The 72,089-nt window shown below is 37.6% G+C and overlaps 1 protein-coding gene across 1 annotated transcript; it reads right to left on the bottom strand.

Moving 5' to 3' along the window:
* Positions 1-51,300: 51,300 nt before the first annotated feature.
* Positions 51,301-51,828, bottom strand: LOC149138651 (uncharacterized). Its single transcript, XM_089450441.1, has one exon. It carries the CDS (start codon positions 51,826-51,828, stop codon positions 51,301-51,303), a length of 528 nt encoding a protein of 175 aa, XP_089306567.1.
* Between the last annotated feature and the right edge of the window lie 20,261 nt (positions 51,829-72,089).

Here is a 72,089-nt window from a genome sequence, read left to right as displayed (position 1 = left end):
AGAGTAGTTTTGAATCTTGCATCATCATATATTTGTTGCATTAGGATAGATTTGCATATCTTTTTAGGCATACATAGCTTTGTTAACTTTTGTGGGTGTGAAGCGTGAATTAACGAAAAGAAAAGAAAAATTTGTTTTATTTGAAGTTCCTTTGAACCCTATAGAAATTGCTTTTCATCGAAAAACGAAAAAGTGCATGTGCATGTAGTTAGGCTTTATTAATTTCTTTTGCGTCAAAAAACACCACTAGTTTCACTTCCGTTACCCCGTGACCTAAAGAACAGCCAATTTTAAAATCAAGCGCTAACTAAAATTCACTAAAACTTTTTGTTTAAATCAGTTACACCAACAAGTTTAGGATTTTAGGGCCTTGGATTAGGCGAGTGGAGAGTTAACTCTCCAAGGCCATATAAACGTCAAACATAGGAGTCTGAATAGCGAGTGAAAATCCAATAGCGTTAAGAAGACCAGGAAAGCTCTGGATCTGGGAGTTAAGCACGAGGGTCTGTGAAGACAGGGAAGAGAGATACCCCCTCTCCTACTTGTTCGAACTTACCTCACGACTATTCCACCTGGCTTCTATGACGAGTTGGTATCCATAGTTGCTACTCCTAGGGATCTACATAGGTGGCTGCGGAGGGTAATCCCGTGGCACCTGAGGTTGACGTTGCATCACTCTCGACAGTGCTACTGGAGGGCACCCTTGCGAAGCTTGGGGACTTGCACCGGCGCAGGTTGTTTCTAGAAGGTCAGTGTAACTTCCTCTGATACCTTCGCTGATAGGATTGGGCTCTCATCATCCCAGACTATCTTCGGAAGGCCCCCTAATTCACTTTCTTGTATTTTGGTGTCCGGTCCTAATCACTCGGAGTGGAAATACTTGGAATTTCTTGGACTGGCTATTACCTTTAGGGACTTTATAGTGTGTGCTCTATGCTCTTAGTTGGCCTAGCTTTCGATTTTTTGAGTCTTTAGTTAGATAGTAACAAAAAATTCAAAGTGGCTGACCGATCTCCTAGACGGTCTCGAAGACTTTGTGGTCTTTCACCACCAAGTTTAGAGCCTTCTCCTAGAAGGCACAGAGGTAATACTGCTGGTGGGTTTCACCCCACAGTAGTTGATGCACCGGGGATTGATCCTCCACCCGGGGGCATTAGTGTTCAAGCAAGGCCTGGCACTTCCACAGAACAAGAGAGGGACACTCCAGTCCTTTCTCGAGTTCTCTTTCAAGCGGAGAATAACATAGAGGTAGAAGAACTCTCAGAGTCGTTAGCAGCTCCGAATTCTCCACTGCCATCTAGTCATCCAGACGTATTACAATACGTTGGGACTCCAACGCATAGACCATCAAGTCCAGGTTACGCTACGCGCTTACCATCAATGACCACTACTGGAAGCATGGCTTCTACTACAAGTGCTACAACTATGCACACTCCTATATCGGTATAAGGAGGAGGAACGATTTCCATCTCCTTTGCTTCTCTGTTTGGATCTTTGGCTAGCACATCTTTAGTTGGGTCTACCTCCATTCCGTCCACGAGTGGAAATTCCCAAACCAATGCTTTTGGTTCTGGATTCTTCCCATTTGGCACCCACTCAAAGGGTATTCCATCAGTTCCGTTTAGTGCCGCTACGTCCATGATGGGCAGATCGGCTTCATTCTAAGGTTTTCCTTTTGGAAGTGGTCATATACCACATTCCAACCCGACAATAGGATCCATGCCTTTTTCTTCTATAGGACAAAGCAGCAATCCTTTTCAAGGTTGGACTAACCCTGGGGTTAGTAGCGCGGGAACTGGGAATCCGTCTTTCGGCCAACAAGGGAATAGGTCGTACTCCACAGTTAGTTCGTTTCAAAGTATTCCTCCCTTAGCTTCGGCTTGGAATCCGTATCAGGGGTTATCAACTCCTTATAATCCTTTAGGAGGAAACTTTGCTGGTTATGGAGGCTTTGCGGCCGGAGTTGGTCAAAATCCGAATTTCGCTGGATGACAAGGCTTGCCTTTTGGTTCATCCAATTCTACTGGTTACTTCGGGTAGCCTGGCGCCTTCCAAAATCCAATCCAATATTTTCAGAACTTTGGGAGTTCTGCCCAGTTTGGGTGGAACCCCCAAGGTCCTCCTAGGCTTCTGTTTCTGGCAATGTTGAACTTGCCAGATCTCACTAAGTTAACAAACGATCCAATCAAGTACAATCTGGCCTAGCCTCCGGTACCAACCAAACTCCCTTCGGACATTCCAAAATTCGAAGGGAAGAGCGGTGAGGACCCAGGCGACCATGTAACCACATTCCATTTGTGGTGCTCATCTAACTCCCTGATTGATGACTCGATTAGGTTGAGACTTTTTCAACGCACCTTGACTGGTAATGCGGCCAAATGGTATATAGATTTACCAGTGGGAAGCTTTACATCTTTCACTGACTTAGCCAATATTTTCTTAAATCGTTTTTAGTTGCCTGTCCGTTATGATGCCAGAACTGAACTTCTGGCCACTTTTTGTCAGGATAAGGCAACTCACATTTCTGACCATATTTAGGAATGGAGACAGAGAAAGAGGCTCATTAAAGCCAAAACCCCTCCGGAGTACCGTCTCGAATGGTTTTTGAAATCTTTACAACCCGATATCTCCAAAGATGTCTCCATGTCTGGAGTCTATTCTGAGGAGCAAGCCATTTTTAGGGCCCAACAATTAGAATTGATCTACTCTCAGTCTGGGATCCTACAAAAATACTTGCCAGATGCTCCTAGGTTTAAGGTTGACATAGCTAAGTCGAAGCCAGGTCCCCATGCGGATGGTATTATTGGGTCGGTAGACACAACTATCATGAACTTGTTGAACCAATTGCAGCAGTTGTCTTTAAAAACTGCTTCTAACAACCAAGTCACATCGTCTAACCCTAAGGCTTCCCAAACTTCTTCGATCAATGCTGTCCAATCTGATAACCCCAAAGGAAATGAAAATTCCAATGGGAAAAAGAAAGGACAAGGTAAGAAAAAGAACCAGGATGGGAAGCCTGATGCAAATAAATCTGGCAACAACGCTGGTGGTGGTAGAAATGAGTCTAGAAAGAAAGTCAAGTTTCCATGAAAGTTGTGCAGTGGAGACCATTTAACTCATCTCTACCCTAATATTGAAGGCGCTCAGCGCTTGTTAGGACAGTAAGGGGCTTCTAGTTCTCAGGCTGTTTTAACCAACCCTTTTCCCCAAGGGTAGAAACTTCTTGCTGGTGGGAGTTCAAATCCTGGTACCTCCGCAGGGGGCAACGAGGAAGGGAAAAAATCATCGAATGTTTTCATGACGGGTTCTAACGTCCATGTGGCTACTCAGTCACGTGATTATGGTGAAGCTGAAACTTCCAAGGACAAGGCTGTTCCCGGAAATACCGACCTTCATATTGAGCGACCCCCTGTTGAGACTATACCACGGATACTGAAAGGTTGCGCTAAACACGCAACTATTAATCCTAATGCTAGGGCCACCCAAAATTACTCTATTGTTGAGGATCTGGTTCAGAGTCTGTGCACCATGTCCACTTTAGAGGTTCTCGAGTCGTGTCCGGCTCAACGAAGTGCTTTACTTTCCGCGATTGTGGCAGTCGATCCAATTCTTTAGTGCTCACTTTTGACATGTTAAATGTCAAAAAGCGACTCCCTCATCATATGGCTTTCCAAATAAAGTCTACATACTGAAAAATCAATATTTTTCATACCATTATCGATGAAGGAGCTTCCACGTGCGTCATGTTGATGTCATGTTGGAAGGCTATTGGATTGCCTTCGGCCGTTCCTTCACCTACCCTCTTGACTGCATTTGATGGTCATTCTCATAAACCGCATGGGATTATCCCGGCCTTTCCTATATGTGTTGGGAGGAAGGTTGTCAATATTGAAGTAGAAGTTATAGATGCTAACCTAGACTATAATATCCTCTTAGGAAGGAACTGGGTATACGAAATGGACGCCATTGTTTCGACTCTGTTTCATGTCATTTGCTTTCCTCGTGAGGGGAAAATCGTTAAGGTTGATCAAATGGATTATTGTCGAGTTGATCCTCAAGCAAGCTCTGACTCTACTGTTCCTTTAGTGGATAACCCTCGCCCGCCTACTGAGAATTTAGGAGTGGGGATGTGTTCCTCATTGATGGGTACCTTTAATTTTCCCTCTCCTTTCGCTAAAATCAATGTTGTTTCATCATCTAAGGAGTCTCCTCGAGAAGAGTTCTTCCAAACTCGTTATTTTTTAGACCCTTGGACCTTGCCTTAACCTACGACCACATTAGTTTAAGGACAAGTGAATGGAATGGCATTCCCTATATCTATAGTTGAGCTTATATATCAGTCTATCGTTAACTATGCAGATGACCACTCTACTCCTTTTTCCGAAGAGTAGTTAGATGGTGATGTGGCCCCGGCCTGGAGCCTTGATTCTACCTCTGCCTTGGACTGCTTAGATTCAGTTTTACCTTCTGAAGAAGCAATCCTAGAAGTAATGATGGATATAGATCGACCTTGGGAAGACTTACACCATCGTTCATACTTTCTTCCTCCATTGCAGGAAGCAGAATCTAGATTCTTCGAGCTCTTTACTAGTGATGTTTGTACGGTGTCAAATCCTTTGGCTCCAGTACACGTTCGTGCTGAAGGTAATATGTCAGTGATTTCAAAAATGATACCTATAAACATCTCTAAGGACCCTAATGTGATCAAGAATCTCTTCATCGGAATTGAATGCTCCCCTGAAGAAATTCAAATTTACACCGACCTGTTCAGGGAATTCCGAGATGTATTTGCTTGGTCTTATGAAGAAATGTCTGGCATTGACTCTTCTATAGTTCAACATGAGATCAAGACATATGAAAATTCCAAACCAGTTCGTCAAAGGCTACGGCCAGTTAACCCTAGGAAAGCAGCAGCTATCAAAGCTGAAGTTGAGAAGCTGCTAAAGGCGTGTTTCATTTACCCTGTTCCTCTTACTGATTGGGTTTCTAATCCAGTCCTTGTGGATAAAAAGCAAGGAACAATCCGAGTATGCATCGATTTTAGGGACCTAAACAAGGCTTGTCCAAAACATAATTACCCCATGCCATTCATTGATCAGATTATCGACGAGTGTGCGGGTAATGAGATTTTTTCCTTCATCGATGGTTTTTCGGGTTATAATCAAATTTCTATCCGTCCTGAAGATCAACATAAGATAGCCTTTATATGTCCCTGGGGTACCTTTGCATATAGAAAGATGCCTTTTGGTCTTAAAAATGCTGAAGCCATGTTTCAGCGAGCCATGTCATATGCTTTCCACGACATCAAACATGTCATCGAAGCATACTTGGACAATCTCGCTGCTCGTTCTCGAAAGAGAACTGATCATGCTAGTCATCTTCTAATGGTTTTTTAGCGATGTCATTTTTATAAAATCCGGTTGAATCCCAACAAGTGCGTTTTCGCGGTTACGTCTGGTCGATTGTTAGGATTCATTGTGTCAATTGAAGGGATTCGGGTTGATCCCTTCAAAGTTGAGGCAATAGTTCAGTTGCCTACCCCATCCTCAATTCAACAACTTCAAAGTCTTCAAGGGAAGGCTAATTTCTTAAGATAGTTCATAGCGAACTATGCCAAGATCACTAAAGGGTTCATGCGTTTGCTACGGAAAGGTGTTCCATTTGTATGGGACGACTTTGTGCAACGATTGTTTGATGCTTTGAAAAAAGCATTAGTCTCTGCCCCGCTTTTGAGTCCACCGGATTATGGTAGAGGCTTCCTTTTATATCTCATTGCAGCAGAATCAACCATTGGCATGGTTCTCATTCAGGAAGACGATGCTGTCACCGAGCATGTGATTTATTATTTGAGCCGAGGCTTAATAGGTCCTGAACTTCACTATTCTGTGGTTGAGAAATTAGCCTTGGCAGCTGTCTATGCTGTCCAGCGGCTCCGTCATTATATCTTGCTACGCAAAAATTTTGTCTTAGTGGCAGTCAATCCATTTCAGTTTGTCCTCAATAGGCGAGTGATTGGGGGCAAATATAATCGATGGATAGTCATTTTGCAAGAATTTGATCTCGAGTTCTTGTCTGCCAAGTCTAAGAAATCCATGGTTTTCGCTGAGCTAATTTCTGAGATGCCTTGTGGGGAGGATACTGTTTATGAGGAAATTTTTCCGGACGAACATTTATTCCTCATCTCTTCACTCGACCCTTGGTATGGAGATATCATTGTCTATCTCCAGACTTCGAAGTTTCCCTCTACTTCCTCCAAGGATGAACGTCTAAAATTACGTCACCTGGCTAAAAATTATGTTATCATTGGTGATACATTATACTGTCGAGGGGTTGATTCAATCCTTCGGTGTTGTTTGACCTTAGAGGAAGCAGAGTCAGTGCTAAATGACTGCCACAGTGGAGCTTGTGGTGGTCATCTATCCGGGCTTGCTACAGCCTAGCGCATCTTACGTGCCCGCTATTTTTGGCCTTCACTCTTTAAAGAACTTGTGGAAGCGATCAAATGCTGTCACCCCTGTCAAATATTTACTCAGAAGATTCGTGCTCATCCAGCTCCTCTTTTTCCCGTTGTCATTGTCGGTCCCTTTACTAAGTGGGGTATTGATTTTACGACTTGTAATCCGCCTTCAACGACGAATCACAGGTACATTATCGTGGCTGTAGACTACTTTACGAAGTGGGCCGAGGCCATGCCCACTTATAAAAATGATAGTGACACCGTAGCATTATTCCTTTTTAATTAGGTTATCTCAAGATTCGGTATCCCGAGAAAGATTGTCACTGACCATGGCAGTCATTTCCAGAATCAACTGATGTCTGAATTGACTCTCAAATTAGGTTTCCGCCAGGAGCATTCGTCTCCTTATTATCCTCAGGCCAATGGACAGGTCAAGGCAGTCAATAAAACTCTTAAGACGATCCTCCAACAGACAATCGATAAAAATTGATCCAATTGGCACGTTATGTTGTATTTGACTCTTTGGGCATACCGGACCTCCGTGAAGACTGCTACTGGTTTTACACCTTTTCAGTTGGTTTATGGGATGGAATGTATCTTTCTGGTTGAATGTGAAATTCCATCTCTTAAGTTAGCTTTTGAGCTCCTTCCAGAGACTTCGAGTCTCGAAGAGCGCCTCCTTCACTTGGAACATCTCGATGAGCAGCGTCGAGATGCCGCCATGATGAATGAGGCTCATAAGAAAAGGGTTAAAACGTGGTATGATAAATCTGTTCGTCCTCGAGTCTTTTCTGTAGGTGACCTTGTCTTGGCCTATGACCAAGATAAAGACACCTTGGGGGCAGGCAAGTTTAAGCCTATGTGGTACGGTCCTTTCATTATTAAACGAGTTTTAGAAAAAGGGTCGCATGAGTTAATCGATTTTGAGGGAAACATGCTGGCGGAGCCCCAAAACGAGCTCTACCTAAAGAAGTACTTTGCTTAGTTTTGGCCAGGCAATGGTTTCTTTGTACTTTATGTATATTTGTACATATATCGTCGAGAGTTTATTGATATCAAAACTTTTTGGTCTATTGTGGCAGGTGTTGATGGATGACTTGGTCTATTTTGGTTCACCGATGGTGCTAGTCGGCACACTCGGAATCTTGCTTCCGCAGCTTGGGTACTCTATTATCCAACTAGTCAATTGATGGTATCAAGAGGCACATGCATCGATCCTGCTTCAAACAATATGGCTGAGTATACCGCCGTTATTAATTTATTATCCGAGGCAATCTCTCATGGGATCGACTAGTTGGTAGTGTATCTTGATTCTCAATTGATAGTGTCACAATTAAACAACATTTATCGGGTAAGGGATCCATGTTTATATCGCTAGTATTTAAGGGTTAGGTTGTTGCAAATATCATTTACTTATATTAATTATTTGCACATTCCAAGATCTCATAATTGGTTAGCTGATTCTATCACTAATCAAGCATTAGACTGGCACATCAATCATTCATCACAATAAAATCAAACATCAAAAAGTCGAACTGTATATATATATATATATATATATATATATATATATATATATATATATATATATATATATATATATATATATATATATATATATATATCATAAAGTGTCTCGAGTGTACATATGTTTGTCCAAAAATATTGAAAATTGGGACTCAAATGCCCATAATCATACCCGGCATATCTAATGCCCCGGCTCAGGATGAGCGGCCAAGTATGTAACTATCGCATTGGCCACACGCCGAAAAGTGCGAACCTAGTCACGTGGCATGCCAACCACATGACGCTGCATATCCTCAGGAAGGTCCTCTACGGCATCCATCGGTACTTGGCAGCTCAGTCTCGCCAAGTGTTGCTGGACGTTATGTAGAGTCCGCTTTGTATCAGCAGCCGCTTCTGTGTCGTTGGACGTTATGTAGAGTCCGCTTTGTATCAGCAGCCGCTTCTTCGGCTCCTCGGCCGCGCCCTCCATGCTGTGGGAACCCATCTGGTCGTACTAGCCCAATGTCTGGAACATGATCATCATATCAATCGTTTGAATCTCAGCAAAAATATTCATAAAAGCAAAAATTCTGACCAATCTCTCCCCATTCTGCGTTCAGTGGTAATGCTAGATCAGGATCTCCTCGGAAATCCAGCCCAGCATAGGGGTAGTCATCTACGGCGATGATCTGTTGATCCCACCAGGTGAAAAAGTCATCGTCGAAGGCAGTCCTTGGGACCTCCCTGCCCCCCAGACGTTTCATCAGATCAGCCCACAGGCCCATGCATGGATCTCGTGGGGTGCTGATGGAAACTGCTACCCTGGGGTGGAGTGCGGGAACCTTCTCGAAAAATAAAGTACATAGGATAGTCCCATATCCAAAGTTTTTGGTCTGTCCCCTCTTGATAGAAGTGAGTTGGCTCTTCATGTTGGCCAGAAGAGGAGTACACCATTCGAACACAGTAGTGAGACAATCAACTGCCACGCTCATGGTCAGCCGTGATGCCTGATGCAGAGAGGACGATCTGTTCACTCGAGCTGTGGTGAACATGATTATCCTCAGTGATAAACTCGCCACATGTGTGATGGAAATCTGGCTCCCAACCTTCTTGGGATGTCTCGGGAAATATATCTGTACGTAGTCCTCTATCGTGAGGTTGCTCCATGTCCTGCCCCAGGAATGTACTACCTCTCCCCTTTGGGAAAGGCCCGTGATGAAATAGATATCCTCCACTTCTACCCTTAGTGGCATCTGATCGATCATAAAGGCTTCCTCCTCGATGTCCCAATAATCAATGAGCATCTCAAGCAAACGTGTGTTTGCTTTCATATTCAGAAGTTTGAAGAATTTAAGCAAACTGCATCCTCGTAGGGCATATAAAGCTTTTGGATTGTTCATAACTTCATTATCCACCACTGCATCCTCTCTTTCACGCCACGTGACTGGCATTCTGAGAAAAAAATGATTTGCAATCGTTAGCTTTTGTTTAAAAATTGTTCGCGGCATATACGCAGGTCCCTATGCACACAGTAGCGTATAGGGCCTATGTGTACGCGGGTTTCATATTACCAACCCGCGTATACGTCGCGGTGAAATTTTGGGAAAAAAATTCAACGATGAAACATTAATTAAAAATCTTCAAACCAGTCACAATCAATTGCAAGCTAAGTATAAGAGTTACCTGGAGAATTTTGAAGAATTTGAACGGTTGAATCTGGCTATGGGAAGTTTGCTCCTTTTGCTCCAAATCCTTTGCTCTCAAACTTAAATGGTGAAAATGGTGACTCCAAAATCTCTTTTATAGGTTTTGAAAACGTAAAAAATTTTAAACATTTTATTTTGTTTCGCCTCATGTGACTTTTAACTTGGGAGCTTGGAATGTCGAGAATGGTTGTTTTTCAGGACATTTTGGACATTTTTCGACAGTTTCAAGACGGTTCCATGACTGCTCACCCGTCATGGCAGGTATCGTTTTCTCACTAGCATATAGGTTAGAGACACCATTTTTCTGTTGCATTATGCATACTAGCCTCCATTTGCCGATACATCTACCATAGGGTCGACCCCATCGTGTTATGGTTCGCAAACCATCTTCACTCGTCGATTTTTTTTAAATCATGACACGATGGTAGAGCCATCCTTTACATGGGAATCGTAGTTAGCACCTCACTGACATTTGTTGCCCATGCTACTCTGATTTGAGTAGGCTCGGGAGTCCTCTGTAGTCCTGCCATGACTTATGCGTTGAAGACTCATTCCTCTTAGCTTCTTCGCTTTGTTCTGGCTTTATACCCTAGAGGCTCCTTTGTGTTGAGTTGTACTACTGCATTACATGTTGACCATTTGCACCTTTTGGCCTAGAGCCGGCTTCACTTGGACTCGTGTTTAAGCCAACTTTTGACCATGACGACTGCAAAAACAACCATGCATACCTTTGACTTTTGCAGCTTGACACACCTTGACCCGTCGAAGGAACACACTTTTGAGTGTCACTCACCAGTTTTCACCTCCCTACATTGAGCATAGGAATGTTCCATTCCCATGAACTAGATCATCTGTTTCACCGACACTCGTTCTTTCCACTATACCATAGCATTCTTTTATTCTTTTTCAGGCTTAACAGAAAAAGACAAAAAAATTAAATATTCCAAAAATTTCGGGAACGGGACGGTATTTCCATTTATTGTTGGCAGCTAGAGTCAGTCGTGTTGCCCTTGAACAAAGCACTCAAAGCAAAGTCTCCTCCATCTGGGCGGCATTTAGTTTGACTTAGGTACGCCTTAACCTTGTTATTGATTCAGTTATCCCCCGATTGGTTATGTCTTCCAATCATATGGAGGGTTGGTTCGTGCCTCCTACATGGCGAACTTATAGAGAGTCATCATATGCTGCCACATAGTCACATTGAGTCGTGCTTTTGTTCAAGAGAAGTTAGCCTGAGTTAGCCTCCCTGCGGTGTCTCTTGACTCATTTTTTAGTCGGCCATCCCTGGTTGTCAGTACCATGTCTATCATCACATCAGTTATATTGGTCCTTTACTCATGCCAGTTTGAGAAGGTCCCCATTGATTTCCTGCTGGCAGGTCTTGTCCTTATCGATGACGACACCTTGCTCTGAGGACAGGCCTAGAGCTCCACCCTGGCCCTATTTTCATTATTGATAGGTCACCTTGTGCTCAACATTGATCAGTATCGTGGGTCTTTGACTGAGTGGTGTCCCTTGTGTTCGACATCAGCTTACATTATCACACATTGGGATTCGTGCAGTACCTTGGTTTCCATTTGACCCTATTGGTGGATACCTCGCCTCTATGTCAGCTTTCATTATTGGTTGGTTCTGAGGGTTTCTGTCGTGCGCTAGCCACATATTGTGTACGCTGGAAACGTACTTCGGTTGGGTTACTACATCTCTTTCATCTGATTCCTTCCACATTATTGGCCTACGGGTTACACTCATGCTAGATTGAAGAAGGATGCCTTAATGCCTTCCTTCTAGAGGATCTTTCCTTATCGACTCCGACTCATTGCTCTGGGGCAACGATCTAGAGTCCATTTGGAAGTACCTTGGGGTTTGCAGTCATTAGTGATAGATCCTTCGCTATCGACAGTGGGAAACCATCATTTTCTCCTGATCGATAGATTCTTATAGGTGTTCGACTCCAGCTCATCTATTCACACTTGTTAGATTGTACTGGGAACCTTGATGCTCATTATCATTATCGGTGAGTAGTCTCGCGTTTGTTAACGGTATACATCAATGATCGATAATCAAACGATTTCTCACATGGTCGACTTCAGATCATTTATTCCCATGGTATATAAATGTACCACGGCGGTCGGTGAAGACCTCAGGTTATATTAGCATTCATTGGTTCACTTGACAATTGCTCCTGTTGCTGCTAGTTGATACCACTCCACCTTATATGTTGCAGCCAGTCATGGTGACATTCTATATGCTGGCACCTGAGTTTGCAGTGTAGTACCATCCTATTCCATCATGTTCAGTTGGTACCTTTTGGGATCAGTCTTTGATATCAGTGATCCATTGCATCTTTCAGCATCATTGATAGTCTTATATGTGATATTCAGACATGTACTTGTTCATCATGATCAGATGATCCATTATGTATTTTCCAGTCATTTATACTTGTATACTTAGTGGATCCGCTTGTACTTGATATGCAGACATGCTTTACTTTTTCTGAGCATGGGTATGCCCGCCTCAGACAATGTTTCTTTCTGATCTCCTTTTGTGGCTTGGCAGGCTGAATTCTGGTGAAGTCCTCCTCAGTTTTTGACAGATTTCCTTTCCATGTACTTGCATAATACATTTCGGCCATCATGTACCCCTTCTGACCTCATATATTAGGGGGCATCTGTTATAGCTCCAAATCTCACTCTTATGGTTTGTGATGCTGCACTCATGGCCTAGGGCAACCCCTCCTTCCAGACCTGGTCCTAAAATTAAAAAAACAGTGTTTTATCCCTTATACGCAACATTGTCGTGAGTTAAACGCGTGTATACGCGGGTCTGTGTATACCCAACCCACGTATATGTATTAAAACACTTAAAAAAATATAAAACTTCTTAATTTTGGGCGGAGATCGCGGGTTTTACCTGCTGATCACCTATTAATGCCCATGGCCCAACTATTCCCAACCATCTCCCAACTAAAAAACTACTTTGGGAGAGGTATAAAAAGACCTCAATGGCAGGCCTAAGGGAGGAGAGAAGAGAGATAAACGTTATTATGCTGAGATTTTTCCCCTGACTAGGTCTGAAGTCCCTTGTGCCTTCTGCACTTCCCCCATTTGTACAGGAAACCCTTGTTTCCTTGTGTGTTGATGTTCATCCACCATTTATGACATCATGGGGTGAGTCATGGAAGGCATTTGTTAAAGGCTTGAGGCTGGACGGATCCGGAAGGAAGCTTTGCTTGGAGCTTGCGAATGGTGACTCGGGTGAATTTATTCCTTTTATGTACTTTGTTTGTCTATAATAAAAGAAACACATGTCTTGGTTCCCGATATAAATCTTCTTTATTTTTATGATATTCATGTTAGAATATATATGTAAATGGTTGTTTGGATTTCATAACTAACTACCTTTATTTATAACATGAAAATGGTTTCTTTATAAGGTGTTGTCCATATATTGATGTGTTCTTTGGAATTGGTTGTTTTGCAAGACAAAAGAGAAGAAGGGAACTCCAAGAAGGGTTTGGACCCTAAGGGCCTTCTCAAACGTAGGACCTAAGGTACGCCCCCTTTACAATAGAATTTGCTTATAATAGCATAATGGTTGTGTGAATGTGTGTTTCTTGGAATAGATAACTTTCAGTCTGCTAGGGTTTCAACCCAAAAAGCCCTAAGGGAACATTTCCCTCAACAATCATGTTCAATGGTTGAGGATGAAAAGGCTGCTATTACTGCAAAATGGGAATCAGAAGCCAAATAAACATCTGCAATGGCATGTAAGGTTAATGAAGAGGTTCCATTGTTGAAGAAATAATTGACCAATGTCAAGGATATTGAGTTGAAGTTGTCTGATGCACTGAAGTTGAGGTTAACATAGCCAAAGAAAATGCAACTAAATTATTAGATTCCCTTGAAGAAGTTGAATCTGAGATCATTACAACAAAAGAAGATGCACAAAGTACTAATATGGAAATTACTATTTTCAGAGATCCTCTTCTGGACAAAGAAAATGAGCTTCATCTAAGAAATCTGATGCCAATTGTGTATCAATTACAAAAGAAGAGTATGATTTGCTATACAAGAAATAATAAGAGGTTGAAGAACATGCAAGTAAAATAACTTAAAAGGTCCTTGCCCAGGTGGATAATGCTAATATCAAGGAAAAGGAATCTAAGAAATCCGATGACAATTGTGTGTCAATTACAAAAGAAGAATATGATTTTCTATATAAGAAAGAATAAGGGGTTGAAGAACACGCAAGTAAAAGAATAGAAAAGGTCCTTGCCCAAGTGGAGAATGCTAAATTACAGATCAATCTTATGAGCAGCTAGAGGTTGTTCGGATAGCCAAACTAGCCCTAGAAGCAGATTTAAAGAGTATTGGAAGAAGGTTTTCATAGTAACGACATCTCACAATGGAGAAATGAGTGGAAAGATAGCTAAATTAAGTAAGTATAGCTCAATGACGACATCTCACAATGGAGAAATGTGATCTAGGTGGATGTTGGTGGCCACCCACCTATCCCACTTGGACCCTCACAACTGTCTCTTTTAGTTTTTCAATTTCCTAAATTGTAGCACAGTTTACTATTTTCAGCATTTTTTCGGGTCCTGAACTTTTGGAGCCGTTTTGAGGCCCTAAAAGACGTTATTTTGGAAAATATTGGAGCAAAATAGGTCCATGGACTGATGTTTCTCTTCCCAAAGTTGTAGTGCTGGGATAGATCTTTCTAACGCGCTACTGTATGCATCAAACAGAGATCGTATGCCAAAGTTACGACCCCGGAAAGTTGATGTACCAACTTACGCAAAACGGGACCCACAATTTTGTGTTTCATCTTCTAGGGTTAGGTTTTTGGATGTTAAGGGTTTTCTATTATTTCTCAACAATAAATAGACCTTCAAGCCTCATTGTAACATAGTTAAGAGGCATGTAGCTGCCACATCACTTCTCAGAGATAAGCTACCATCACCCTAGTTGGTTTATTTCCATTTCTGTTTGTAAGCATATTTCAGTATTTTACATTAATGAAATGAAATATTATTTCTGCTGCATTTCTATGTTTATGGTTATCTCTATAATTTGTTGTGTTCATTTTTAAATCCGGATCAGTGGTATCAGAGCAGTTTGCTCTTTCTCTGTTTTTCTTTGCATGTCCCCAATGAGGTCGGGATATAAGGAGTTAGGGCTTGAACTGGTCGAACCTTTGCAAGACTAGCCTCGCAAATCTCGACGGCCTCCCATGGCGGATGAAAAGAAAGACGAGGGGGCAGGAGATCTTATCAAAAATTTTCTCGAAGAAGCCCTCGAGCGATAAAGGAACGTGATGATGGACAACTTTGCCCAGATCCTTCAGTGGCTATCCAGAGGCAACGCATCGGCTTCCAGCAGTTGCTCTGGAAATGCCATGCCATTTAAGGTACAAGTTAATTTTGAAATCCCGATATTCGAGGTTCAGATAGACGCAAATGCAGTAGATAAATGGTTAAATGTGCTAGAGGGTTATTTTTCTATTCATGAATTTTCGAGTCAGGAAAAGATTTCTTTCGCTCTTCTCAAAGTAGCCCCCTACGTCAAGGATTGGTAGGAAACCTATTGCGAGCATAAGGATGAAAGTACAGACTCACTATTCTCAGCCGCACCCACTTGGAATTCCTTCTGGGGTGCCATCAAGGAGCAGTACTACCATGTCAAAAGCTATGAGTGAAAAATACATAAAGTGGACCACGCTGCAGTAGGGACAGGACCAAGATGTGTCGAAGTTCACAAACATTTTTCATACCCTTCGCACACAATTGGGTAGCAAATATTCTGAGCTGCATCTGGTACTCAAATATTGTGGTTTCCTACACAGATACATCCAAGAAGAGATGGAGTTCCTGAACATCTCCTCGCTCGGCACAGCATATCGATGCGCTGTCAAAATCAAGCAAAAGTTCAAACAGAAGAAGAGAGACTTTGGATCTATGAATTCAAAGAGCAAAGGACAAAGCCAAAGCGAGGTAACCCAAGACAACCCATTGAAGCCACAAGAAAAGAACAACACCACAAAGTTAAATAAGGACACAAGAAAGTGGTGTGAGTTCCATAAGAGCCCCACTCACAACACAAGTGAGTGTCAGGCCAAGCAGTTGTTGGTGGCTGAGTTGAAGGCTTTGGAATCAAATGCATGTTCCCACCCTGAGTTAGAACAAGACAAGGGGAATGGCAAAGGAAAGCAAATCATTGACATGGAGCCTAACGCTACTGTTGCCACTGCCAAGATCCAGAAGAATGAGCCCGAAGATGCAGAGGAGGGGGAGTGTCTTTTCCACTCACAGATGTGGGTGAAGGGTTTGCCACTACAATTCATTGTCGACAATGGTAGCCAAAAGAACCTCATTTCAGCAGAGATCGTGAAGTGGTTGGGTCTATCGGCTACATCACACCTGCAATCGTACAGTATCGGGTGGCTTCACCAAGGACGAGATGTTCAAGTTCGCCAGAAGTGTCGCCTTTCCTACAGCATCAAACCATTCACAGGTGAGGTATTGTGTGATGTTACACCTCTAGATGTTTGTGATGTACTATTAGGCTAGCCATACTTGTGGAGGCGACATTCTCTGTATGAGTCAAGGCCTCGTGTTGTTATTATTTATTTGGGTAATTAATTATATAGGATAGCAGAGGTATCCCACCTACCGCCACCTCTTTGATCACTGCTAAGAAAGGAAACAAGCTCATCTCATAGACTAGGAAATTTATTTTTCTGTCTAGTTCACTCCCAAAGTAAGGGGAAGATCGTTGCCACATCCATGACCCCGCGAAGGGTTCCTCCACGCAGCAGCAAAAGCAAAGGGATATGGTCATGACAGAACATAGGAACAACTTCTCCTCAACCACAAGGCGACCACACAAGTTTCAGGTGGGTGACAAAGTTTGGTTACATATGTAGAAAGAACGCCTTACAAGAGCCCATCAGAAGCTCAGACCACTTTGACATGGTGCTTACAACATTACCAAGGCTGTGGTAAACAATGCTTTGGAGCATATCATTCCTCCATTCCTTCGCCTGCACCAAGTGTTCAATGTGTACTTCCCTAGACCATGCTTCCCACCATTACTGGACACATCAAAGATTTCAGAACAGCTCACTAGGGACCAAGTTCAGCATATGAAGGAACTCAACGCAATGGGGACCATTGCTTCCTAAGGGGGAGGAATGATCCAGGTGGATGTTGGTGGCCACCCACCTATTCCACTTGGACCCCCACAACTATCTCTTTCAGTTTTTCAGTTTCCTAAATTGTAGCACAGTTTACTATTTTTAGCAGTTTTTCAAGTCCTGAACTTCCGGAGCCGTTTTGAGGCCCTAAATGACATTTTTTGGTAAATATGAGAGCAACATGGGTCCATAGACCGATATTTCTCTTCCTAAAGTTGTAGTGCTTGAATAGATATTTCTAACGAGTTATTGTATGCATCAAACAAAGATCGTATGCCAAAGTTACGACCCCGAGAATTTGATGTACCAACTTACCCAAAACGGGGCTCACAATTTGGCATTTCATCTTCTAGGGTTAGGTTTTGGGATGTTAATGATTTTTCAATGTTTCTCAACAATAAATAGGCCTTCGAGCCTCATTGTAACACAGTTCAGAGGTATGTAGCCGCCACATCTCTTCTCAGAGATAAGCTACCATCGCCCTAGTTGGTTTATTTCCATTTCTGTTTGTAAGCATATTTCAGTATTTTACATTTATGAAATGAGGTATTATTTCCTCTGCATCTCTGTGTTTATGGTTATTTCTGTAATTTGTTGCATTCTTGTTTAAATCTGGATCAGAATGAGTGGAAGGATAGCTAAATTAACTAAGTATAGCTCAATGTCAGACTACAGTCTCAGTCAACACATTCAACATATTGGAAATAGGTGTAGAACACTTGCAAGCATTATTAGATTAATTATTATTCCAAATGAAAATCTCAAGCTAGAGTCTCATTCAACACATTGGAAGTAGGTGTAGAACACTTGCAGGCATTATTAGATTAATTATTATTCCAAATGGAGACAAAACACCTTCAACAATAAAAATATATAATTTAATAAAACTAAGACCAACCCAAGAAAGAGAAAATGTCTTGGAATCAAACATAGAGCTTTCAAGTAATTTCATGCTAGGGTAAACCATCTTATAATCAAGGACCAAGAAATTCTAAAATGTTAGAAAGGAAAATGCCATTCAATGGAGATACTTTTACCATAGTGCAAAAAGTAAAATATATGAAAGTTCATATAAACCCATGCTACAAGATTGAGTATATAGTTCTTAGCACGTCAAAATAAGGCACACAAAACCAAAATAGATAGCTACATGCATATTTAAACATTGTACACGCTTAAAAGTATATAGCAATAAATATCAACAACACTAACATAACAAAAGACAATAAGGCAATCCAATAAAAATTTCAACATGGAAAAAATATTCCGAGTTATTCTTAAGTGAGGTGTGAGCCAGTTATTCTTAATTTGCCAAAAGTTTCTCCTTGGCCTTTGTTATTAATTATCAAATTTTGATATTTATATTGATATCATTATTAATATTATTAATGTAATTATAAGTATTAATAAACTTAAATTTAATATCAATTTAAATTTAAATGAAATACAAATAGATTACTTTCTAAAAATTAAATATTAAAAAATACAAATAAAAATTTATATTAGTAAATTTAGGATTTATTTTTTAAACTAGTAAACATCTGTATTAAGTATGGAGTACAGATCTCTAGGAAAAAACTTCTGGAAAACATCACATTGTATCAAGACAAAATTCATATTTTAATCACATTGTACTAAGACAAAATTCATATTTTAATACTTTAATTCATAGTTACCCACTAAATAAAATTCAATAGTGAAAAAATTCTGAAGTATACATATTACAACTATTTAAATATATCCTTTAACAAAGGAGACAATTAAGCTAACCATTAAAACTATAACAAATTATTTAATATAATATTCAATAGAAATTGAATTTCTGTACAAATTTTATTCTACAAAGACATACACATTTCACATTATCATACATTTTATATTTAGAATAAAGTTAAGTAGTTTTTCAAAAATATAAATTGTTAATTAATAATTAACTAAAAAATAAAATTCTTTTTATTTAACATAAATAAATATATAGTGATAATAAGACCATACTCTCGCATTATACAATCACCTAATAAAATTGAAAACTTATTCACAATTATGTCAAAATGAAGACATAACCTTACGAGTAAGTAATATCATCTTCAAAATTGAACTCAAATGAGAATGTAGCTCATTAGGAAACCAAAACCATTTGTTTTAAGATTTATTAAGTGAGATTTATTACGTGAGTGATTTGTAATAGATGGTGTAAGATGTATAAAAGTCTTTATGTCAAGTGAAATTTTTGTTTGCGTTGGAGTATTTGAATGTTCATTGTAAATTATTATAGGTATATGTTTCTAAGTATATGTTTCTGTTAAGATGATTCACATTGGGCCAATTTTTGTTAAATAAAAAAGATGTTATAAGTGCTAACATCCATCCTTATAAAATGAAGTGATGTCAAAGAATTTTATCAAAAACATCAACTCTACCATTAATAACAAAAACTTTTGATAGAATACTACACCCTTTCTTTTCCTCCCCGTGCTTTTCCTCCCAATTCATCACCATGCACCATGACGTGACCATTTTGGGTGAACACCATACTTTGTAGATTATCATCTTTCTTGTTATATTTGTTATGTTTATGTTAAGAAGTTTCGAATTGGACCATTGCTAGCCATAATTACTCGCTAGATTACCAATGATATATGTTTGTATAAGTCGTGAGTCCTGGTTCTCAAATTATATATCGGGTTTGATTTACTCATTATGTAGTGAGAGCTATATATTTCAATACTTTGGGGAGAAATATCTATCCATGTTTTAGTTTGAAGGGTTGAAGGTGTGTTACTGGCAATTGATATAATGAACAAAGAAATACTTTGGGGAGAAATATCTATCCATGTTTTAGTTTAAAGGGTTGAAGGTGTATTACTGGCAATTGATATAATGAACAAAGATACAAAGACGATGCAAAAAAAATATCAAGACACAGTTTTCCCTTCTTTACAATGCATTTGAGTCAACGAGACAGAAAGCAACAACCAAGACTGAATAAAGTATCAATGACCCAAAAAATAAAAATATTACAATTAAATAAGATTTAGTGCCCCTTTTAATCCTGATTTTATAACTGCATGCAAGGTTACAATTGTATATGATAAAGCTATAGGTGGAAGAGATTTAGAACTAAACTTGCATAATTATTTAATGAAACTAGAAAGTCCCTACTGGAGAATGGTTGCAGAAACACTTGGGGATGGAATGCTGAAGGCCGGTTCCAAGCTTGACCATGTACTCGGTTGCCCTAATATCAAAGAGATTGTAGTGTTGAGTAAAACCAACTACAACAAGAAAGGTCTTGAAATGTTCATTTTCACAATGAATTTGCAAGTTCTCAAGAGCGAGCTGCACAACACTATTTTCTACAATGCGACATAAAATCCCATTCGGATGGGTGCGGCTACATTGAAGCATTCCAGATACAAAGCTTTGGGCTTTCGCTACATGGAAGGAATCAAGCCCGAAGAACGACATTGCATTTTGAATTTTGCTTTGATTTATTTCAAGTCATCACATTTGCAGTCTGAGTGGATAAGAAAAAATAGAGATCATGGATTTTGATGAAAGTAATAATTATTTTTCTGCAGAAGCAGCTATAAAGGGAACAATTTGTGCATTGTGAAAAACGTTTATGTTCCCACCTACATATTTGAGTAGCGATTGTCTGGAGCAAAGTAGTTCTCCCGCAGACATGTGTGATTCACAGTGCCCCTTCACAGATAAACCTCATGAAAAATAAAATGGTTTATTATAGAAAGGTGTCAAACCACTGCTACATATACCAATTAAATCACATCTAGGAGGACTCATCGAGTATTATACCTGTAGACCGGAGGAGGAGCTGGAAAATTGGGGTTGAAAATATGAAAGTAATATTCATCGATAGCCAAAAAGAACTGGGTAATAATAACTCAACCCTTAACTCCGGAGAACGCATTTCACTTCATAGATCGCTATGATTAACTTTGCGGAAGTCATCGACGTGCCTATAGTGGTCCTAGGAACCTTCTGGTATGATGAATTAAAAAAAAATAAAAAAATTACAAAGATTATAGACCTTCACCGTTGGAAATGACTAAAGAAAGTGCCCCCCTTCGTTTTTGTAGATATTTGAATTCTCCGGCAACTCGACACAGAAAAGCATTATTTATTTGTGTCTGAGGGAGGAATTCTTTGCAAATTTCACAGGCATTGTGTTCAGTACTCGTTTCGCCATAGGCTATTGACGCAGTACAACACCTCCAACAAGAACCCTCCTTCGTTGCTGTAGAGATTTGAATTCTCCGGCAACTCGAAGCTGAAAGGCGTTATCTATTTGAATCTGAGGGAGGAAGGAAGGAATGTATACAATTTTTTCTATAAATTTTTAGGTGGTTCTTTCCATATGTTAGGTAAGTATCCACTGGGCATTTGAACCACTAATCTATAGCAAGGAGTGTCTTAATAGTACACCCATTCTCCGTCAATCCAAAGCCCTGTAGATTAGATAATAATTGATTATATATATATATATATTAGTGTCATTTATTAAGTTTATATAGAGAAGAGTTACATGAATTCTTAGTATTATATATAAAAAAAAAGTTACACTTAATACAGTTAAAATTTAAATCTTTGAACAAAAAAACAAACCCAAACAATATCAAACCATATCACTTAGCTTGAGACTACTACCAATGAAGTATATCCTTTTTAATATTAAGCAAATATTATATCCAATTATACTTTGTAATGCCTTAGCCAGAAACAAACTCCCAAACGGTGATGATATTATGAATACAAGGGGCGTCCATATCTTCCCAGCAATCCATTGTCAGCAATCAATTCGAGTCGTTATCTTAGGCGTTTCTTTTTGGACTTGTTGGTAAACCTTGTATTTCATTTTACCGGAAATAATGCAAATACTTAAAAGAGAGTCATTTAGCTAAAAAGAATCGGTTTGAAATAAAGATGTTATGCAAATATTCTAATTTCTGTGTTTTTCAGAAGAATCGACTGCCGTACCGAAGGGTTTGAAGGGTTTTCAGAAGAATCAACAATTTGAAGGGTTTTGAGGGTTTGTGAGTACCAACAATTTGAAGAATCAACAATCAGAATATGCAAATATTCTAATTTGTGTTTTTCAGAAAATCGAGTGCCGTACAGAAGGGTTTTAACTCGAGTCAGCCATATTTTGTTCCAAGTATGTGAGTTGTTAGAACTGACCAGATTTGACAATTTCTGTGAAACTATTAATGATATGTATGCTGCTAGGGCTTGGATTGGACTTGTTATTTTCTCCTCGATCGTTTTTACCCGAGCATTATTGAATTCACGATTAGAAATAAATGTTTTTTTAAATATTTGTTTATAAAATAATATATTTCAACATTTTGAAATATATATATATATATCAGAAAATCTATTCCAAAAATCATAATTTAAAGTCAAAAAAATACAACTTATGGTGGTATGTGTGTGATGACGCGTGAGGTAATTTTTTAGTTAAATTTGAACTCAAATTTTATTAAACAGTAGCGTAATTTAGTAATAATATAATTCCAGTTTTTAATTAATAAAAATTCAATTTTGCATTTAAATGTCTTTGGACTAGAGTAGTATTGGCATAAGTGATATTTGGGGAATTATTCGTGTTATAACTATATGTTTTTCTCATAATTTTTTTTAACAACCAGAGTGATATTTACAAATTAAAAAAAAAATCAATAAAATAAAAATAAAATATTATATATCTATAAAATTCTTTGGAGGAAGATTAAATTGTTTATTCTATTACTTAAATGTTATTAATAATTTTTAAAAACAATTTTATACAAATAATAATAATTAATAAATTATGTATTTACACCATTATAACATAAATATATTTATCTTTCATCAATACTAACACAATCATATTAATTAGTTAAGATAGACAATAAATTGATAGGAATCCATTCTTAATTAATTATTAAAAAGATTAATATAAAATTTTATCCTTATAAAAAAATAAGAATTAATATAATGATTATTAGCATATTTTATCCTTATAAAGAAATAAGAATTTACTAGTTAGTAAGGCTATGAATTCACCAAAGATATGCAACTACTCTACAGTGAGAAGGTTAATGAGTTCGAATTTTACTATTTGTCAGCGATGCATGAATATTGGTGATCCTTCGAAAATATTCGGCGAAAATCACATGGAATACCATTTGTCTACTCATTTGGAACCAACTAGTGTGGTTCATCATCTTGACGATGAACCAAACTAGTTGGTTCTAAATGCGTCGATAAATGGTATTCCATGTGATTTTGGCCAAAAAATCTCTCACAAATTTGATATGGATCACAGAAGCCTGAACTCTATAATATATAAATTTGTTGTGTACAACACCACAAAAAAAACCAAACCCCAAACCCCATCTACCAATATGTACGTTGTTGGTTTGCCATTCTTTTGTATTCCCACAATCCATCCACCACAGATCTAAATGCCAATTTCGTAGTTATAGATGGCTCCGCCTACAAACCCGAGACGAGGGCTCCATGCAGTGAGACAAAGAGATAGGTGGCTTCTCTTGAACGAAGGATGGCACGCAGGAGAACACGTTATCAGCTAGTCTTTGTCATTCAGCCTGAGTCGAGTGTTGACAAAACTAAGTTACGATTCGGCACATAAAGACGAGGGCATACTCAATGTACTTCAGAAAGGAGCTGTAACATCGTTCACACCCAGTCTCAAGTAAATTCCATAGTAACCTAACCACGTGACTCCAAATATGACAATACCCCGAGGGTTGGTCACAGGAATATAGTCTGGCCTAAATCTTAGCATGTTGACAAATACGATTACACCGACTTCCAACTTCCTGAAAAGATTAATGGAAATCTCACGGCAAGAAAATAAAATAATTCAGGAAGTGGATTGATACAATTGATTAGCACAAGAATTATACTTAATTCCGCGAGGAGCGGGATGATGAACTTATCCCCGATCCACAACTTCACCGCCTTTTCAACTTCTTAGGAGATATTTACATGTTGAGGGTTTATCCCTCATTGATGCTCCACACATAGCCGCTCTGCATCCCATGTGATGTTTTCTCTTAAGGGTGAATATTTACTTACCAAAACACTGAAAGGGAATTTAATCCTGCTATGAATCCAGCAACTGGATAGTATAGGATACCATCAAGCGTAAGTGGTGGGTTCCTCCTCCTTCACCCAATCTAGTTGGAATTCGGAAACCAAGATGGGTGAGAAGAGTAGAAAATACCACGGTGTTGCCAGTAAGATAATGATTGGACAACTTATAGATAGCAACGAATTCATGGTGGCGTATGTTCGATACAGATAAGAAAACAAGAGAAACATTGAGCTTCATGTTTCATCTAGTAAGTAACCTGCCGAAAGCTAACTTCAAATTATACAATGTACTATGATCCCCACATATAGTTATTTGACAAAGGTCATGCAGAGGAGGTTAACAATTCACATCAGACGTAGTAAGTCAGATCCTTTACCACTATAAATCAAAGTTAGAGAATTTGGCATCTTAAACTATAGTGATTTGAGGATGCACCCTCCATAGCTGAAGGTGTTGAATGTCGCGAAAAGAAAAACACTACAACAAAGTTCAATTTATCCATTATTAAACTGTTCACACCATAACAAAATTAGAAGCAATGCAAGGAAAAATACAGGGTCTCAATAGAAACCCCAATTTCTAGGCAGCAACGTAAAAAGGAACCCTATATTTATCCAAGGGAAGTCATCATGATTAAGCACATAAACTACATTGAAGGTCGGTCAAAATCTCGATACAAGCGACTAGTGTATATGCATATTTATAACTTGAATAATAAAACCAACAAAGAAGTGAATCTAGCATATGATGCAAATGAAAAATAGTTGTTGTAAAGCTAGACCTCGATACTAAAATAAACTTGATAGAACAAATTCATATATGTGTATGCATTCTGTAGAAATATCACAACCAAACGCAGTAGTGGTATAAGCACTAGTAATTTAAATAAAAATTTATAGAAATAGAGCTTTGGAAAATCACAAAGCCATTTCACAATATGAAGGTTTTCAAAACAAAAAAAACAGTTAGAAATAAATCCTCTCCCGGGGTTATTCGTTATAGTCTTTAGTTCAAAAAAGGGTTGGAAGCCACCACAACTAATCGCATCCACTAAGTGTAATATTGCACATCTTGAACGGTGATGTCCATAGGAAGCGAGTTGGAACTATGGATAGGCATTATGGAAGTTTCATTTTATTCCACAGAACAATTATTTCTTCTAGCTGAAGAAAATTACACTAGACACCCACCTCGGAAAGCAAGGGTTTTAAAGTCATGAGTTGATGATGCTCAATCAAGGTTAACGAGACCACAAGTGAAATACCTGTAAACAAAACGAGGAATAGTCATAAGATGGGAACGTTTTGGGAGTCCACGAAAAAAACGAGCAGAATGTCCACTAGAAGAACAAAAGAGATAGAAACACCTGTTATTCTTGTTATTTCTTTATAAGCTTTAGCTCGCTCTATTAGGGTCTTATAATTTTTATAAGATCGTTTAAGTATAGTTGGTCATTATTATGTTTGAGATGTTGTAAATAATATCTCCTCCTACAAATTATTTCCAAAGTGACACCAAGTACTAAGATTTAGGGAGATCTTTTCATATAAATTTTTAGATCAGATGAGACTGAAGGTATTTTCATCACAAAGAACTCAAAAGAATATTTCCACCAGTATATCATGCACTCAAATCCAATTCCTGTATCAAATGCGAGAGCAAGTTAAAGTCTGCACCGGAAAGCAAAGAAGAATGTGTTATCCTCCACAATGTCTCAGGCTTAGAGGAATCGACAAAGGTAACCACAAACCAAGCTTTCAGTTTAGTATCTAGCCTTACCAAACCAAAGAGGGTTCTTTATTTGAGATCACAGCCAAACAATTGACTCGAATATAAAAGGATTTTAGGCTAGATATGCTAGGCTCACAAAGGTTTCGAAAATTTAGGGTTTTGATGCTTGACAAAGGATGAAAACCAGGTAACTAGGTCAAAGGATCAAAAGGGTAACAACATCAAAGATATAAAGGAGAAAGGTAGCAATAATTTTGTGATAGCTTAGGGTTTGTCAGCGTAGTGTAGTGTTTAGAAGAAACAAGAGATCTTAATGGAAATATATATCATGAATTCATTAAGCAAGAAAGAAATTAACACATAATGATATTCCCATCAAAACAGAGCTTATTGAAAAGAATTTTGCTTATAAACTTAAGGAAAAACCACTGAAGAACTGATGAATGGAAAGAGAAGATGAATATCTTTCATATGAAACTATAACAGAGAAAATACAAGATCACAAACTCATTGCACATGAATTCCTAGATAATAGCTACAATTGTTCTTTTGATTTCCTGAAAATGCTCAAGCACAAAGCTACAAGAGTTTTCTCCTCAAATGTCCAACCTTTCTCTTTGACTGAGAAAATGATACATATAAACAAAAATAAACAGTTTCCCCACCCTTAGGGGTCAAATCCATGAGTGGTGGAACATTTCCCAAGAATATCTCAACCAACAACTGAGACTGAGAAGGTTGAATACAAACTCTTCATTTAGACTTTGATTTGAGTTTTTCCTCATTAATGAGGCCTAAGTTAACATAAAAACAACTTACTAAGATAATTTACCCATAATTACATCATCTAGACATCAAAATAATAAAATTACATCATTAAGTCGAAATATGTTGAAGAAATGTTGAAGAAAAGCTCTCACAGAGATATGCGCAGCGCCATCAGGGATATGTGCAGCACCTTTAGACATATGCGTAGCATCTCGCTTGTAGGAGGATTTTGGAGGCCTTCCCATGCTCCAAATTCAAAGCTTGATATCTCATTGGAAATATATGGATCTCTAGTTGTCATTTGACTCTTCAAGAAAGTGATTTGGACAATCCAGTAGGGAGAAAAATTGATTTTCCCAGGAATACTCTAATATGCACAGTGCCTACTTCAAAACAGTGGCAGAAAGTGACTTTTTGACCCCTTTTTTGACATTTTCTCTCAATTTGTCTACTAACAAGTTTGCAAAAGTGGATAGCTGAGATTCTTATGCCATTATCTATCCAATGGTGGTGATTTTTTGGCAAAAGGAGCTCTAAGGAAAAAGCGCAACACTTAGGTGTTGCGCATATAGTTGTTTCTGAATTTTAAAATAGGCTAAAAGTCACCAAACATTATGATTTTTTTTGCAAACACAAGGCTCAAAGATGAAGACATATGTCTCTAACCATAATGATTTTTGGAAAATGGAGAGAGGATTTTGTTCTTTGGTATGTTAGGAAGAAAATCGTCCTCCACATTTCAAACATAGTTGCCCATATGGTCAGAATCGAAATTTGACTTTGGTCGCTTAAAATTGGAAAAGCACAATGCCATGAGGGATAAGCGCAGCACGTGCCTTTGAGAGGACTTTTGAGGGCCTTACTGTGCTCCAAATTATGATAGCTCATTGGAAATTGGTGGATGTCTAGTTACCATTTGACTCATCAAAAAAGTCATTTTGACACTGCAAGACAAATAAAGATGCATTTTCCCAAGAATATTCCGAGAAGTGGAGCAACTCTCCTCTAGAAATTATATTTTGGGAATTTCTCCTAGATAATAACACCTTTGTATAAACGAAAGCTGGTTTTTGTTCCTTGCTCTATTATTAACAAAAACCTCTTTCACATTTGTAAAATGCATCTCCATTTGGTCAGAAACATACTTTCACACAAAAATTGTCCATATGTGCAGCAAATGATTTGTCTCTTGGAATGATTTCTTGAGAAATGGTGAAGAAATTATCTCTTGTGTTGAAGTTGGGTCATATCTATTGATATGACCTCCTTTGTGCTTCTTCTTTTCAAATGATTTAGACTCCATGGCAAAACCTAGCTCTATGGGAGAGAAATTAGGGTTTTAGTTGTAGGGAAAAACAGGGGATTTGGGACAGTCTTGTAGATGGAGGGGAATGAAGGGGTTAAGGGTTGTATAAATTCTTGGGGAAATTTTGGGGGGTAGGGATAGGTGTTAGGGAGTGTAGGGAAATGGAATTCCTAGGAATGAGTGAGGGGAAGGGGTAGGAAAGTGAAAAACACAGTCCTAGCCTAGAAATTTGCAAAAACACAACATTGAGCTAGGGTTTAGGTAAAATGAGGGGAAATTAAGGGAATGGCTATGAGAAATGGTTGGGAGGGGTATATAAGGTATGTGTGGGGGTTATGGAACATAAAAAATAGGATTTTTCTCACTACAATGAAGCAAAAGCATTTGGAGACCAAAAGCACAGCAGAACCCTAGGAGAGGGATTTTCACTGAGTTCTTCAAAATGAAGGATGCATAAGAGGTGCCAGATGTTTACTTAATTGCAAAGGAGATGATTAAACCTATGAATACTGAAATGAAACCCTTTTGATGCTTAGGCTGGTCCTTTGTAGCTTGAAATTTGATTTTTTTTTGGTAGTGGCATGCCATCATATGTCCCTTTGAGAAATGATCAGACGAGGTAGTGTACTACAAAATTGTCTTATTTGAAATAAAACATTACCTTTACCTTTATTTTTCTTTCCCTAAGCTGCTAACTCCCTTTACCTACTAACTCACATGATGGACATGTTTTTGTTTTGACATATGGTATCATGATGACACACGGATTCAAACCCTAGACCATGACCTAAAATGAGGAATTTAACCATTTCATGACCCAAGACACTTAAATGAAGATATCATACCTCGAAGAAGATAATGAACATGATGAGTGATGAAGATCATGAGTAATTGAAAGGAGCAACAGTGACCTAGACAGAACAGCTAGTAACCAAATTCTTTTTTGAAACCTAATGAAATGATAAATTTGACCTCGAGACCATAACAAACCTTGTAAGAGCATATTTGATCACTGGTGACTGACATGTCTCGCAGGAACTAACATAAGGCATATGTGAGAAATCATTTATTTTTTGAAGTATTAAAACAAATTCAAAAAGTAAATGAATAATCAAGACTCTAAAAAACATGAAAAATTCATTTATTCATTCCCAAAATCCAAAAGTCAAGGCCTATGGCCCACCCCGCATTCATGTGTTAATTCCCCCCAATGTTAAAGGCATAGAGATGTGTGCATATTATAATCCATGGTTATGAATATGTTTCGAACCCCAGCCCCTTAACCAAAGGGGGATCCCAAAAGTGGTTTCCACTTTTACCAATGGTTTCCACTTTTACCTATCACCCTCACGTGATTTAGGACCCCGTCCCCCTAAACCTATTACTAACCACCAATCACCCCTCTAAAATCCATTAGCTGTATTGGTTTGACTTTTATAAATATGGCCGGAATGGAATTCCATGCAATCACAAAAGCAATGTTGTGTGGATGGGAGGCTAAATGAAAGAGATGAAGCCAAACCAAATTTTAGAGGAAATTCACCGATGGAAGGCAAAGTGAGTGAAACGAAATGACATGCAAAGGAGTAAAATGATTTTACAGCTACATGTAAACGACTTTTACACAAAAGAAGACAAGTAAAAAAGAGTTTTTATAGAACAAAAACGTTTTACCAGCCATGGATTCAGAAAAAACAACACATGGTTTTGCAAATCCATCCAAAGATTTATAGAAGTAAAAGGAAATTTACAGGGGAAGGTAAAAGGAGAAACATGACATGGTTTTCTAAAAAATGTTAGGATATTCCAACACATAGGAAATAGTTAAGTACAACTTGGTCTAGTATAGAGTTAGGTAAAGTGTGTTTCTTTACTATGTACATTTTGTAACTTACAATCCGACGGTCACGATATGTAGTGATCCGACGGTTCATTCTCTCCTCGGTATTACCGACACTTGATCCATGGCTTAACACCCGATTGGTCCATGATCTCTATTTAAAGAGCATGGAGGGTCATTTGGAGGGTAATCCATCTATGAGAGAAGCATATGTAAATTTTCATTCTTTTATTAATAAATTGCCTGAAGTGGCCGCGTTGGCTCAGGCCGTGGACAGTTTCCCTCTTTGAGGGTTTTAACCACGTCAAAATACTGGCGTATTGATCTATGATCTATTTGTGAGCGGTGTCCTTTGGTGTTCTGTCTGGGGAACTTACCGTGTAAATTCCTACATGGTATCAGAGCTATTTGAGGGCTGAGTCCGTTGGTGATCTAAATCTGAAGCCGGTAGAATTGCATCCGACTACCGTTTCCTAGATCTACTGTTTCTGACTGCTTTCGGGCCGAGAGAACTGCTCTGCTATGTTGGGAGCATCTGTTCCAGTGAGGAACCCCTTTCCTTTCACGCGAAAAGGTTTCCGGTAGCCCTAGCTGCGTCATTTTTAAGATCTGGAGGTATACAGTGTTTATTTGCAGTTTACAGTTATTTTCTCTCTGTTTATTTTGGTTTTCGGTTTATTTAGCCTTTTTTATTACCAGATCTATACCTTTCATTTCTACGTATCCTCTTTGCCCTGCGACTCTGTGCGATCTAGGCAAATCAGAAACAGAAAGGAAGGATTTTTCTCGTGCGTATGCTCTTTTCCGCTGCGCCTTAGTGTGATCTCTGAAAATCAGAAACATTGAGGAAAACATTTAATTTCCGGCTAAAGCTAACTTCGAGCCGCAAGCTTCGTTTTTGAAAATATTTAATTTTCAGCTAAAGCTAACTTCGAGCCGCAAGGTTCATTTTTTTTTGTATGTCCGTGTTGGGTTTTGTGTTTTTTGTTTTGTAGGGAAAAAGAGCTTTCTCAAAGCAAGCACGCAACCCAAAGCATCAACCCCCCCCCCCCCTCTCTCTCTCTCTCAAACTTTTTGTATAGCTCACTTGGTGCAAAGCTAATTTATGAGAGTAGAGGTCTTGGGATCAAGTCTCCATTTTGTGGGGGCGGATTTTTTCATTTCCGCACATTCCCGCACTTCGTCGGTGACTTCATCAAATTTTCTTCAAAAAGCCATAACTTCTTCATCCGGAAGCCATTTTCAGAACCGTTTTTTTTGAAACAGCCTAATTTTTCGAGATATTTCCATTGCAACACTTAGTTTCAGCATCTATAGCTTCAGTTATTTTTAAAATGGAAATTCCATGCCAAGTTATTCTTGATAGCAACAACTACTTCTAATGGTGGTCCTACATTGTGGATTTACTTAGAAGTAAAGGTCTTTATAGAATAGCCACAGGCCAAGAGACCAAACCGAAAGATGAAGACAAGGCAGCTAAATGGGAAAATAGGCAAGACCAAGCACGTGGGTTGATAGGGATGTCTATTTCTCCAGATCTTAGATTCCATATTGTAGAACTTGATACTCCTGATGAAGCAATGAAACAGATTACTAAAGTCTTTGGAATTAAAAATGAACTTAAAGCCCATCAACTTGAAAATGAATTGCTTACATTGGACCCCAATAATTTTTCTTGCATTGAAGATTTTTTGTCCAAGTTCAAGACCCTTAGACTTCTCTTGGAAGGTGTTAAGGTTAAGAAAGAAGATAGTAGCCTTATCTACTCCATTCTTACTAAGTTGGGACCAGCCTGTTTTGTGTTTGTTTCCACCTTTCATTCTACAAGAGAAGCCTTCATTTCTCAAGGACAAACCTACAAGTCCCCTTCCTTTGATTCCTTTTGTGATTCTTTAATAAGAGAACAAGAAAAAATCTTACACCTTGGTCTTCTTAATCTTGGAAACTCTTCTAAGAAAGCATTAGCAGCCCAGCAGCAACCAAATCCAAAGAATCCTAAGAAGTTGTATCCTAAAAGGAATGGTCCTAAACCAAACAAGGGTCCTAAGCAATTTCAGCCTCAAAATGAAAAATCATTTCAACAAAATGATAAGACAAATAAAAAGAAAGGGAAGAAGACTGATAGACATTGCAACTTTTGTAATCGAGATGGCCACTTAGAATCCAAATGCTTTAAGAAGATGGAAGCCTTGGAAGCAGCAATGAAGAAGCATAACATCCATTTGGAGCACTCTTCAACTTCAACTTCATCTTCAGGAATGGAACTTTCTACATGTGGTTGTCAAGCATCTCAGTCTGACTATGCACTAAATGTATCTTCTTCTTCTCATTCTCATGAGTGGCTCATTGATTCTGGAGCTTCTTATCACATGGCCAAAAACAAAGCCATGTTTTCTTCTTTAAATGATTGTAACACCAAAAATATATATGTTGGTGATGATAGATCTCTTAGTGTTGTAGGGACTGGAACTGTTCATTTAGACAATGGTCAGTTTAATGATGTATTATGTGTTCCAACCTTATCCTGCAACCTTCTATTTGTATATCATATAACTCATTCAGGTGAAGGTAAAATCGTTGAACTTTCACCTCACGATGTTGTAATTAAGGACCTAAGAGATCCTAGACAAATTTTAGCTACTGGCATTGCTGATGATTCTACAAGGTTGTATAAGTTTCACAACTTTGGGTCATCAAATATTCCCTCAGTATTTGTTGCTCATAATGATGAAGTGAGCAAACTTTGGCATGAGCGATTTGGTCACTTAAACTATCGCTCTGTTCAGAATCTATGTAAAGAAAATATGGTGACAGGTCTTCCAATGGTATCTTGCAGAGATGGCGTTTGTTCCGAATGTGTACTCGGAAAACATCATCGGGATAGTTTTGAAAAACGTGCCTCTTGGCACGCCTCAGCCCCTTTACAGCTTGTGCATAGTGATTTATGTGGTCCACTTCCAGTTGCTTCATTCTTTGGCTACAAGTATTTCTTAACTTTCATTGATGATTTCTCTAGACGCACTTGGGTATACTTCTTAAAACTCAAGAGTGAAGTATTTAACATGTTCATGGCCTTTAAAGCCTTTGTTGAAAAACAATCTGGACATCAAATTCTTAAGCTAAGATCTGATAATGGCGGAGAATATGTTAAAAACACATTCATCAACTTTTGCACTGAGAATGGAATTCAAATGCAACATACTGTTCCATATACTCCACAACAAAATGGTGTAGCTGAAAGGAAGAATCGCGCCTTAAAGGAAATGGCTAATTGTATGCTTCAATCTAAAGGACTTAGTCTTAATTATTGGGCAGAAGCAATTAACTATGCAAATTACATAATAAATCGCACTCCTACTAAGGTTTTAAAGAATATCACTCCAGAAGAAGCATGGAGCTCAATCAAACCAGATGTAAGTCACTTTCGTGTTTTTGGAAGTGAAGCATGGGCCCATATTCCAGATGAGAAACATAAAGCTTTAGAACTTAAGAGTGAAAAATGTATTTTTGTTGGATATTCTGAAGATGTCAAAGGATATAGACTTATTCCACTTAAGTCCAAAACTGTTATCATTAGAAGAGATGTAAAGTTTGCTAAAAATATATCGGCCTGCGAGCCTAGTTCGGCGGATGTGCCACCTCTCCCTATCTCTTCTACTTTTGAAAATATTTCTTCTTTAGATGATGAAAGAGAGGATGAAAATCCTCCCCCACCTTCTCAAGATCCTCCTTCAGCTCCTCAGCTTCCAAAACGGGTCCGTGCTACTCGGGATGCAGCAGGTGATCTTGCCGGTGATCCTACATATCAGCGATGTACACGTTCTCAGTTCTAGAGAGCCTCTTCTTTACTGGCTCAAGCTTCAGTGAATTATGATCCTGACACCTTTGCAGAAGCTTCAGGCCATCCATATTGGGAAGCAGCTATGGATGAAGAATATCATTCATTATTGGCAAATGATACATGGGATCTTGTTCCTCTACCAAAGGGTCGAAAACTTGTTAGATGCAAATGGGTTTACAGAACCAAGTATGGACCATATGGGAAAGTTGATAAACATAAAGCTCGTCTTGTTGCTAAGGGTTTTTCACAAGTTGAAGGCATTGACTACACTGAAACCTTCTCCCCTGTTTCCAAAATGAACTTTATCCGCCTTGTTCTTTCCCTTGTTGCCTCTTTCAAATGGGAAGTCCATCAGATGGATGTTAAATCCGCCTTCTTGCATGGGGACTTGCATGAAGAAATCTATATGGAACAACCTATTGGCTTTATACAAACAGACTCCAGCCTTGTATGTCGGCTTAAGAAATCCCTTTATGGTCTCAAGCAAGCTCCTCGAGCTTGGTATGCCAAAATGGATAACTTTCTTTTAGAAAATGGCTTTTCTAGGTGTCATTCTGACAATACTGTCTACACCAAGAAAGTGGGCAAGTCTCTTATCATTCTTGTTCTTTATGTTGATGATATTATCTTGACTGGTAGTGATCCCAACCTTATAAACCATGTGAAGTCTAGCCTTAAAAGGAAGTTTGAAATGACAGACTTAGGACACTTACATTATTTTCTCGGTCTTCAAGTCTTGCAATCCAAGTAAGGTATTTCCCTTTCTCAGTCCAAGTATGCTTGTGATATTCTATGCCATTTTCACATGGAAGACTGTAAGCCAGCCCATTCTCTGTTAGGTCCCTATACTACTAGTGTAACCCCTTATTGTTATTAGTACAGCCCATTTATTATATTGATATACCCATGTAGTGCCCATATTGTTACTATTGTGCCCCATAGAAGCCCACTATTGTTATTATTGTGCCCTTACATTATTATTGTTATGTCGGCTCTGATTATGTTATGACCCCTTAGACTCCTATATATAGAAAGGAGGTCTTTTCATTTGTATCATCAAAGAATTGTTCATTTATGTAATGTAAAGGAGGTTGCCCCCTCGAAGAGGTTGAATTCTAAGGTGTTGATCTATCTTTTCTATCTTTTCTTGAGCTGGTTTCATAACATTTGGTATCAGAGCTTTGGATTCTAGGGTTTCGCTGCTCCAAACAGGTCATCGTGGAATTTTTGCTATAACTTTTTTTCTGTGACGTTTCAGAAGTCGCAAGAAAAACCCATTTGAGAAGAAATCGCGCTGAACCTTGGGTCCGAATTTCAAAGCTTTTCGCGCAATAGTTGGGGAGATATGATCTACAGAAGTTGGTCTTTTTGCAGACTCCTGAATTACATTCAAAACAGGTGACCTGGGGAAAATTGTCATAACTTTCTCTCTGGGGATTGGATTGAAATTTCGTAAGAAGGTACAGAAAGAGGACGGACTATAGTTTCTTGTATATATTTTTCAAAGCTAGAGGTCGAAAAATTGACATGTGGCACTTCATACAAGTTCGCTCTTTTGGAAAAGTCTATAATCAGGTCATCTTGGGAGATTGTGCATATCTCTTTTTTGGAGAATCTAATTTGGATCAGACTAGTGGCATTGGAAAGAGGACACAGAGGGATACTATAAGTAGAAATTTTAGAACTTAAATATCCACAAGTACAAAGTTACAGTCATTTCAAGATCGAGGTCCTAAAATCAAGAAAAAGCAAGATGAGGAAGTTTGATGGCAAGGATCTGGTAAATTGGATACTTCAAATGGAGCAATATTTTGATCTACATGGTGTACCACTATTACAAAAGGTATGTATTGCATCTTCATATTTAGAACCGGATCAATTTTTATGGTATAAAGAGCTTTGTTCTCGTAAACAACTTGTTACGTGGTCAATTCTCATGGAGGAAATGATAGCACATTATGAGGATACAAAGAACATCACCTTCTTTAGAGCAACACCACAACAATTGGAAAGAGTAAAAGGGCTTTGTGACATATTTGAAAGTAAAATTATTGCAACAAGGGAATCTACCCCTCACAACTTTAAAGATGGATGTGTTGTTTCTCCTAGCCTTCCACAACCTACAAGGGTTACACCACAACAATTGGAAGAAAAAAGAGAAAAAAGGCTTTGTTACAATTGTGATAGCAAATGCACTAAAGGTCATAAGTGTGCTGAGAAGAAATTATTTTACATAGAGTATGAAGAGGAGGAAGAAAAGGATCAAGAAACATCAAAAGAAGAGGATATATGCCAGGACCCAACCCCAGAGAAAGAAGAAATGAATCAGAACATATCTTGTAAACTATTGGCAAGAATGACCACTCCTCAAACTCTCAAGATAGAAGGACATATCAAGAAGAAAAAGGTGCAAGAAGTGAAAGATCACATCAAGAAAGAAGAAATGAATCCAACCATATCTTGTAATTCACTGGTCGGAATTACCACTCCTCAAACTATCAAGATATAAGGACATATCAAGAAGAAAAATGTTCAAGAAGTGAAAGATCACATCAAGCGTCAAGAAATGAATCCGACCATATCTTGTAAAGGATTGGAAGAAATTACCACTCTTCAAACTCTAAAGATAGAAGGACATATCAAGAAGAAAAAGGTTCAAGCAATGAAAGATGCTCATCAACAACAAGTTCTCCAACTTTTAAAGGATAACGCCACTTCGGTGCAAAATCAAATGAAACAACTGGTAGATCAACATCGTAGTGAAAAATGTTTTGATGTAGGCGATTGGGTATTTTTACTGCTACATCTAAAGCAAGCTCTTTATGACAAGGAAATGTTGTCAATACTACATGCACTTAAAAATGGCGACCTTACCGAATGGGAAGACTCTTCAAGGAAGAGGATGTGGAAGCATTGTTTTGTGCTATTTCTATTATCCAACCAGATTGGATAAACGAAGCAAGGGATGAATGGAAGAAGGACAAAGAAGTATGGCCACTTATTCAAAAGTTGCAAAAGATCCCAATTCAAACAATATTGCCAGATATGGAAAAGGAAGGAAAAATCATATTGGAACCTGGAGAAGTCATAGAAACAAGAACCCGATAGCTACGAAATCGATCAATTTCAAAGTATCTCATCAAGTGGAAGAACTTACCCGCTGAAGATTCCACATGGGAGGACAAGAATTTTATACAGAAGCATCAAGAACTACTCAAGCATTGAGGACAACACTTTTTGAAGGAGAGGGGCATGTTAGGCCCCTATACTACTAGTGTAACCCCTTATTGTTATTAGTACAACCCACTTATTATATTGATGTACCCATGTAGTGCCCATATTGTTACTAATGTGCCCCATAGAAGCCCACTATGGTTATTATTGTGCCCTTACATTATTATTGTTATGTCGGCTCTGATTATGTTATGACCCCTTAGACTCCTATATATAGAAAGGAGGTCTTTTCATTTGTATCATCCAAGAATTGTTCATTTATGTAATGTAAAGGAGGTTGTCCCTCTCGAAGAGGTTGAATTCTAAGGCGTTGATCTATCTTTTCTATCTTTTCTTGAGTTGGTTTCATAACATTCTCCCTTTTAGTCTGGAGTCAAACTTTCAGTCACTTGTACTTCTCCTGAAGTTGATGCTACCTTATATCGTCAACTTGTAGGAAAACTTTTGTATCTAACCCATACTCGTCCTGATCTTTCCTTTGTCGTTGTCCTTGTTGCTCGATTTATGCAAAACCCACATGAAAGTCATTGGAAAGCAGCTAAAAGAATACTTCGTTTTTGTTCGAGGTACAGTTCAGTTTGGGATTCATTACAGTGTCCAAGCAGCCCCTCTATTGGTTGGTTTCACTGATTCCGATTGGGCTGGTGACCCTGATGATCGAAATTCTACTGCAGGTTATGTGTTCACTCTTGGTTTAGGACCTATTACATGGGCTTGCAAGAAACAAGGTGTCATTTCTCTTTCTTCAGTGGAAGCAGAGTATCGTGGTGCCGTAGAAGCTAGTAAGCAAGCCTTGTGGCTTCGTCAGATCCTGTCAGAGTTTGGCTTTCAGCAGCAGCATCCGACTACACTTTGGTGTGATAATCAAAGTGCCATTCAGCTATGCAAAGATCAAGTCCAACATCATCGCAGCAAACACATAGAACTGCACATGCACTTCATCAGAAAGCTCATTGACGACCATGTTCTTGAAGTGCAATACTGTTCAACAGATGATCAAGTTGCAGACATCTTTACAAAGGCGCTCACAGAGGCGAAGTTCACTAAACTTCGATTTATGATTGGAGTTCAGGAAGTTGTCACTAAGGGGGGATAGGCTCTAGTGCCTCCTTCCTTCTCCTATTGTGTCATATTTGTAAACCCTTCAATCCTATCCCAAGTTGTTCTTAAGTGGGGATGTTGGGATATTCAGACACATAGGAAATAGTTAAGTACAACTTGGTCTAGTATAGAGTTAGGTATAGAGTTAGGTAAAGTGTGTTTCTTTGCTATGTACATTTTGTAACTTACAATCTGATGGTCACGATATGTAGTGATCCGACGGTTCATTCTCTCCTCGGTATTACCGACACTTGATCTGTGGCTTAACACTTGATTGGTCCATGACCTCTATTTAAAGAGCATGGAGGGTCATTTGGAGGGTAATCTGTCTATGAGAGAAGCATATGTAAATTTTCATTCTTTTATTAATAAATTGCCTGAAGTGGCCGCGTTGGCTCAGGCCGTGGATTGTTTCCCTCTTTGAGGGTTTTAACCACGTCAAAATACTAGTGTATTGATCTGTGATCTGTTTGTGAGCGGTGTCCTTTGGTGTTCTGTCTAGGGAACTTACCCTGTAAATTCCTACAAAAAACCCATGGATTTTTGAAACAATATATGGATTCGAAAACATGATGGATTTATAAATCATGCTAATAAATACTTTGAATTCTGAGTTATGAATTTCATTTAAATATTTGGAAATATTAATTTAAATATATTATTTAAAGCCAAATATTTTGTGACAAAAGAAAGTATTTAAAAGATGATGGATAAGACGATGCACATTAAAACATCAAGATAAACATGGACAACGCTCCATATTCAGCACCACAGATTCATAACAGAATGCAGTGGAATAGCAAGACAACAAGAATCATCTCCGAGCACGACAACAATATTGCATATTTAGGGGCGCGGTCACTACCGAAATGCCGAGGCGATTGATATTTTTTAGATAGTTTAATCTACTTTCATACCTTTTTGTAATAAAATCTTGAATTTCTGTTTCAAGGTATTTCTTTTAGATATTCGTACTAAATCTTGATATTTTAAAATCAATATATGTGTGTAAACAAGTTATAAATACTTCATCTTCAGAAGTATTAAGGGTTTTCTTTTGAACAAAAGGATACTATCATATATTGCTAAAGCATCAGCAGATTTTCCGAGTAATACGGAAGCTCTTTCACAGGATTCTTGTGTCAAGTTGTTGATGAAGTGCATCTATCGTCTTATATGCTTATATTTCTCTGTTTATAGCACATATTTGTTTTCAAATCTAAATTATTGAATAGATAAGTAAAGGGCAAAATTTGTTTAAATCTACAGTGTGCACACTACTACGAATAATTTTATGTTTTCTTATGATCTTTAAATATAGAATTCAGGTAATAATGATCTATTTTTAAAGTGAACCTTAAATTTGTTCTTCTTCTCCATTTCATAGACCTTAAAGAATCCATTTAGTTTTGCTACCCTCCCCTATGAGATCTATCTCTTAACACTGCTCTCAATCTTGATTTTATGTAACATACTCCATAGACCAATGGTAATCTAATTATCAACCAACCCTTCAAATACAAATCAAACCCCAAACTTCTTAACTATCATAATATTCAATCCAACAAAGTTAAATCTTACAGAGAGAACACTCTAGTCTGAAGCTCGCAAGGCTAGATCTGAGCTTCCAAAGTTGGTTTGTTGTTACCTTGGTGATTTTCTTCTACAAACTTAGAAATTTAGTAAGTTCTAACATTCTCGCGACCATAATGGGAACTGAACATTTCAAATTCCTAATAAAAACATATCAAGTTTCAGATCTGATTATTGATAGTGGGCAGTGATGAGAGACAAGGAGTTTGTATCATTCATGTGGTGACTCCATGTTCAAAGTATCCAGAACTTCAATTCTTTTAAGGTGACTCCACTTTCAAAGAATCCAGATTCGATGGCTTCATAAACTAGGTTCCAAGAAAATTCAAAATAGATTCAAAGAAGGACGGGCCTTGTCAACACAAGGATGGGAAGACACTATGTGAATGCCAGGTATTTAGACCTGAATTTACTTCAGGATATAGTATTATCTTTTTCCAATCCCCTTCTGTCTTTTCTTGAAAGTATCTTAAGGATTCTCTTTGGTCTATTAAATCCAAATCAAGATGATGAATCTTCACATGAGCCCCTTTCGGAGAATGTATATCCTTCCCTTGAAGTAGCAAATGCATCGCATATTAATATTGGTTGCCTCAAACAAGATCCAAATAAAAGACATAGTCCATCTAGTAGAAATTCATCTGAGTCCTTAGTTATGACCATTGTTTGATATGCATCATTAAATTTTTCATTCCCTTTACATGAGCTACTGAAGAACTATGATTAGAAGCTACCTCAATTTGATGGTACATGTAATATCATAGCAACCAAACAGGTAGACAAAGTCATTGAATTGGAGGAAGTCGATCATGAAGATGTCAAATTGAGGTTTTTTGCTCAAAGCCTTTCAGGAAAAGCTACGAAATGGTATAAAAGTTTGAGAGCCAGAAGTATTCTTGATTTCCAACAGTTTCAAAGCATTTTCCTTAATAGATGGGAGGTTAAAAGGAACCTTTTCAAAGTATGGATGAGTATTGGAATATAAAAAGGCAACCCAATGAGATAGTCCAAGATTTATCAACTAGATTCAATAGTGTTTATGATTCCATGCTCACTGATATTAAGCCTCGCCCAGGATTGGCTATGCTTCATTATCCGAATGGTTTTGATGCTGAGATTGCCTATTATCTCAGAGAAAGAAACCTTTCCACTTTGGAGGATAAGCAAAAAAGTGTTACTGATGTGGAAATGAATATTTTGATTAAAAGATCTAGAATGGAAGCTGAAAGAAAGAAAGTAATTAAAGAGGAATTTCTTCCTTTATTAAATCTTAAGTTAGAGACATTAATGAAAGCCATAGAAAGGGTTATGAACACATGTATTTTGCAAGATAAACCTATTGTTAATGGATAGCAAAAGATACCTTCTTTTCAAGCAGATATGGAAAAAGAAGGAGATGTCGTTGGGCCACATCACCAAAAGGTAGAAACTAGTTGTTTTGTGGATTCATTTGAAACTAGTTTAGAACAACAACCCGTGGAAGGTTATGAGTTAGAAAAAGGTAAAAAGTTGATTTTGAAGCACAAAATACTGAGTATTCTATGGAAAAAATTGTGAAGAAAAAGATTGTCCTCATAAAAAAGAATTATAAACTATTTGTTTGCAAACAATAGATACTTCCTGCAACATAGTAATAATATGCATTTTGAGACAATTAGACTATCACTACCAAGAAAATGAATGCACATAGTAAGAGTATCTCACATATTACCTCTTTATGGCTAAGGATGAAGATACCAAGGAGCTTTTGAATATAAATATTAAGAACATCTCATAAGGTTTTGAGAAATGTGGTAGCAAAGTAATAGGTTTCTACAACTGTGACCTCCTCTACCGAGGAATTAGAAATTTCATTCAATGTAAATATCTAGATACACAAATAATAGCGCGGTGGACAGGAACAGATGTCAACATGGGCACAAGAAAATAAGCGAGGAACAAAATATCTCCGGAGGCCGATCTAAATCATATACGAATATCGGTATGCTTCTCACGTCTGTGTCACACACCCCTTGGGGAGATCATCGTCACGGTGAAGAAATCTAAACTGGGATAAGGAAGTAAAAAATGATAGGTGTGCACCAGTAAGTGAAATAACCGAATGACAAAGAAACATAACTATGAAGAAATAAGGGTTTGGGGGAGAACAACCGGCGATGATCAGATTGCCCTGCTAAATCACCTCCCTCCACCTGAACTAGGGGTACCGCGTGATGGGCATATGGCTTCGAGCGAGTTGGATATCCGGGTTGGTGGACCTGGCACCGAAACATCACATGCTTACAACTATGATATCCCACATGGCAGAATTTGAAATAAAGCTGGTTATAAATGATTCATTAATGGGTGATTGTATATATGCCACCTGCACAGGCACTAGCGTACAGCCATCGCATCCTCGTGTGACTACCGTGCGGTTGGAGGATGCATGGCAGGTTTGTATGCAGTGTAATAAACCCAAACCATCCTCTAAGTGTATCGATGACCGAGGATAGTCAAGACTTGTAACCTCTATTCAAAAGGGTTTGTTTGGGTGCCACTTAATTTCATCGGAAGTAGTTAATGGAAAGAGCTAACCAGCGATATATTGGGTATTTAACATAGTTACCAACTTCAGCCGTATCGGTTTAGAAAATTCGGAAATACGGCCATTTGGTTCGGTTGGAGTGAAAATTCGTTAATTCGAATTCGGTACGGGTCAGGTGAATAATAAATTTAATAATGTTATTTTTGGTATAAAAAAATATAAATTTGATATATTTAAAAAAAATTATAACTGGTTTATGAAAAATTATGAAATTTAATAAAAAGAATAATTGTAAATATAAAATTTAATATTTAAAAATAAAATTTTATATTAAAAAATTATAACTGTGGTTTAATTTTGTAAAGATTTTTGTCAATAAAAGTTTAATATTTAAAAAATTGAAACTTTTATATTAAGAAGTATATAAAGAATAAATTGTATAGTAGAAAAATTGTATTTATAAAAAATAATCAGTTTCATATTAAAATATGGGAGAAAATAGTAAATTTGTAATTACTAAAATAATAAATTCATGTAACAAAGATTATTAAATTCCTATATATAAATCTCTGTAAGATATATAATTTCTATATTAAAACATATATGAACAGTAAATTGCATATTAGAAAATTTGCAGTGGTGAAAAACCATTAGTGTCATCTTGAAGTATGGTAGAAAATAGTAGGTTTATAGTTATTAAACTAATAAATTCATGTAACAAAGGTCATTAAATTCTTATTTATAAATATTTGTAAGATATATAATTGCTATATAAAATGGAAATTACTATATTAAAAGGTATATAAATAGGAAATTGTATATTAAAAAATTTGCATTTTCGAAAAACAATCAATCAGTGTCATATTGAAATATGGTAGAAAATAGTAAGTTTATAGTTACTAAAATAATAAATTACAAAAAAGATTAATAATTTTTTATTTATAGATATATAATTTGGAATTTTTTCCAAAAACAAAATCAACTTTTGAAAGTGTGCTTTCAACTAGATCCACTTGGAACCGCTAAATCTATGAGCATGAATTTAGATTTTAATTATTGATTAATGAGGAAATTATTTTTCATTTTTAAAAGAGATATTAAAATGTATGATTTGAGTTAATTACTCTTTTCTAAAAATAATATAGGTTTATGGTTTTTTTTATAGAATTATATAATATTAAATATATTTATAGTATTTTCAATTGTTTTAGTTTATAAATAATTAGTTCAAGTAGATAGAAGGAGAAAATATAAATTTATTTTTTAAATAATTAAAATTTATAAGATCTATATTTCCCAATTTTTTCCGTATTGAATTTTAAGTAGTCGAATTTTTTCCGTGTCGAATCGAATTCAAATTCGTATTCGAATTCGAATTTGGTAACTATGGTATTTAATGCCAAAATATATGCGCGCAAGTTAGCCCGATAACACGGACAAATATTATTTAATGCCAAAATTGTTATAGCGTTAACTTGCGCGCATATATTTTGGCATTAAATACCCAATATATGGTTGATTAGCTCTTTCCTACAAATTTAATGAGAAGTATCGAGTTTTTGGACTTGTATAAAATTATCTATGTATATTCATAGAAGACTCAAAGTAGCAACAACCAGTGCCGACGAAATGCTTGAAGATTGTACCAGAAGGCTATTAACATGTACAAATTTAATGAGAATTATCAGTGTTTTGGTCTTGTATAAACCACCCTTTCTTTTCCCTATAAAGAGGAAGCATAGATGGTGGCGTTTTGACAATGGTATTAAAAGCGTAAGGTGCCTTTAATTTAACGCACTTTCAAAGGAGTCAAGGGATTTTAGGGTTTGGTTTTGACCACGGATAGCGGATACCTCATCAAAGATTTTGGTATTTTTATTGAGAAAAATATATGGAGTTATTTATCATTTTATAATAAATATTTTGTTTCTGGTAACCGTAGCTATTTTATAGTGTATATCTTAATGATAGTGCTTATGTCCTTTGTGGTATTTTTAGTTTTTTTGGTTTATGTACCTATATATATCCGGGCGTGATCTCTTTATTTATTTCATGAATTTTCGAAGTAGTAAACACTTTTGCTTGTTCCATCTTTTGAATTAAGGAGATGTATTTATTTGTATGTTTGATAGGCTCGAATTTATTTATTTTATCGTATTTCATATAATTGAAATTAAATTATTTTTCTCTCGATAATAATAATAAAAATAATAAAATAAAAATAAATAAATTTTATGGAATTTATATTTTTCTAAATATACATATATCTTTGTTGTTTTTATAAAAACCTTCTACTTATATACCAGGACTGTTTATAGACATTAATGGTACTAATAATGTCTTATAAAACTATTTAAAGTTCTTGTAAGGTCCTATGCCCAGATCTTTTCTAGAATTGGTAATATTTCTAGAATTGGTATTTTCCATATTTTATGTCATATGATTGCACAGAGTCTAAATGTGAAAATACATACAAAATGATTTTTCGTTTATATAAGTGAAAAATAATATTTTAATGAAAACAAAGATTAAATGAGATTGATAAATAAATTGTTGCAAATCCAACTGTTTATGAGTTCTGCACGATGAAGACTTACCAAGTACGTTGAACATATTAATTAGATTGATACAACGTTATGGAAAATCTTGCAGGAAAAAAATATTTATAATTAAAAAAAAAAAAAATCGTAACTAATTTTAATATTAGTATTTCCCTTAGGTTTATGGTTAATTATATTCGTTTTAATTAGTTTTTTTTTTTAATTAATTTAATTTATTTTTAATTAATTATCTCTATTATAATTATTCTAATTATAATTCGTTTTAATTATTTATTTTTGTTAATCTAATATTTATATGATTTTCTAATTATCTAGTTATATAATTATTTTAATTTAATTTTGATTATTTTTATTTTAATTAATTATTTTTATTTTAATTATTATAATTAAGATTCTTTTAATTATTAATTTCTATGTCAATTGTTGTAATTATATTTAATTACTCATAACTAGTTTTAATTATTTATTTATTTTAATTAACCTTATATTTATATGATTTTTAAATTCTATTTATATATTTATTTTTGTTCATTTTAATTATTTATTTATTTTAATTATTGTGTTTATAACTATTGTTTTAATTATTTATTTATTTTAATTAATCTTATATTTATATGATTTTTAAATTATATTTCTATATTTATTTTTATTTATTTTAATTATTATATTTATAACTATTTTAATTATTAATTTTAATTGTTGTAATTATATTGATTATATAATTGTTTTTAAATTTTTATATATTTTAATTATTTCTTTATCTTAATTAATTATTAATTTTAATGGTCTAAGTTGTATTTATTTTAATTATTATCTTAATTAATTATTAATTGTTATAATAATTAATTAATTAATTATTATAATAATTAATTAATTAATTATTATTTATTTTAATTATTTAATTTTAATTATTATGTTTATAACTATTGTTTTAATTATTTATTTATTTTAATTAATCTTATATTTATATTTATATGATTTTTAAATTATATTTATTTATTTATTTATTTTTTGTTTGTTTATTTTAATTATTTATTTATTTTAATTATTTAATTTTAATTATTTAATTATTTTAATTATTATGTTTATAACTATTTTAATTATTAATTTTAATTGTAAAATTTTAATTGTTGTAATTATATTGGTTATATAATTGTTTTTAAATTTTTATATATTTTAATTATTTGTTTATTTTAATTAATTATTAATTTTAATGGTTTAAATTGTATTTATTTTAATTATTATCTTAATTAATTATTAATTATTACTTTTTAATTGTTATAATTATATTTATTTCAATGTATTTATCAATTTTAATTATTACTTTTTAATTGTTATAATGAATGTGTCAGCTAAGATATAGGTCATAGTGTGTTATTACATTAAAATGGATTAGAACTTTTATGTTTGTTCTAGGTTAATAAGGGGAGGATTATAGTTAGGGGTAGACTTGGATGATAGGATTGGAACCCAGTTTTTGCTTATGGTCCATCCATCGTCTCTGTTTAGGTTATTAGGGTGTTTGCTAATTTCTATGGCTTCTCTGAATTTCCTTATGAAGTAGTGATCACTCCTAGCTAAGATACGGGTATCTTCTATGCAAATTTGGTGCTTAGTTTTATCAGAATGTTTAGCTAGAGCTGAGGATTTGGATCGATTGTGTTTTATGTCTGCTGAGTGTTCATGGATTCTTGTGTTAAAGGATCTCCCAGTCTCACCTACATAGGGCTTGCCACATGAGCTAGGAATTAAGTAGACACCTTTATGGCATTTAGGGTCAATTTTGTCTTTCACAGGATTAAGGCAGTTACGAATAGTGTTTAAGGGTTTAAAAGTGGTTAGAATTCCATTGTTTTTCAGGATGCGGGAAATTTTGTCTGTAGACCCTTGTATGTAAGGGAGGTTGACTTTACCTTTAATATTATCAAGGTTTTTATTTTTGTTAGGTCCAGTTTTTGCCTTATTTATGGCCTTGATAGCTTGATGTTTATTGTATCCATTTTTTAGGAAAACTTCAATAATGTGTTCTGTTTCTTTTTCTAGGTGTTCCTTGTCAGAGATTCTAAGATCTCTGGTTGCTAATGTGTTGAGGACTCCTAGTTTGTGGGTAGGGTGATGATGTGAGGAGGCATGTAAATATTGTTCGGTATGAGTCTTTTTTCTATATACCTGGTGGGATATAGAGCCACCCTCATTCCTAGTGATGAGGATATCTAGGAAAGGGAGGCTCTTGTTGACCTCGACTTCCATTGTGAATTTTATGGAAGGGGATAAACTATTTAGGTGTTGCTTGAAGGTTTCTAGGGTTTCTCTTCCATGAGGCCATATGATGAATGTGTCATCCACATATCTTTTCCACAATTTAGGTTTCAGGGGTGCTGTCCTAAGGGCTTTGTTTTCAAAGTCCTCCATAAATAAATTGGCAATAATAGGGGATGGTAGAGAATTAATCTTCATAATATATTTTATAATATTTTTACTAGTATACATAAATCAAATGTTGTGATTTATTTCCAAAAAAATTATGTAATTTTTCATTTTTAACTATTTTTTTTTTCTACGTAAAACTATATCTATTATATTAACAAGGTAATAGTGAATTTACATCATGACCGAATTCAAGCACTCTGCTCCTGTAGGAGGCAGATCTGTCCAGAACAAACACATTTGAAAATTGTCTAATTTTGTGTCCCACGTAGGGGAACAATCTCTGATACATAAGACAATTCGAAAACTCAAAATAAACTGAGGGATACCAAAGATCCCAGGACCAAGTCGCCTCACAATCGTGCCCAGTGGTGAGGGGCATTCTACCAAAAAAGAAGCGTGGGTGGATTTTCTATTCATCAATGGGCTCTTCTATGATTCGACACCAGCCCATATCAAGTAATTCCTCTGTCTGAGTCGCATTCTGAGCCACGGGACCCGGATCAACCATCATCGCCTCCTGTTCTCTACCCACTTGTTCATTTGCTTCCTGCTGAGGGGAATTTTCCGCAGCCAGCTGAAATGATGAAGAGGGATCCGGGATTGCCCTTGAATTCCCTGCCTGAGTTCTTAAATCATCAACTTGACTTTCTTCCTGAAAAACCACTGTAAAATAGGCAGTGATCCTGGGCCTGTTTAGAGCGCTGTCAAAGGTAAATATGGCGGAGCCAGAGGTAGGGATAGGTCCAGGCCGAGAGCTAGAGGCATGAGATCTTCCTCTTCTGCTGCTAGAAGAAAGCCCGCGCCTCCCTAACAAGTCACTGGAGGACAATTCAGTTGGGGCCCTTCTCGGCTGCCCCCTGCGACTGCCCATTCTTGGTCTCAGTCGAGGCATCCTGCAATTGACAATGGCCCAGGTCTGGGATTGTAGCTGCAGAGTAATATCTTGGCAGCGGCTTTGCCTACTTGTTGAGCCTCCTTTGCCGAGTTTGGACCCTTCCTTCTGGTGCGCCGAATCCCTGCTCGTGTGCGAAACCAAAGACCATACCAAGAAATCAGTTGCCAAGATATGTGAATGAGAAGACCAGTTTGCAATACCTGAAAGATACCCGGGGAGGAGTAAAACCAGCCTCACAGGGAAGGCCAAGACCATCAACGCCAGGATCCAATTCCCCTCATGCTCCCTGGAATTCTTTGCGGGATCGAAGGTAAGTGGGAGGAGCGACAGAGCCAATGAAATGTCCATCCCCCCAGGCCCTTCTCTGGCTTTAACATTCCTTGCCTTGTCTCGGGAGTCTCCTCCCATAACTGCTACATTGATGGCTCGTGCTCTCTGCTGCATGCTGGTGCGTGCGAAGCTGATCTCCTTCACTGCAGACCTGGTGTTCCAGCTGAGCCGGTGGCCTTGCAAATCCGAATAACCATTCAAACGATTGTGCCATGCGCCAAGTGCCATAACCACTCCATGATCCTTGTACTGGTCGGGCAAGTGGCATCCTGCCTTGCCCAGCCCCTGTCCCGTCAACTTAAATCGCACCGCAATCACCCGCATCTGGGGGAGCAGCTTCCTTTTGAACCAGAAGTTTGCATTCCTGTGCATGATCATGGTTTTGGATTATGTCGAGCGTCCCTGTGATAAGAGTGTGTTTAGAATCCACCCCCAGGTTGGCTAGGAGGTCCGCAACCTTGTTTCCTTCCCGTTTAACATGAGTGAAGATGATGGCTCGATTATTGTGAAGCCATTGTTCTAAGGCCTCCAATCTAGCTTCAAGTCTCCAGCTTTTGGCAATTTTCCTAGCATGAGTCCCATTGAGGATTTGCTTGGCCATGTTGATGAGGACGAGGGAGTCACCTTCAATTTCCAGGGGGTGAAAGTTGTGGATTCTGGAAAGGAGAAGTCCTTGCCATAGTCCCTCCAATTCTGCTGAATTATTGGTGTCCCATCCTATGTTGCCATAGTAAATAAGGAGGGGCGAGCCTTCATGATTTCTGAAGATTCCCCCATATCCAGCATTTCCGGGGTTGCCCTTTGATGCTCCATCAAAGTTGAGCTTGAGAGTGTGCTTTGGAGGGGGAGTCCAGGTATCCATCTTTTCTTTGCTGCTTTCTGAGGGGGCTTGAGATGGTTTTCCCTATTGGAGAGGCAAATTCCAATTTGCCCAAATGGCCTTCTCATTTGCCAGAGTGGGAAAATCATCTGGCATCCATGTGCGGAGCGCCAATGTCTCCTTGAGGTTCAAACAGAAGTTGCCCCAGATGATCTCTATGGGGGTTGTTTGGTCTTTGAATATGCGCTTGTTCCTTTCCTTCCAGATACACCAAGTGAGGAGCCCAGGTATTAATCTCCATAATTGATTGAGAACTTCACTTTTGTATGGATTCTGGTGCCATTGGAAAATTGAGTCGGTGATATCGTCTGATACCCTACATCTTCTTTGGCATCGAAAGCTAGCTTTCTCCCACATTTGGTTAGCCAGGGTACAGGAATCCAGAAGGTGCTGAAGGGTTTCCTCCTGCGATTTACAATTGACACATATTGAGGGACCATGATAATTTCTTCGCCTGAGTTTGTCCCATGTTAGTATTTTCCTATGCCCCACCAGCCATAGGAAGAGAGAGACTTTGGGCCAGTTACCAGCTGACCATATTCTTCCCCATATTGGATCTAGGGGCGAGGTATTTGAACTTATGATCTTGTAAGCTTCTGTGGTGGTGAAAGTTCCTTTTGGCAAGTAGCCCCAACGTAGGATGTCTTTGCCCTCGGAGTATCTCACCCGGCGTTTTTGGAGCTCCCCTTCCAGTTCCTTGATGGTCTGGTGATCAGCTCTACTGATTATCGCTTCACTTTGCTGCCACTGCCTGTATCCTCGATCTGTTTCCTGAGTCCAGTAGTGCCATATCTCTTCTTGATGTTGCTCTTCCCCGGAGTGGCCTGGAAGTTGACTGAGAAAGCCGCTGAGCTTTGGCAGCTGGTTCCAAGCATCCATCCAAAAATGTGTTGTTCTACCATTTCAGACTTCCCAAAAACTGTGTTGTTGTATCATTAGGAAGTGTTGTTTAGCTGCATTCCAAATGAGTGAGCCTTTTGCATTGGGCGTTAGTCTGATGAGCTCCTCCTGTGGCCTGTGATTGGCATATTTAGCTGTCCAGATGGCCGCCCATGGTTTGTTGGGGGTGGATAGCCATTGCCACCAGATTTTTGCGCACATTATAGCATTGCTGTGACTGGGGTCTCTCAGTCCAATACCCCCTTGCTCCTTAGGCTTGCATGTAGTGATCCATTTAACCAAAGCCCATTTGCGATTTGTGCCAGTCGCTCCCCAGAGAAAGTTGCGCTGTAAATTCCTTATTCTTTTAATCACCCATTTAGGAGCTGCAAGGATTGAAAAAAGATAGAGCGGCATTGCCTGTAGAACAACCTTGATTAGTACTAGTCTGCTGGCTATATTCAGAGATCTATGAGTCCATGAGTTGAGTCGGTGGTCAAGCTTCTCAAGGAGCAAGCGCCAAGAGGTATGCTTGATAGCCGAGTCAATGAGGGGGGCTCCAAGGTATTTGGATGGGAGGGAGTCAATGGAGAAACCCAGAATACGAGCAATGGCCCTCTGAACAACAGGAGGAGTGTGGAAGAAAAAAATTTGAGATTTGGTTTTATTAATGCTGGTTCCTGAAGCCTCGGTAAAGTCATTCAGCAAGGATTTGTACATTGAAGCTTCTTGAACAGATGGGTACCCGAACAACATGTTGTCATCGACAAACTGCTGATGGGTTATAGCAGGGGAGTTATGGATGGAAAGGCCTTTGATTTGCTGGGAAAGGCGAGCCTGATTAATATGGCATCCTAAACCTTCCGCCATAAGAACAAAGAGGAAAGGCGAGAGAGGATCACCTTGCCGAATGCCTCTTGAGGGACTAAAGGGATGGGATGGAATGCCATTGACAAGGATGGAGAAGAAAGAAGAAGAAATGAGACTTTGAATCCATCATACCCATATTGGAGAGAAACCAAAAGCTATTAGCATTTTTTGTATGTATATCCAACTTAGCTTATCAAAGGCTTTTGACAAGTCCAGCTTGAGAATCATACCTACTTGCTTGGTGTGCTTGAGAGAGTGTATGACTTCGTGCGAGAGGATGATGCCATCCAAGATCTGTCTTCCTTCCACGTAGTCAGATTGTTCAGGCGAAATGAGCAGGGGCAGCAGCGGCTTTAATCTATTGGCTATGACCTTTGATATCACCTTGTAGATTACATTGCATAGAGCAATTGGACGGAACTTGTCTGGGGTAATGTTGCATTCTTCCTTTGGAATGAGCGCAATAAATGTAGAATTGAGAGAGGGCAGAAGCTAGTGCAGTGTGCCTGATTCCTCTATGACTTGCTAGACTTCATCTTTGATTAATTCCCAGAATGCATGGAAGAAGGTGGTTGTGAAGCCATTCGGGCCAGGGGCTTTTCCTTCCTTGAGCTGATGCATTGCAGTGTCTACTTCCTGTTGTTGAATAGGGCGAAGAAGGAGCTTATTGTGTTCTTCAGTAATTATTTTTGGCACATTTCGGGTGATTTTTTCAATGGCTGGCCATCTGTCGTTTTGGGGCTCTTGGTGAACTTTCCGAAAGTAGCTTGTGAATTCTTGCTCAATCTCATCATGCTCTTCTACTCTTTCCCCACCCTGCTTCTGAATGAAAGGGATAGTGTTGTGCAATCTCCGCTGTACTGTTGTTCTATGGAAGAACTTGGTGTTTCTCTCCCCTTCCTTCAGCCACCTTATCCTTTGTTTTTGCTTCCATAATATTTCCTCCTGCTTTCTCCTCTCCTCGAGTTGACTGTGAATGCGTTTCTCCTGTTCCAAAGTTTCTTCGTTGTGTCCCTTTGTGATTATTTTCTGTTGGAGCTGTTCAATTTCCATGTTTAGGTTCTGTTGCGCCTGAAAAATGTTTCCAAATATTTCTTGATTCCAGAGCTTGATATGAGTTTTGAGATACTTGAGTTTCTGTTGAAACTGGTACATTTTGGAGCCTTTAAGCGGATGGAAGTTGTTCCAGGTATTTCTGATGAAGTCTTTGAATGCGGGGTGAGTAAGCCAGAACACTTCAAAGCGGAATGGTCTTTTATTGGCATTGCCCAGTCTTTGCCACTAAAGGGAGATGGGCCAGTGGTCAGAGCCTACGTATGGGAGAATTACTGCCGCTATGTCCCCTCCTAAATGGACCGCATTATCAGACAAGAGGAATCGGTCTAGTTTGGATGCGATTTGATGCCTTCCAGTCCTGTGATTACTCCATGTATGTGTTCCATTACAAAACTGAAAATCGATTAGAGCGTTGTTTTGAATGAACTCCTTGAAGTGTTCATTTTCCTGCTCCATCCTGGTTCGTCCTCCTTGCTTTTCCTCTAATTTAGTTATCATGTTAAAGTCTCCTCCAATAATCCATAGGGGGTGGACTCTGTGTAGATTCAGTGCTTCTATCGTGTCTAGTAAAGCCATTTTATTACCTGCCTCCTGTGGGAAATAGACATTTGTAAGATGTCTGTGGATGTTAGTACCTAGTATATGAAAAGTTGCCTGAATAATGTGGTGGGATGCATGTATATCTGAGAGCGCTATCGCTTGTGGATTCCATGCAATAGCCAGTCCGCCTGAGGCCCCAGAGGCATCCACTACTACTGAACTGCTGCCTGTCCAAGCTCTGGAAAGTATGTTTCCCAGAGTGTTACTGTTACACTTTGTTTCCTGAAGGAAACAAATCTGTGGCTTTTCCTGCTTTATCATGTTCTTTATCATTCTATGTTTCCCTGGGCTATTGAGCCCCCTTACATTCCATGATGTGAGCTTCATCTTTCACTATTGGTGGTGGGTTTGTAGTACTTGGTCAACTTCGTGTATCTTCCTGAGTCAACCAGGATTTTTCCTAATGCAATTGTTCGTTGAAGATCGGTTCTTCTCCCCCTCTTCTTGGAATCTCTTGGAGTGAGACTACCGTCCCAATATCTGCCCAGTTTGATGCCTAGCTAATGTTGCTGGTACGCCTTGGCTAGGATGACTTCCAGTGTGTTGAGTTGGTGCTCCGGAATCTTGTCAAACTCCTTCTTTTTGCATGCTACTTCGAGCTCTAGAATGTCAAGTCCTCCCAAGTCGAAGGTTTCTGGTTCTTCATCCATCACTTGTGGCTGGTTCATATCTTCTGGGGCTGTGGCTATGCTCATAGAATGGATGGGAGGGGCATCCACATCCATATCCTTTGCCTTCCCGCTCGAGAGCTTTCTGTTCTCTTTAGGAGGCCCATGGTCCTCTTCCGGATGGCTAGGAATGGTTATGGATCCATAGGGAGGAGGGTTGGCGGAGGCAGAGAGGGGTGGGAGCCTTGATTTCGAATGCAGGGGCTGATCTTCAGAGGTATTGGTTAGAATCTCGAAGCTATTGCTACTAGATGGAAAGGATGCGGCTTCTGGCTGGGGTTTTTTCCCATTCGAGGGTTTTCTATGCGATCTTTTGCGATTAGTTACCTTGGTGAAACCGTCTTGGGTCTGCATGTCAGAGGGATCGGGGGATTGAGGCTTGGCATTCAGCGGGCAGTCCCTGAAGAGATGTCCATGAGCATGGCATTTGCGACAGCGAAAGGGTACATGTTCATAATCCAATGGTTGAGTCCATTCATAATCATCGTGAGAGAGACTTACCGAGTCCGGCAAGGCCTTATCCAGGCGCATGAAGACGCAGATGTGGGCGTAGGATGTATATTTGCACAACTTCGTTTCTTCTGCCGCTTTTATGTATTCCCCCAGCCCATTTCCTATATCTCTTAGCGATTCTTCATCCCAATATTCCTCTGGCAGTGAGTACATCATGATCCACACTGGCGCCCAGCGGGTTGAATCTTGCTGCCCATTCCCTTAGATAAAGGCCTATAGAGTTGAAAAGGTATGGCCCTTCATCCATTACTCGGTTCCTGTCTTCGATGCAGAGAAAAATCACCGTGAAGAACCCTTTTGGTCCTAGCTGCAGTGTAACATGACCCTTGGGTTTCCATTTAGCTGAGATCCATCCATGCAATGCTTTTTCTGTTGGCCAGAATCCAATAAATTTTCCAATGAGTGCATGGTCCCTCATATACTGGATTCTCCCATTGATTCTATGACTGGGTAGTTCTATCCTGGGCCTTTCAGCTGCTATGGGTTTGCATGTCTTCGAGGTGACCTTGGGTGCTTCTATATGCACTGTATTTCTTTCTGGTATCTCGTTGTTTCTTTCTGACTGGTTGGGGGCGCATTTGTTTTGTCTTGCAGAGGGGGTTCTCTATGGACCTCTTCCTCATGTTCCAACCCTGAAAGTAGCGATCCGATTTGCGCTGAGGGTTCTCGATCGGCTTTGGGGGAGGGCTTTGAGGCCCCCCCTGAGATTTGCCCATATCCGATCTCGCTATACCAGTGGCTTGTTGTTGTTCTTCGTTCGGCTGCTGCTGCGGCACGGCTGTGACGATGGACTCTGCGCCGTTGTAAGGTTTTCCTCAAACCCTAGTTGCAGAGCTCGCACGACCCGCCAACCCATTTCTAACTAAATTTATTAATTAAAGAAATATGTATTGCGAGGGCATGATGTATTGATAAGCCATGTTATTGGCATATGATATTGCAGTAAATCCTATTTACAAATTAAGAATATCCATGGTTAAAAATGGTTAAAAATCATGTTGCTATATATATTTAACTTACATATCATTATGGAAAATAATAATAATAATAATAATAACAATAATAACAATAATAATAATAATAATAATTTAGTTAATTCTTATCATTTTTTTAATTTTAGCAATTTGAAATATATAATGGAGTTTGTCTTTCCAGTCTTCCTCCAGTGATCAAATATGCTCTTACAAAGTGGTCTCAGAGTGTCAAGGTCAAATTTTGTGATTTCAGTGAGTCTTCAAGCAAAATTTGGTCACTAGGCATTAGGTCTGGGGTTTGCTTTCACTCCTTTCAAAGTTGTCCAAATGTTGGTCTATGTCACTATCTAGCTGAGTATATCATCATTCACAGGGTTGTCGTCATCATGTCAAGTTCCATTGGGTCATATTACACCTTGTTCATGCTTTAGTTGCGCCTAGGCATGGTTCATTTCCCTCTCCTAGGGTTTTGAAGGCAATTTCCCTTGAATGGTCAAATCATTAGAAAAACTTGTATCCGGATGTGCGTACACCTTCCACTATCCTTCATGTACCTTATTAAACACTTCCCATCACTGATATCCCCCAAATTCCTCATTTTCACACAAACCCTAGTTTCTTGCTACAACCTGGCAATTTTCTAGGTTGGGCCTGTGTTTTTCCCTTTTGGACCCCTTCCCCTCACTCAATCTCTGAGATTACACTTTCCCCTGCTTCCTAACATCCCTCCCTACTTCCAAAAATTTTCTCAAGAATTTATAAGCCCCTTATCCCCTTCATTTCGCTTCATTTTGACAATTCCCTTGTTCCACACATCGGGATAGGTTTCACTCAAATGATGTTTCTGAGCAATAAAAGATAAATTTTGGAAAAACGAGAGCGGTTTTGGTCCAAAACAGGCCAAGGAAGAAAAACCTCCTTCACTTCTTACACAGGTTTCATGGTTTTAGAGAAATGTCAAAAATACAATCGCCTCGGGAGAATTGATGCACCTCTAAAGTGACCTTGGTAAAAGCAAGTTTTATCCTAGCGTGGTTAGCCAAATGACTTGCTTGATGAGTCAAATGATAACCAGACAGAAATCTCTTTCCAATGAGGTATCATGAGCTCAATTTGGAGTTGCAAAAGGCATTCAAAAGTTGACTGCAACTGAGCACTCTGCCTTTAGGCAGCCTCATTTGGCACATTTTGACCAGTCTTGGGAGATTTGATTTTTGATAGGGAAAATGAACTCCAAATTGAAAAATTCTAGTTGGGTTGGAAAGTAAATGCAAATACGTTTCCAACGAGCTATCCTGCACCCAATTTGAACATCTGGAAGGCCTCCAAAAGTTGCCTAGAAAAAGGTGCGGCACATATAAAGAGCGCGGCGCATATAGAGAAAATTTCCAGTGTAAATTTACACTGGCGCGGCGCATATAGCCTCAAGCCCTGAAAATTGCTTGGAAACTTCACCAATTCACCCATTCTTTGCATGAATTTTCCAGGTAGGCTCTCATCCAATGCTGTGGCTTTGTATTTATTGATGAATGTGATTGGTTTATGGGTGATAGCCGTTGAAACAAGAATCTAAACCCTCCCTTTAAAATACATCCAAAGGAAATTTGCTGTGGGACCTTGAATTATTGCTTGGTCACCAAGGACTCTCCCCTTCCCCATTTCCCTTTTGTTTCCTCATTTCCTACCGCCCCCGCCATCAAGCTCATTAATCCTACATTGCATTCAAATCCTAAAACCCCAAAATCCTAGCCCTTACAACAATCCCAAACCCTAAACCCTATTCCTATCTCCTCATTTCCTTTGGCATATTTGGCACTTGGAGACAAAGACATCAAGCCTTCATTTCTCATTTTCAACAAATCAAACATACACTTTGCATAGACTTTCAACATCATGGAGGCGGGCACCGATACATCATATGACCGAGACAATGACTCTACAACTGAAACTGCATACACCAGGAGGGTACTGAGGAGGCACAAAACACATGATCGGCTCCAAGTCTTGACCGAAGCTTCTTTGGTTGAGCATGGCACTTGATGGGGGACCTACAGTCCAAATTTCAAGAAATTTGGAGAAATTTTTGACATTTTGGAATTTTTGCACTAAAAAACAGGCTTTTTCTCTATATGCGCCGCGCACCTTGCGCGACCCATAGGATTGGGAGCTCCAAATCACAAATGGCTTGCAGTTTTGGATTTGTCATGAAAAATCATGAATTTTGGTACTTGGACAAGAAATTTGGGCAAGTTCTGGGTCCCCAAAAGGTCAAAAAACATGCAAAAAATGACCTCACTGCCCCTATTTTGACACACAGGAAGCAGTCTTGGGAGAATGCACTTTTGGAGGGGCAAATGGACACCAAATTGGAAAATTCCACTTGGGTTGGAAAGTAGACAGGCAGTGCTTTCCAACAAGCCAACCTGAGCTCAATTTGGACTTCAGCAAGTGCCTCAAAATCAGCAGCAAAGTAGCGCGGTGCATATAGAAATCAGCGCGGCGCATATAGATTTTTTGCCCAATTTTTCATCTTTCAGCTCAAAAATTCGGCCAGTTTGACTAGTTTTGATTTGTGATGTAATTTTTGACTTCTTTTGATGTAATTGATTGAACATGATGTAATTTTGACACTTAGTTACTTGTTCTAGAAGATTCATTCAGCAAAGAGTGAAAATTTAATGAATGAATCAGTTTCCTACCTTATAGAGGCAAGTTGTTTTGACTGCCTAGATTGTAGTGCTTTGTTTAGAATTGGTTGAAACAGCTCCTAGAATGATGAGCTCGACCCCTAGAGGCAAGGGAAGAGGTTGGCTTGCCTATATTATGTAATTTCTAAGTCATTTTCATGGTTGGACTCTTGGGAAAAGCTTGACGCTCTATTGTACATTCATTTCTGCATTTTTGGCAAAGGAAAGACCAGGGTTTTGCAGCGCTGTTTAGGATCCTTGTGGCTTTATGTGTTTTATGGTGTGCTTATTTCAGTAATTGTAAGTTGTTATGTGTATCATTTTGCTTCTCTCATCTTCTGCAATTGAACAAATGAAGTGTTAAGGTAGAATCCATAGATTGTTATGCTCTGCCTTTGAATTTGTTTGATTTTCCATGTTTTCATCTGTTTAACGAGAATCCTTGAAAGCTTCTTGCTCTCCTTAGCTTCTCACCAGTTAGATCTAGCCATTCATTTTCATTAAAAGCATCAAAACAATCGCCTACCTTGCCCCAAGTAGACCTCTGCAAAAACTGTGTCTCATCCCTGCACCCAAAATTGCCTTTTCCTTTGATTCAACAAAAACCTCAAAAATCAACCTCAAACTCCTTGTATTTCATACCTAGCCTAATATCAATTACCAATTTAGTCATCTCGAGCCTCATTGATCACCTTTTGCCGAGATTGACCTGCAAAGATCCCTCTCCTGTCCTCGTAGGGCTAGCTACGAGGCTGAGCGTGGTTTGATGTGGACCTAGAACCTTGTCTTTTCAGCCTGAGACAAATCTAGGCTCTAACAGAGTTGATTAATTAACCTTTGACCAATATATTCTATAATGTTTAATTTTATAATATATTTATTTATACATATACACTTTGAATATATATATATATATATATATATATATATATATATATATATATAACACTAATTTGTAACCATCTCATTGTTTCGTATTTTGAAGATCTTATCTACCTTCTCACCGTGCATTGGAGGATAATAAAATCTTTAAACTAGATTATATATATTCCCCTATACAACTTCCATCACTAGCATTACTCCCACTATTTATTTCCTTCCAGATCTATGCAATCAATTAACAACTATTCTAGAAGGATGAGATATGCTATTATCACTTCGCTCTCGAGCTATCGTCTCTCAAATAACAAATTTAGTTGCCTTGTTCCTTTCCTTCATGGTTTTTTAGTTAGTTTATTTCGTTAGTACCTCACAAACAATTAGGTTTGGACTTTGTATATGAGTTGTACTAGGAAATTTTGGCATTTTATTGTGAAATCAACAATATTGTATAGTTGTAGGTATATTTCTGCTCTTTTGCTATTTATTGTCAGGCCAGGGTAACTCCACATTGAACAAGAGAGAAAACTGAGTGATTTTATTCATTAGGTAACTCATGTTTATATACAAAAATAAAAACAGATCAGTTCATCTTCTAGATGACTGTCCAGTTCACCCATCCGTTTCGGATTAGGTGTCAACATTCCCCCCCTTAATCTGAAGGGATGTTGGTGAGTCCAAGCATCGTTCCGAATCTTTCAAGCTTTTCTCTTCCAAGCGCTTTGGTGAAGATGTCTGCAATTTGCTCGTTTGTGGAACAATGACGGAGATGGATTGTTTTGGCCTCAACATGATGTCGGATCAGATGATATTTAGTATTGATGTGCTTAGTACGATCATGGAACTTTGGATTCTTGGCCAACTTTATTGCAGATGTGTTATCAATCATGAGTGGAGTTGATTGTATTTGTTTTACCTGCAAATCTTCAAGAATTTTCCTGAGCCACACAATTTCTTTCGTTGCTTCAGCTGTTGCCACATATTCTGCTTCTGTTGTGGAATCTGCTGGTACTGATTGTTTGCGTGATCTCCAGGAGACAGCTCCTGATCCAAGACTCATAGCATATCCTGAAGTAGATACCCCAGTTTCTTTGTCTCCATCGAAGTCTGAATCAGAGTATCCAATCAAGTTGAAGTCATCCACCTGTGTATACTTGATTCCAAGGTCTTGAGTTCCCTTCAAGTACCTTAGAACTCTTTTTGCAGCAGACCAATGTCCCTCACAAGGCTTTTGCATAAACCTGGAGAGGATTCCAACAGCAAATGAAATGTCTGGTCTGGTAGTAGTGAGGTAGATGAGACTTCCTACAAGCTGTCTAAACTTTGTTGCATCCTCAAATTCCTTTCCTTCAATAGATGTGAGCTTCAAGTTTTGTTCCATTGGAGTAGAAAGTGGATTGCACTCTGTCATGCCAAATCTGTTTAACAAATCTCCAATGTATTTCTTTTGAGAAAGAAATATGGACTTTGGATGTTGGGTTACTTCAATGCCAAGATAGTAATGAACATAGCCCAAATCAGTCATTTCAAAAAAATTTCCTAATTCTTTCTTTATGGATGCAATTTAGCTTTCATTGTTCCCTATCATTAAAAGATCATCTACATATACCACAAGATATACAACTGTTTTGCCAACTTTCTTGACAAATAAAGTTGCATCATCAAGATCAAAATGTTTGAAGTTGAGTTTCAGAAGATGCTCAGTTAGTTTTTCATACCAGGCTCGTGGTGCTTGTTTGAGGCCATACAAGGACTTCACAAGTTTGCATACTTTGTGTTCATGTCCTTTCACAGCAAATCCTTCAGGATGGGACATAAAAACATTCTCTTTTAGATCTCCATTCAAGAATGCAGTTTTTACATCCATTTGATGGACTTTCCAACCGTTCTGAGCAGCTAGTGCAAAGAGTGTCCAGATGGTGGCCCATTTTGCTGTGGGAGCAAAAGTTTCCTCATAATCGACCCCTTCCTTCTGTGCAAAACCTTTTGCCACAAGCCTAGCTTTGTGCTTGTCAAGTGAGCCATCAGCTTTGTACTTGTTCTTGTAGACCCACTTGCAGCCAATTGGTTTGGTTCCAAATGGAGGATCAACCAGCTTCCAAGTGCCATTCTTTATGAGGGCATCATACTCCTTCTGCATCGCTTCTTTCCATTCATCATGAGAAGCAGCTTCTTTGAAGGAAGTTGGTTCAAAATATGTAGACAAGTTCAATTCACAATCATAAGTAACATCCATATCAACAGGTGAATTAGAGTTATCTACATCACCTCCATCTTGTCGGTTTGTATTTCTGGTTCCTGTTTTTCCAATTTCATTAGGATGAACACTTTCAAGTGTCTTTGTCAGCCACTTTGGGGGACCTTTCTGAGATGGTCCAGGCTATTCTATTGATTGAGTTGGGACTGAATCAAGATTAAGTCTCCCAATTCTCTCAATTACATCACTTAAAGCATCATCCGTTGTTGGAGTGTCATGCAGGGGAGATTGTTCTTCAGAAGGAGATTCCACATGTTGATCTAATATAGGAATCCCCCCTTCAAGATGTGGAATCTGATTATCAAACTCTTGGAATGATTTTGGTTTTGTGAATCTATCCAAGCGATCAAGTTGCCGCTCAACAACACTGTCAGATTTGGATGATTCAAGAAAAATGACATCTCTAGATAAAACAAACTTTTTATTTACTTCATCATAGAGGCGGTATGCTTTAGATGTGCTTGAATACCCCAGGAAGATACACTTACGACTTCTAGCACCAAGTTTGTTTCTATGTACCTTTGGTATTAAAGCATAACAGGTGGAACCAAAAATCCTGAGATGTTTTACCGAAGGAACATGTCCATACCACAATTCATAAGGAGTCTTGTTTCTTATAGCACTAGATGGACATCTATTCTTTATATATGCAGCACATAGAACAGCATCAGCCCAAAACATTGTCTTTACATTTTTGAAGAAAAGCATGGATCGTACCATATTCAAAATTGTTCTGTTCATTCTTTCAGCTACACCATTATGTTGAGGATTATAAGGCACAGTTGTTTGATGTTTAATCCCATGTTGGCGAAGATAGTGTTCAAATTCATTTGATGTATATTCTTTTCCATTATCAGTGCGAATAGACCCAATATGAGATTGTGCATCATTTTCAATCCATTTATGAAAATTCTTGAATGTTTGAAAAGCATCAGATTTGTTCTTCAAAAAATAAACCCAACACATTCTGGTGTAATCATCAATAAATGTCATGATATATTTATTTCCATTTGCAGAAGGAATAGGCATTGGACCACATAAATCTGAATGAATAAGTTCAAGCTTCCTATGTGCTCTTGAATGTGAATCATGAAAAGACTGTTTGCTATGCTTTCTTAGAATGCAAGCATCACATTGTTTATGTTATCTAGGAATTGTAGGCAAACCAGAAACACCATTTTTCTTCAACAAGCGGAGACTATCATAGTTTAAATGTCCAAATCTAGCATGCCATAATAAACTTGATGGAAGTGCACCTTCTTCATGATGAGAAATATATGAGAAATGTTGTGCATGAGCAGAGGTTCCTTGCAGTTTAAGAAGTCTTTCTTCTTCTATACCCCTCATGACAAGTGAGTGGTCAGATGCCTTTCTTACCTCAAGCTTGCCATCAAACATGTGAATGGAGTGACCTTGCTGGCGGATGTGGACTAGGGACAGCAAGTTTCTCTTGAGCTGTGGGAGATATAGAACATGATCCAGAAGAAAGTCTGGAAGACCAGGCAGTTTAAGCCTGATTGTGCCAAGCCCTGATGGCTTGATTTTTGACTGATCTGCAAAGTATACTGCTCCATCAACATTGTCAGTGAAATCTTCAAAGAAATCTTTCCTATGAGTCATATGACAGGTTGCTCCTGAATCAAGCGACCAGTCATTTTTCGAAGAAGCAAGTGAAGCATTAAACAAATCTTCATTTACTCCAATGTTACATTGTGCCTCAATATAGTGAGAAGATTCAGGTGCTTTACCTTTGTCTGTGTCATCAGTTTTACCTTTCTGCTGATTTCTTCTCTGCTCAACTTTGTCCCATGGTAGCTTGCATGTAGACGCATCATGTGATCCATTTCGTTTGCAGCGAATGCAATGCAGATCTGCCTTTTCTTCTTGAGGATGTCTGCCCCCCCTGCCTCTGAAGTATCTTCCTCTTCCTCTTCGTCCACCTCTTCCTCTTGTAGAATCTTGAGCAGGATGCTTTTCTTTATGAGCAAGGCAAACTGTCTCTTCAGAAGATTCAGGGACTATTTTCTTTCCAAAGGCTTTCTCTCTTTCAGCAAACTTTTTCACAAGAGTGTCAAAGGTTATATCTTTAAGATTTCCATTTGCTTGTAAAGACTCAAGATAATTAGAGTAGGTAGGATAGAGTGCTTTGAGAAAGGCAATAAGAGAGATATCCAGCTCAACCTTAGTGGATTTAATATCATGCATTATAGACTTTATTTTAGATGCAAAAGCAAGAGGATCATTATTTTTCAGTTCAAGAGTGAAGAGTTTAATCATGAGCTGAACAACTTCAAGTGCAGAATGTGTATCATAGAGTTCTTTCAGCTTTTGTAAAGCTTCAAAGGCAGTGGAATAGGATGAAATATGACGACTTACTTCCTCATTTATAGATGCTGCGATCAATGCATAGGCTTTGCTGTTCTTGTTTTCCCAAATGACAAGTTCTTTATCTGATGTAGGCTGCACAGGGTCTTTGTCTTCTTCTCCGACACACACTCCTTTCCACAGCTCATTGTAGATGAGGGTGTGTTTTACCATTCGAGACCATTCTGAATAGTTCTCCTTGCCAGTGAGAACTATTCCTACCATAGAAATGATTGAATGCATTCTGTAAAAAAAAATATCTCTGCCAAAAAACTTCTGTTGAAAAGAAAAAAAATCCTTATATCATAGCCTTATGCATTTTATTTTTCTTCTAACATTTGCATCAGCATCACCATTTCTTATATCACTGCCACACTACTGTGTTTTGAAAAAAGCGCAATGGAATATATCACTTCATCCTATTAATATATCACTTCAATATATATAATGCAATTGAAAAGATGCGCAAGGATCACTTCACTATATCACTTCACTTCACTGTATTAATATTCCAATTCCCGCAATTTCAAAGGCCACTTGCAGCCAGGTCACGCACAGATCATAAAATAAAGCACAAAACATTTGAAAAAATATCTATCACTGTAATTCGAAGCCAACAATCCCCGCAGCTTTGTGTTCAAACGAATGCATGGTAAAAAAAAACGTTTTGATTATATTCGCTTCAATTACCGAGCCACATACAATCTTATGCGGATCTCCCCATAGCGTACATAGGTCACTGCAAAACGCACTTGTTTTTCTACACGGACTTCTCCACAGAACCGAATCACCATTCAATTGAATACCAAAAAAACGTTATGCATTCACCATATATGCTATTCACCATCAACGTTCTTCAATATATGAGTTTGTTAATGGATCTCGGACTTTAAAAAGACTTACAAAATGCCATCGGTATTTGAACACAGTCGACACAGAATGCACACTGCAGTCTTACCATTCGAGGAGGCGCATAATCTCTGGCGTACTTCTGGACAGATTTTTTTTTTTGACTGATGAAAACATGCAGCAGGAAGAATGTATTTCCAAAAACGGGCAGACAGTAGGTTAGCATGTACAAGGTTACGATAGCTTCAACGCATCAACGCATCAAGGTAACGGAGCTTCAACGCAGCGTTCCAGGGTTTTTCAGCGAAAAGATAAAACTAGGAAATGGCAGCTGTGGATCCGGCCGGAAATAACTTCGACGCCAAGAGCTATGACAAAAACATTTGACTTCATGGAGCAGAACGCGAGAAAGAGAAGCTTTCTCAGGTTTGAAGGTATTTCAAGCGGCTTGGAGGTTTAGAAGAAATCGTAAAGATTTATGTCACCTCTGAGAGCGCCTTCTCTAAAAGATATTTGAAGTACTGACAAAGAAATATTTGAAGAAGCATAATATGAGAGATTGGAGTGCGAGGGTTACAAGCTGGACAAGCAACGGGCAGAGGTATTAGATGACATTATGAGGCGCAGAGAATGTCAGACAGAGCAGTGCAGGACCAACGTTTAGGCACCAGTTTAATTATGGAATATGAACAGACGCGTTGGCAGTGCTCAGGGAAGAGGAGCGCAGTCTCAGGACAGTGCGCAGTCTAAGGACAGAGGCAGAAATGCTCAGGTATGAGCAGCTCTCAGCAGGAGTTACACTATTTTGGGACCTGTGGTCTGATACCATGTCAGGCCAGGGTAACTCCACATTGAACAAGAGAGAAAAATGAGTGATTTTATTCATTAGGTAACTCATGTTTATATACAAAAATAGAAACGGATCAGTTCATCTTCTAGATGACTGTCGAGTTCACCCATCCATTTCGGATTAGGTGTCAACATTTATTAACTTGAGTACTTTTCGAAATCAATTTTCATTGATTTTCACATGAGCTAATTGATGTAATTTCTCTATTTCCAATCTATATCATGGTAACATATTTTCTATATTGCAAATTTAGTGCTCCTTGATCATCGAAGCTCACATTATTGTAGAATAAATGACATTCATTTCACTTAGCTTTTCTATGTACATTTTGTGTTGAATTTGGTCTCAACTATTTCTAAAGTTAAAGTTATCAAAATTTATCTCCAAGATTTGAATATTTTTACAATATTCTAAATTTTAAGGATTTTATTGTTAAAATTAATAAAACATATAAAATATTAGTAAAACTGGGCTAGTTAATAGATGGTTCTCATGTGGAAACTATTGAATGATATATTAATTGTAAAGCATTCATTTTGCATCATTTTGCATCATTATTAGTAATTATAAAAAGTAGGACTATAGTAATGAATTTGTTCTTAACCATTATTAGTTTGCATTTCCATCATTTTCAATGGTGGGGTCTTCACTGTCTTGCAACATATGTTCCAAGATAGACATGCCTATGTGTATAATTACTTCTAAAAAATAAAAAATAAAAAATAAAAATAAAAATATATCATATACTCTAGGTTAATAATAAGTAAATATAATATTATTTTGTTTATATTATATACATTAATGTATCTAATATTGTTAAAAAAATTCACAAGATTAAGAGTGTGAATTAGGAAAAAAATTGGTTGAAATAATTTTTAGCTTTTACAAATATTCATAACTTTAAGTTTTTTTATTACTTTTTTATTTAAAGTTATTGAATTTTAATATTTTTATTTTTTTATATTATTGCAGCTAGAGGTGCTCTACAGTCCATTATAGGGGTGACGTGTAGGTGTAATGTAAGAAGATGATTGCTAAGATTTACAAGATGTTGTAGTTTGTGTAAAAACTTAAAAGTAATAAAAACGATCAAATTCAATTTGTTACATTGTAATTTTGTTGTTATTAATTAAAATACAAATATTTTTTAGATAAAAGAAAATTATAAAATATATATTACATTAAAATATATAACATATAAGTAGCAACAATAAGTTAAGGTCTATTTTACCATATAACATAGAATAATTTATTTTAACCATATTTAAATTTAATTAATAACCACACAAAAAAATTAATACTTATAATAAACTTAGAATATAACAATATGTTTAACCATGGATATTCACATCCAATATTCTATAGATATTATTAATTTGTAAATAAGCTTTGCTACAATACCATGGTCTATCAATACAACATGCCCAAAAACCATCTCTCATTTCACAATCAAAATATTTTATAAATATTTTATTTGAATTTAATATTATAACGTTTTTTAATAAATTTGAAAGAAAAATATTATAATCACTTTTGACATATATGATGGTATTTAATACTTCTAATGTAACAATATTTTTAACCATGGATATTCTCCCCCTTTTTACCATGGATATTATTAACCATACCATACCGTGGATCAATATGATGGCTCACCAATACCACATGCCCAAAAACCATCTCTCATTTCAAAATCAAAATAATACTTACAATATAACAAGACTTTTAGCCATAGATACTCACCACACTTTACCATGGATATTACTAACCATACCATAAGATGGGCCAATACCATCACTCATCAATATCACATGCCCAAAATCCATCTCTCATTTCGAAATCAAAATATATTATAAATCGTTCTTTTAATTTTATTTTATTACATAAGAGGCACTATCAATTTTATTTTATTACATAAATATCACATGCCCAAAATCCATCTCTCATTTTGAAATCAAAATATATTATAAATCGTTCTTTTAATTTTATTTTATTACATAAGAGGCACTATCAATTTTATTTTATTACATAAATATCACATGCCCAAAATCCATCTCTCATTTCGAAATCAAAATATATTATAAATAGTTCTTTTAATTTTATTTTATTACATAAGAGGCACTATCAATTTTATTTTATTACATAAGAGGCACTATCGATCCCAGTATGGAAGAGATGTTGTAATGTCCTATTACTAGCAATTGCCCCAAAATGTGCAAAGAGATGTTCATAGGATTGTTAAATTGCAAAAGTCATCTATTCACTTCCAAGAAATTGTTGCCTTCTCATACTGCCAAGCAAAAATAAGGCTCCTTATGAAATGTTGCTATTCAAAATTTTTATTGCTACCACACCTTACCAAAATCTATGTCCTTCTTTAACATTTGGTACACCCATAGATACCTACATAAAAAATGAGGAACATATTCCAAAACTGCCTGGTTGTAAAAAAATTGTAGGGTAGCTTTTATAAATTGTTAAAATGTTTATCTATCAAAACATCCCAGACCCAACAAAGCAGAATCAAATATATCAGCCCTATTGGTTGCAACAATCACAATGATACCAGTGTTCCCTTCAAAGCCATTCATTTTGATAAGAAGATAATTTAGGGTTTTTTTTAATGGCTTAATTCATGGTATTTTTGTCAGTTTATTATTCATAAGTATTTTAAACTATGTCCTTAAAATGGAATTTAGATAGCATACCACATAGGAGAACAAAAAAACTCAAGAACAAAACAAAACATAAATAACTCAACCAACTCTACATTGAGAGATAGAGTGGAGCAAAGAAAAGTAAATTTGTAACAATGACACTGAATCAAAAAAATGAAAAAAACTAAGGACACAAAAAAGCAGAAAGAACTGAACTTTGCATTGAGAGAACACATAGGAGAACACAAAAACTCAAGAACAAAATATAATAGAAATAACTCAACCAACTCTGCATTGAGAGATAGAGTGAAGTAAAGAAAATTAAATATGTAGCAATGACACTGAATCAAAAAAAATGAAAAAAAACTCAAGAACAAAAAAAAACAAAAAGAACTGAACTCTCTATTGAGAGAAATCTCTTAAAAAAAAATAAAAAAAATTGGAGTGAGGTATCCAAAGAATGGAAAATAATACCATGTATTTATAAAATAAAAATTTGAAATAAAATGGAGAATGAAGTTGAAATGGAATGTGATCTATTACAATATCCATCTATTTTTATGTAAATATATTTTTATTTTTAGACTAAACTATTTTTACATGTGATGGCTAGAAAACAATGATGAATTCAAATTAAGGTCAACAATAAAGTATGATGATGTAATAAGTGTTTTTTTATTAATGAAAAGAAAGTCCAGAAATTTTTTGGGAAAGAAACACTAGAGTTAGGAGGTCTGGCAAATATTTGAAAACCAATATTGGTGGTTGAGATTGAAATAATCTTCTCTTAAATAACTCCTAAAAATTCCTAGGAGTTTGTTAATAAGATTTAATATGATGGGAGACAAAATCTATTAAATCACTCATTTGTATAAAAAAAAAATTGAGTTAAAGGTGGAATAAACCATCACTTTTATAAAAAAAACTTAAGCAAGTGGATTGGCAGACCCAATAAAGCCAAGGCCGCTAAGAAAAAATATGCTAAAGAAGCAATGTATAAAATATATTATCTGGAATCCAAAGGGGTTGTTGGTTCCAAAAGACAGAAACCTTTCGTCAGGGGGAATTGGTGGATCAGTTCGTGGTGGGGGGAATTGGTGGATCAGTGCATGGTTGGTTGGATAGTGGTCTTCCCCAGCGAAGCTTTCCCGTAACAAATTTCAGTTAGAGTCTGGATACATTTCAGTTATGTTTTTATTGTTTGTTTAAGTGTTGATGTTACTGATTAAGTTGCTATTGCAAATAAGAATCACATTTTTTTTTTTTTTTGGGGACTGAAAATGGTATGAATAACAATTTTCCTAAATATTCGAATTTGAAGATTTGTTGTCTGTACTTTACGGCTCTGGTAGACTGTGTAAATATAGACCTATGCGCTATGAAATGGTAGGACCTAAATATGTTCTTAGAGGATAAGTAGCCCATCTCCATCGTTATATAGGTTTTCATATTGATTTTAATATGTATTTACAGGTATATTTACAGGTATATTTTCTGAGGGTGTTGACTAAGAGGAAGGACGGATCCTTAGAAAAAGAGGCCATGCGGCCATGCCTACGTAAAGGAGAGTGATGGATTGTGTTGTTCCTGTAAACAGGGAATGAGAGACTAGAGGTATACACATAAAAAAAAAAAGAGAAGGGAACGGAACAAAAACACCAAAAGAAAAGAACCAAACAAATTTCAGAGGGTAAACCACAATGACAAACGAACCCTGAATTGGGCCATATAAATTAAAACTTCATATTAAGGAAATAATTTCCTTCCAATAAAAAAATTCTCTCACCACCAAATTTCTATACAACTTACTGTCGCGGTGATTTGGAAACCTTATCTGGAGATGGTGACCTGAACCGAGGAGGGAACGCGAATAGTATTAGTCAGAGTGGATAAAAAAAGAAAAAAGAAAAATAAGGTAACGAAACTCAATGGGACTGAGGCCTTCCCCTAGTGAACAGTGGGAAACGGTGCTACTTGAATTTCACCTAAAAGAAACAAAGAAAATTTAACTGATCATAGTGACTCGATTCCTCAATCCTGACTCAACTCGCAGAGCACCCATCTACACCTGAGACAAAGGGAAGAAATTAAGGCCACATGTGTGATATAACGGGAGAAAAAAAATGCCTTAGAAGTTGAAAAATTAAATACAAGAGAGGTGAAAAAAATAAAATCTTAGCATGAGACTGCGTCAATTCCACATTAAGATCTCGCTGCAAAGAGGGAAAGAGGTGTTTTCGAGTGTTAGATCGTGGCATGACACCTTTAGCATGTGAAACACACCAAATGAGACGAACAAGGGAGCCAAAGTAGGGATTAGGTTTGCACCAGTCTATTTTCTTTGGTAGAATCATTGAGAGAGCATGTTGGACATGCACCTCTCCCTTCTACAAACCAACCCTGTGACTATCACGTGATTATGGTGAGGTGGCGCAATGCAATAGGGTCACACCGTTCAAGGCGAAGTACCTCGGGCTTTGAAAACAAACATTCCAAGGACAAACAATTAACCCAAGCAAAGTATGATTTCCTTTCTAGAGGAATCGACATTGAGCTAGAATTATAAGGTTCCTTATTTTATTTTGCAGCATAGTATATAGTTGACTAGTGAATGCTATATCCATGGAGGATGGACACCAACCATTAACCTCTAGGTTGTATGGTTTCAAGTATAAAGAAATGATAAAAATGACAATGTTTGTATTAAAATAAAACCCAATGGTCAGCTCTACAAAAGAGAGTTTGAATCACGAGAGTCTCGCTCTCTGTAGAACGCTCTGCATTGTTTATCCACATTACACATTAAATAGAATACATGGTTTTAGGGAAATTATAACATCCTAAGAAATAGAAACTAATTCCTATCCTTAGGTTACATGAACCAACTCTACCTATTCTAGGATATTCTCCATTATCTTCAACACTCCCCCTTAATGGAGAATGGGTTCACATATATGCCTAACATCTCCCTAAACATTTGAAACTTTACTTTTCCAAGAGGCTTAGTGAAAATGTCCGCAACATTATCACATGTATTACAATATTCCAAATGAATTTCTTTGGATTGCACTTTCTCCCTCACAAAATGGAATTGAGTATCAATAGGTTTAATGTTTTTGTGAAACACCGGATTGTTGGCCAGCTTGATTGAACTTTTATTGTCGCATATGATTGTTGTTGCGGCTGTCTGTTCTTCCCCAACATCCTGGAGAAGTATCTGCAACCAAATTGCCTCACACGTTGCTCCACACATGGTTTGATACTTTGCTTCTGCTGAAGACATGAGACTGTGTTCTGCTTCTCGCTGCTCCATGTGATCACCCCGAATCTTAGACTGAATGCATAACCTGTTATAGATCTGCAATCATCTACATTTCCTGCCCAATCTGAATATGCAAATCCTACCAATCTAACATCAGAAGAGTCAGTGTAAATAATTCCATAATCTACAGTACCTTGTAGATACCTCAAAACATTCTTTGCTGCATTCCAATGGCTTTTGAGTGGCTTAGACATAAATTGGTTTAACACGATGACCACATAAGCCAAATCAAGTCTAGTGGTGGTTAGGTAGATCAGACTAACAACCAGCTATCTGTAAAGTGTTGCATCCGCCACTTTTGAGCCATCCTCACATTACAATTTGATGTTCTGCTGCAATGGTATCAGTGTCTGCTTACACTGATCCATTTTAAACTTTTCTAATAGGCCTTTGACATGCTTTGCTTGAAACAGAAATGTTTGACCTGAATCTCTCCAAATCTCGAGACCTAAATAGTATCTGAGTTCACCGAGATGCTTCATCTCAAACATTTGTGACATCTGCTTCTTGATTTCATCAATTAGATATATAACATCACGTGTAATTATCAAATCATTTACATATAATGAAATTAGCACTATGCGCCCTTGTTCATCTTTCATTGTGTAAAGACTAGGGTCATTCTTACTTCTATTATAGCTAGCTTGTAGAAAAAATGAATCAATTTTCTCATACCACGACCTGGGAGCTTGTTTTAGTCCATACAGTGCTTTCTTCAACCTACAGATTAAATGTTCTTTTCCCTTCTGGACAAACCCTTCTCGTTGCTCTAGATAAACCTCTTATTTCAGTTCTCCATTCAAAAACGCAGACTTTACATCTAGTTGGTGCGTCATCCAATGTTTCTTAGTAGCTAAAGCAATTAACATTCTGATAGTGTTCAATTTAGCTACAGGGGCAAAGGTTTCCTCATAATCTATCCCTTCCTTTTGTGTGTACCCCTTTGCAACCAACCTATCTTTCAGTTTTTCTATAGTTCCATCTGCATTAATTTTCGGTTTATATAACCATTTGCAACCTATGACTTGTTTTCCTCTAGGAAGTTCTACCAATTCCCAAGTGTTATTTCTGATAATTGAATCATATTCCTGTTCCATGGTTGTTTTCCATTCATTACTTTCATTTGCTTCTTTATAACTAGATGGTTTAACCACATTCATCATACTAGTTATAAATGCATTTCCCCTATATCTTGCAGGCATTTCAGCTTTCCTACCTGATCTCCTGAGTGGTGGGGTGGTGGTTTCAAACCTTATTTGATCATCAGTTACTTTTTCTTGTTGTTGTTGCTGCTGTTGTTCATCATCTGCCTTTTTTGCTGCTGACCCTGATTGTTCTCTGCGTCTTCTTCCTCAAAGTACGGAATGTCCCATCTGTCATAGTGCTTATTAGGTTCTTCACTATCCTGCTCATGGAATTTAACAGCTCTACTAAGAAAGATCTTCTGAGTAGAGGGATTAAATAATCTGTATGCTTTATATGATGAACAATACCCTATAAAAGTGCATCTGATGGCTTTTGAGTCTAATTTTCTTCTATCTTCCTTTGGTATGTGGGCAAATGCTTTACATCCAAATATTCTTAAGTGTTTTACTGCAGGTTTGTATCCATATAAAGCTTCAAAAGGAGTTTTAAACT

Source organism: Pinus tabuliformis, chromosome X, assembly GCF_031772625.1.
Source record: "Pinus tabuliformis cultivar Carrire ecotype Pingquan chromosome X, CPIR1, whole genome shotgun sequence".
Classification (NCBI taxonomy): Eukaryota; Viridiplantae; Streptophyta; class Pinopsida; order Pinales; family Pinaceae; genus Pinus; species Pinus tabuliformis.
This window is presented reverse-complemented; position numbering and strand designations above follow the sequence as displayed.

Bases quoted from the DNA above. Each gene is read 5' to 3' on its own strand.
- LOC149138651 (XM_089450441.1), bottom strand. From the start codon at position 51,828: ATGGAAATTGAACAGCTCCAACAGAAAATAATCACAAAGGGACACAAC.